At 52.8% G+C, this 72,089-nt stretch overlaps 1 non-coding gene across 1 annotated transcript; it reads right to left on the bottom strand.

Annotated features, from left to right (window-relative positions):
- Positions 1-36,297: 36,297 nt before the first annotated feature.
- Trnak-cuu (transfer RNA lysine (anticodon CUU)) lies at positions 36,298-36,370 on the bottom strand. Its single transcript has one exon. It is a non-coding gene; the product is annotated as a tRNA-Lys (tRNA).
- Positions 36,371-72,089: the final 35,719 nt, after the last annotated feature.

A 72,089-nucleotide genomic window follows, 5' to 3' on the forward strand; every position in this document is an offset into this window, starting at 1 on the left:
GCCCTGCACCTGGCACTGGACCTGCACCAGGCCCTGGCCCTGACAATGCACCTGACCTTGGCCCTGGCCCTGCACCTGGCGCTGAACCTGGCACTGGTCCTCCACCTGGCCCTGGCCCTGCACCTGGCCCTGCACCTACCCTGGCCCTGGAACTGGCCCTGAATCTGGCCATGCACCTGGGCCTGTCCCTGCACCTGGCCCTGTCCCTGCACCTGGCCCTGAACCTGGCCCTGGCCATGCAGCAGGCCAAGGACCTGCACCTGGCCCTGCACCTGTCCCTGGCCCTGCACCTGTTTCTGGCCCTGCACCTGTACCTGGACCTGCAGCTGGGCATGGACCTGCACCTGGACCTGCACCTGGCCCTGGCCCTCCACCTAGCCCTGGCCCTGGCCCTGCACCTGGATCTGCCCCTGCACCTGTCCCTGGCCCTGCACATGTCCTTGGCCCTGAGGCTGGCCCTTGCCCTGCACCTGTCCCTGGACCTGCACCTTGATCTGGCCCTGGCCCTGCACCTGGCCCTGCACCTGACCCTGGCCTTGGATGTGAACATGGCCGTGGCCCTGCCCCTGTCCCTGCACATGGCCTTGGCCCTGCATCTGGCCCTGGCCCTGCACCTGGCCCTGGCCGTGGCCCTGCACCTGGCCCTGGCCTTGGCCCTGCACCTGGACCTGGCCCTGACCCTAGGTCTCTACCTAGCCCTGGCCCTGGCCCTGCACCTGGCCCTGGACCTGGCCCTGGCCCTGCACCTGGCCCTGCACCTGGCCTTGGCCTTGGCCCTGGCCTTGGCCCTGCACCAGGGCCTGGTCCTGCACCTGGCCCTGGCCCACACCCTGGCCCTCCACCTAGCCCTGGCCCTGGCCCTGCACCTTACCCTGGACCTGGCCCTGGCCCTGTGCCTGGCCATGCACCTGGCCCTGGCCCTGGCCCTGGCTTGCACCTGGCCCTGGACATGGCCCTGCAACTGGCACTGGCCCTGTAACTAGCACTTGCACTGCACCAAGACCTGGCCCTGAACCTGCACCTGGCCCTGGCCCTTCACCTGGCCCTGCACCTGGCTGTGCATCTGGCCCTGGATCTGGCCCTGAACCTGGGCCTGGTCCTGTACCTGTCCTTGGCCCTGCAGCTGGCCATGGACCTGCACCTGGCCCTGAACATGGCCCTGGCCCTGGACCTGTACCTGTTTCTGGCCCTGCACCTGGCCCTGGCCCTGCAGCTGGGCATGGACCTGCACCTGGCCCTGCACCTGGACCTGGCCCTGGCCATGCACCTGGCACTGCACCTGGCCCTGGCCCTGCAACTGGCCCTGGCCCTCCACCTAGCCCTGGCCCTGGCCCTGCACCTGGATCTGCCCCTGCACCTGTCCCTGGCCCTGCACATGTCCTTGGACCTGAGCCTGGCCCTTGCCCTGCACCTGTCCTGGACCTGCACCTGGATCTGGCCCTGGCCCTGCACTTGGCCCTGCACATGGCCTTGGCCCTGCATCTGGCCCTGACCCTGCACCTGGCCCTGGCCCTGACCCTAGCCCTCTACCTAGCCCTGGCCCTTGCCCTGCACCTGACCCTTGACCTGGCCCTGGCCCTGCACCTGGCCCTGGCCTTAGCCCTGCACCTGGCCCTGGCCCTGCACCTGGCCCTGGCCTAGACCCTGGCCCTCCACCTAGCCCTGGCCCTGGCCCTGCACCTCCTACACTGGACCTGGCCCTGGCCCTGTACATGGCCATGCACCTGGCCCTGGCCCTGCCTTGCACCTGGCCCTGGACATGGCCCTGCACCTGGCCATGGCCCTTCACTTGGCCATGCACCTGGCCATGCACCTGGCCCTGGATCTGGCACTGAACATGGGCCTGGTCCTGCACCTGGCCTTGGCCCTGCACCTGGAACTGAACCTGGCCCTGGCCCTGGCCCTGCACCTGGCCCTGGCCCTGCACCTGGCCCTGCATATGGCCCTGCAAATGGCCCTGAACCTGGCCCTGCTCCTAGCCCTGGAACTGCACCTGGCCCTGGCCATGTACCTGGCAGTGCACCAGGCCCTGGCCCTGGCCCTGAACCTGACCCTGGCCTTGGCTCTGCACCTGGCCTTGGCCCTGACCCTGGCCCTCCACCTAGCCCTGGCCCTGGCCCTGCAACTGGCCCTGGACCTGGCCCTGGCCCTGCACCTGACCTTGGCCCTGGCCCTGCACCAGGCCCTGAACCTGGCCCTGGCCCTACCTGTCCTTGCACCTGGCAATGGCCCTGGCCCTGCAACTGTCCCTGGCCCTGTACCTGGCCCTGGCCCTGCACCTGGGCCTGGCCCTGGCACTAGACCTGGCCCTGCACCTGACCCTGACCCTTCACCTGGCCCTGGATGTGAACCTGGCCATGGCCTTGCCCCTGGCCATGGCCCTGAACCTGGCCCTGGCCCTGCAGCTGGACATGCACCTGGACCTGGCCTTGCCCTTGGCCCTGCACCTGGCCCTGTTCCTAGACATGGCCCTGCCACTGGGACTGGCCCTGTACCTGGCACTGGCCCTGCAACTGGCCCTGGCACTGACCCTGCACCTGTGACCTTGGCCCTGTCCTGCAACTGGTACTTGCCCTGCACATGGCCCTGGCCTTAGACCTGGCCCAGGCCCTGCACCTGGCCCTGGACCTGGCCCTGACCCTGCACCTGGCCCTGCACCTGGCCATGCACCTGGCCCTGGCCTTGGCCCTGCACCAGGCCCTGGTCCTGCACCTGGCCCTGACCCACACCCTGGCCCTCCACCTAGCCCTGGCCCTGGCTCTGCACCTACCCTGGACCTCGCCCTGTCCCTGTGCCTGGTCATGCACCTGGCCCTGGCCCTGGCCATGGCTTGCACCTGGCCCTGGACATGGCCCTGCAACTGGCACTGGCCCTGTAACTGGCACTTGCACTGCACCAAGACCTGGCCCTGAACCTGCACCTGGCCCTGGCCCTTCACCTGGCCCTGCACCTGGCTGCCTGCATCTGGCCCTGGATCTGGCCCTGAACCTGGGCCTGGTCCTGAACCTGGTCTTGCCCCTGCACCTGGCCCTGTCCGTGGCCTTGGCCTTGCACCTGGCCTTGGCCCTGCACCTGGACGGAACAAGGCCCTGGACCTGCATCTGGCCCTGGCCCTGCACCTGGCCCAGGCCGTGGCCCTGCACCTGGCCCTGGCCTTGGCCCTGCACCTGGCCCTGGCCCTGACCCTAGCCCTCTACCTAGCCCTGGCCCTGCACCTGGCCCTGGCCCTGGCCCTGGCCCTGCACCTGGCCCTGCACCTGGCCCTGGCCTGGCCCTGCAACTGGCCCTGGCCCAGACCCTGGCCCTCAACCTAGCCCTGGCCCTGGCCCTGCACCTTACCCTGAACCTGGCCCTGGCCCTCTACCTGGCCATGCACCTGGACCTGGACCTGGCCCTGGCTTGCACCTGGCCCTGGACATGTCCCTGCTACTGGCACTGGCCCTGTAACTGGCACTGGCACTGTACCTAGCCCTGGCCCTGAACTTGCACCTGGCCCTGGCCCTTCACCTGGCCCTGCACCTGGCCATGCATCTGGCCCTGGATCTGGCCCTGAACCTGGGCCTGGTCCTGCACCTGGCCTTGGCCCTGCACCTGGACCTGAACCTGGCCATGGCCCTGCACCTGGCCCTGGCCCTGCACCTGGCCCTGGCCCTGCACCTGGCCCTGGCCATGTACCTGGCAGTGCACCTGGCCCTGGCCTTGGCCCTGCACCTGACCCTGGTCTTGGCCCTGCACCTGGCCCTGGCCCTGACCCTGGCCCTCCACCTAGCCCTGGCACTGCCCCTGCACCTGGACCTAGACCTGGCTCTGCACCTGACCTTGTCCCTGGCCCTGAACCTGGCCCTGAACCTGGCCCTGGCCATACCTGTCCGTTCACCTGGCACTGGCCCTGGCCCTGCACCTGGATCTGGCCCAGTACCTGTCCCTGCACCTGGCCCTGGCCCTGCACCTGGCCCTGCACCTGGGCCTGGCACGGCACTTAACCTGGCCCTGCATCTGACACTGTCCCTGCACCTGGCCCTGAATGTGAACCTGGCCATGGCCCTGCCCCTGGCCATGGCCCTGAACCTGGCCCTGGCCCTGCACCTGGACATGCACCTGGCTCTGGCCTTGGCCTTGGCCCTGCACCTGGCCCTGTTCCTGGACATGGCCCTGCCACTGGCACTGGCCCTGTACCTGGCACTGGCCCTGCAACTGGCCCTGGCACTGACCCTGCAACTGTGACCTTGGCCCTGTCCTGCAACTGGCACTTGCGCTGCACATGGCCATGGCCTTGCACCTGGCACAGGCCCTGCACCTGTCCCTGAAACTGGAACTGGCCCTGCACCTGGCTTTGGCCCTGACACTGCCCCTGGCAATGGCCCTGAACCAGGCCCTGCACCTGGCCCTGCATCTGTCCCTGTCCCTGCACCTGGCCCTGGTCCTGCACCTGGCCCTGGCCCTGCACCTGGCCCTGGCCTTGGCCCTGCACCTGGACCTGGCCCTGGCCCTCCACCTAGCCCTGGTATTGGCCCTGCACCTGGCACTGGACCTGCACCAGGCCCTGGCCCTGACCGTGCACCTGACCATTGCCCTGGCCCTGCACCTTGCCCTGAAGCTGGCACTGGCCCTCCACCTGGCCCTGGCCCAGCACCTGGCCCTGGCCCTGCACCTACCCTAGCCCTGGAACTGGCCCTGAATCTGGCCATGCACCTGGGCCTGTCCCAGCACCTGGCCCTGTCCCTCCACCTGGCCCTGAACCTGGCCCTGGCCCTGCAACTGGCCCTGGCCCTGCACCTGGCCCTAGCCCTGACCCTGGCCCTCCATCTGGCCCTGGCCCTGGCCCTGCACTGGCCCTGGCCCTGGACCTGTACCTGGAACTGTACATTTCCCAGGCCCTGGCCCTTGCCTTGGCCCTGCACCTGGAACTGGCCCTGGTCTTGGCCCTGCACCTGGCCCTGGCCCTGCACCTGGCCCTGGCCCAGACCCTGGCCCTCCACCTGGCCCTGGCCCAGGCCCTGGCTTGCACCTGGCCCTGGCCCTGGACCTGGCACTGCAACTGCACTGGCCCTGTAACTGGCACTGAACTGCACCTGGACCTGGCCCTGAACCTGCACCTGGCCCTTGCCCTTCACCTGGCCCTGCACCTGGCCGTGCATCTGGCCCTGGAACTGACCCTGAACCTGGGCCTGGTCCTGCACCTGGCCTTGGCCCTGCACCTGGCCATGAACCTGACCCTGGCCCTGCACCTGGCCCTGCACCTGGACCTGGCCCTGCACCTGGCCCTGCACCTGGCCCTGGCCCTCCACCTGGCCCTGGCCCTGGCCCTGCACCTGGATCTGCCCCTGCACATGTCCCTGGCCCTGCACATGTCCTTGGCCCTGAGGCTGGCCCTTGCCCTGCACCTGTCCCTGGACCTGCACCTTGATCTGGCCCTGGCCCTGCACCTGGCCCTGCACCTGACCCTGGCCTTGGATGTGAACATGGCCGTGGCCCTGCCCCTGGCCCTGCACATGGCCTTGGCCCTGCATCTGGCCCTGGCCCTGCACCTGACCCTGGCCTTGGCCCTGCACCTGGTCCTGGCCTTGGCCCTGCACCTGGACCTGGCCCTGACCCTAGCCCTCTACCTAGCCCTGGCGCTGGCCCTGCACCTGGCCCTGGCCCTGGACCTGGCCCTGCACCTGGCCCTGCACCTGGCCCTGCATCTGTCCCTGTCCCTGCACCTGGCCCTGGTCCTGCACCTGTCCCCGGCCCTGCACCTGGCCCTGGCCTTGGCCCTGCACCTGGCCCTGGCACTGACCCTGCACCTGACCTTGGCCCTGGCCTACAACTGGCCCTGGCCCTACACTTGGCCCTGTCTTTGCACCTGGCCCAGGCCCTGCACATGGCACTGGCCCTGCACCTGGACCTGGCCCTGAACCTGCACCTGGCCCAGGCCCTGCACCTGGCCCTGGCCCTGCACCTGGGCCAGGCGCTGGCGCTTGCCCTGGCCCTGCACCTGACCCTGACCCTGCACCTGGCCCTGGATGTGAACCTGGCAGTGGCCCTGCCCCTGGCCCTGGCCCTGGCCCTGGCGCTGGCACTGGCCCTGCACCTGTCCTGACCCTGCACCTGGCCCTGGATGAGAACCTGACCTGGCCCTGCACCTGGCCCTGGCCTTGACCCTGCACCTGACCTTGGCCCTGGCCCTGCACCTGACATTGGCCCTGGCCCTGCACCTGGCCAAGGCCCTGCACCTGTACCTGGCCATGGCCCTGCACCTGTTTCTGGCCCTGTACCTGTCCCTGGCCCTGCAGCAGGCCATGGACCTGCACCTGGCCCTGCACCTGTCCCTGGCCCTGTCCCTGCACCTGTTTCTGGCCCTGCACCTGTACCTGGCCCTGCAGCTGGGCATGGACCTGCACCTGGCCCTGCACCTGGACGTGGCCCTGGCCCTGCACCTGGCCCTGGCCCTGCACCTGGCCCTGGCCCTGGCCCTGCACCTGGCCCTGGCATTGACCCTGCACCTGACCTTGGCCCTGGCCTGCAACTGGCCCTGGCCCTACACTTGGCCCTGGCCTTCCACCTGGCCCAGGCCCTGCACGTGGCACTGGCCCTGCACCTAGACCTGGCCCTGAACCTGCACCTGGCCCTGCACCTGGCCCAGGCCCTGCACCTGGCCCGGGAACTGGCACTGGCCCTGCACCTGGCTTTGGCCCTGACACAGCACCTGGCAGTGGCCCTGAACCAGGCCCTGGCCCTGCACCTGGACATGCACCTGGCCCAGGCCTTGGCCTTGGACCTGCACCTGGCCCTGGTCCTGGATATGGCCCTGCAACTGGCACTGGCCCTGCACCTGATCCTGAGAGTGCACCTGGCCCTGGATGAGAACATGACCATGGCCCTGCCCCTGGCCATGGCCCTGATCCTGCACCTGACCTTGGCCCTGGCCCTGGACCTGACCTTGGCCCTAGCCCTGCACCTGGCCCAGGCCCTGTACCTGTCGCTGGCCCTGGCCCTGCTCCTGTTTCTGGCCCTGTACCTGTCCCTAGCACTGCACCTGGCCCTGGCCCTGCACCTGGCCCGGCCCTGCACCTGGACCTGGCTCTGCACCTGGGCCTGGCCCTGCACCTGACCCTGACCCTGCACCTGGCCCTGGATGTGAACCTGGCCGTGGCCCTGCCCCTGGCCATGGCCCTGAACCTGGCCCTGGCCCTGCACCTGGACATGCACCTGGCCCTGGCCTTGGCATTGGCCGTGCACCTGGCCCTGGTCCTGGATATGGCCCTGCCACTGGCACTGGCCCTGTACCTGGCACTGGCCCTGCAACTGGCCCTGGCACTGACCCTGCACCTGTAACCTTGGCCCAGGCCCTGCACCTGGCCCTGAAACTGGCACTGGCCCTGCACCTGATTTGGCCCTGACACTGCACCTTGCAGTAGCCCTGAACCAGGCCCTGCACCTGGCCCTGCATCTGTCCCTGTCCCTGCACCTGGCCCTGGTCCTGCACCTGGCCCTGGCCTTGGCCCTGCACCTGGACCTGGCCCTGACCCTCCACCTAGCCCTGGTATTGGCCCTGCACCTGGCACTGGACCTGCACCAGGCCCTGGCCCTGACAATGCACCTGACCTTGGCCCTGGCCCTGCACCTGGCGCTGAACCTGGCACTGGTCCTCCACCTGGCCCTGGCCCTGCACCTGGCCCTGCACCTACCCTGGCCCTGGAACTGGCCCTGAATCTGGCCATGCACCTGGGCCTGTCCCTGCACCTGGCCCTGTCCCTGCACCTGGCCCTGAACCTGGCCCTGGCCATGCAGCAGGCCATGGACCTGCACCTGGCCCTGCACCTGTCCCTGGCCCTGCACCTGTTTCTGGCCCTGCACCTGTACCTGGACCTGCAGCTGGGCATGGACCTGCACCTGGACCTGCACCTGGCCCTGGCCCTCCACCTAGCCCTGGCCCTGGCCCTGCACCTGGATCTGCCCCTGCACCTGTCCCTGGCCCTGCACATGTCCTTGGCCCTGAGGCTGGCCCTTGCCCTGCACCTGTCCCTGGACCTGCACCTTGATCTGGCCCTGGCCCTGCACCTGGCCCTGCACCTGACCCTGGCCTTGGATGTGAACATGGCCGTGGCCCTGCCCCTGTCCCTGCACATGGACTTGGCCCTGCATCTGGCCCTGGCCCTGCACCTGGCCCTGGCCGTGGCCCTGCACCTGGCCCTGGCCTTGGCCCTGCACCTGGACCTGGCCCTGACCCTAGGTCTCTACCTAGCCCTGGCCCTGGCCCTGCACCTGGCCCTGGACCTGGCCCTGGCCCTGCACCTGGCCCTGCACCTGGCCCTGGCCTTGGCCCTGCACCAGGGCCTGGTCCTGCACCTGGCCCTGGCCCACACCCTGGCCCTCCACCTAGCCCTGGCCCTGGCCCTGCACCTTACCCTGGACCTGGCCCTGGCCCTGTGCCTGGCCATGCACCTGGCCCTGGCCCTGGCTTGCACCTGGCCCTGGACATGGCCCTGCAACTGGCACTGGCCCTGTAACTAGCACTTGCACTGCACCAAGACCTGGCCCTGAACCTGCACCTGGCCCTGGCCCTTCACCTGGCCCTGCACCTGGCTGTGCATCTGGCCCTGGATCTGGCCCTGAACCTGGGCCTGGTCCTGTACCTGGCCTTGGCCCTGCACCTGGCCTTGTCCGTGGCCTTGGCCTTGCACCTGGCCTTGGCCCTGCACCTGGACCAGAACCAGGCCCTGGACCTGCATCTGGCCCTGGCCCTGCACCTGGCCCTGCCCTGCACCTGGCCCTGGCCCTGCACCTGGACATGCACCTGGCCCTGGCCTTGGCCTTGGCCGTGCACCTGGCCCTGGTCCTGGATATGGCCCTGCCACTGGCACTGGCCCTGTACCTGGCACTGGCCCTGCAACTGGCTTTGGCCCTGACACTGCACCTTGCAGTGGCCCTGAACCAGGCCCTGCACCTGGACCTGCATCTTTCCCTGTCCCTGCACCTGGCCCTGGTCCTGCACCTGGCCCTGGCCTTGGCCCTGCACCTGGACCTGGCCCTGACCCTCCACCTAGCCCTGGTATTGGCCCTGCACCTGGCACTTGTCCTGCACCAGGCCCTGGCCCTGCACCTGGACCTGGATATGCACCTGGGCCTGTCCCTGCACCTGGCCCTGTCCCTGCACCTGGCCCTGAACCTGGCCCTGGCCCTGCAGCAGGCCATGGACCTGCACCTTGCCCTGCACCTGGCCCTGGCCATGCACCTGTTTCTGGGACTGCACCTGTACCTGGACCTGCAGCTGGGCATGGACCTGCCCCTGGCCCTGCACCTGGCCCTGGCCCTCCACCTAGCCGTGGCCCTGGCCCTGCACCTGGATCTGCCCCTGCACCTGTCCCTGGCCCTGCACATGTCCTTGGCCCTGAGGCTGGCCCTTGCCCTGCACCTGTCCCTGGACCTGCACCTTGATCTGGCCCTGGCCCTGCACCTGGCCCTGCACCTGACCCTGGCCTTGGATGTGAACATGGCCGTGGCCCTGCCCCTGTCCCTGCACATGGACTTGGCCCTGCATCTGGCCCTGGCCCTGCACCTGGCCCTGGCCGTGGCCCTGCACCTGGCCCTGGCCTTGGCCCTGCACCTGGACCTGGCCCTGACCCTAGCCCTCTACCTAGCCCTGGCCCTGGCCCTGCACCTGGCCCTGGACCTGGCCCTGCACCTGGCCCTGCACCTGGACCTGGCCTTGGCCCTGGCCTGCAACTGGCCCTGGCCCTACACTTGGCCCTGGCCTTGCACCTGACCTTGGCCCTGGCCCTGGACCTGACCTTGGCCCTGGCCCTGCACCTGGCCCTGCACCTGTCCCTGGCCCTGGCCCTGCACCTGTTTCTGGCCCTGTACCTGTCCTTGAACCTGCAGCTGGCCATGGACCTGCACCTGGCCCTGAACATGTCCCTGGCCCTGGACCTGTACCTGTTTCTGGCCCTACACCTGTCCCTGGCCCTGCAGCTTGGCATGGACCTGCACCTGGCCCTGCACCTGGACCTGGCCCTGGCCATGCACCTGGCACTGCACCTGGCCCTGGCCCTGCAACTGGCCCTGGCCCTCCACCTAGCCCTGGCCCTGGCCCTGCACCTGGATCTGCCCCTGCACCTGTCCCTGGCCCTGCACATGTCCTTGGACCTGAGCCTGGCCCTTGCCCTGCACCTGTCCTGGACCTGCACCTGGATCTGGCCCTGGCCCTGCACTTGGCCCTGCACATGGCCTTGGCCCTGCATCTGGCCCTGACCCTGCACCTGGCCCTGGCCCTGACCCTAGCCCTCTACCTAGCCCTGGCCCTTGCCCTGCACCTGACCCTTGACCTGGCCCTGGCCCTGCACCTGGCCCTGGCCTTAGCCCTGCACCTGGCCCTGGCCCTGCACCTGGCCCTGGCCTAGACCCTGGCCCTCCACCTAGCCCTGGCCCTGGCCCTGCACCTTACACTGGACCTGGCCCTGGCCCTGTACATGGCCATGCACCTGGCCCTGGCCCTGCCTTGCACCTGGCCCTGGACATGGCCCTGCACCTGGCCATGGCCCTTCACTTGGCCATGCACCTGGCCATGCAACTGGCCCTGGATCTGCAACTGAACATGGGCCTGGTCCTGCACCTGGCCTTCGCCCTGCACCTGGAACTGAACCTGGCCCTGGCCCTGCACCTGGCCCTGGCCCTGCACCTGGCCCTGGCCCTGCACCTGGCCCTGGCCCTGCACCTGGCCCTGGCCCTGCACCTGGCCCGGCATATGGCCCTGGCCCTGCAAATGGCCCTGAACCTGGCCCTGCTCCTAGCCCTGGAACTGCACCTGGCCCTGGCCATGTACCTGGCAGTGCACCAGGCCCTGGCCCTGGCCCTGCACCTGACCCTGGCCTTGGCTCTGCACCTGGCCTTGGCCCTGACCCTGGCCCTCCACCTAGTCCTGGCCCTGGCCCTGCAACTGGCCCTGGACCTGGCCCTGGCCCTGCACCTGACCTTGGCCCTGGCCCTGCACCAGGCCCTGAACCTGGCCCTGGCCCTACCTGTCCTTGCACCTGGCAATGGCCCTGGCCCTGCAACTGTCCCTGGCCCTGCAACTGTCCCTGGCCCTGTACCTGGCCCTGGCCCTGCACCTGGGCCTGGCCCTGGCACTAGACCTGGCCCTGCACCTGACCCTGACCCTTCACCTGGCCCTGGATGTGAACCTGGCCATGGCCTTGCCCCTGGCCATGGCCCTGAACCTGGCCCTGGCCCTGCAGCTGGACATGCACCTGGACCTGGCCTTGCCCTTGGCCCTGCACCTGGCCCTGTTCCTGGACATGGCCCTGCCACTGGCACTGGCCCTGTACCTGGCACTGGCCCTGCAACTGGCCCTGGCACTGACCCTGCACCTGTGACCTTGGCCCTGTCCTGCAACTGGTACTTGCCCTGCACATGGCCCTGGCCTTAGACCTGGCCCAGGCCCTGCACCTGGCCCTGGACCTGGCCCTGACCCTGCACCTGGCCCTGCACCTGGCCATGCACCTGGCCCTGGCCTTGGCCCTGCACCAGGCCCTGGTCCTGTACCTGGCCCTGACCCACACCCTGGCCATCCACCTAGCCCTGGCCCTGGCTCTGCACCTTACCCTGGACCTCGCCCTGTCCCTGTGCCTGGTCATGCACCTGGCCCTGGCCCTGGCCATGGCTTGCACCTGGCCCTGGACATGGCCCTGCAACTGGCACTGGCCCTGTAACTGGCACTTGCACTGCACCAAGACCTGGCCCTGAACCTGCACCTGGCCCTGGCCCTTCACCTGGCCCTGCACCTGGCTGTGCATCTGGCCCTGGATCTGGCCCTGAACCTGGGCCTGGTCCTGAACCTGGTCTTGCCCCTGCACCTGGCCCTGTCCGTGGCCTTGGCCTTGCACCTGGCCTTGGCCCTGCACCTGGACCGGAACAAGGCCCTGGACCTGCATCTGGCCCTGGCCCTGCACCTGGCCCAGGCCGTGGCCCTGCACCTGGCCCTGGCCTTGGCCCTGCACCTGGCCCTGGCCCTGACCCTAGCCCTCTACCTAGCCCTGGCCCTGCACCTGGCCCTGGCCCTGGCCCTGGCCCTGCACCTGGCCCTGCACCTGGCCCTGGCCTGGCCCTGCAACTGGCCCTGGCCCAGACCCTGGCCCTCAACCTAGCCCTGGCAATGGCCCTGCACCTTACCCTGAACCTGGCCCTGGCCCTCTACCTGGCCATGCACCTGGACCTGGCCCTGGCCCTGGCTTGCACCTGGCCCTGGACATGTCCCTGCTACTGGCACTGGCCCTGTAACTGGCACTGGCACTGTACCTAGACCTGGCCCTGAACTTGCACCTGGCCCTGGCCCTTCACCTGGCCCTGCACCTGGCCATGCATCTGGCCCTGGATCTGGCCCTGAACCTGGGCCTGGTCCTGCACCTGGCCTTGGCCCTGCACCTGGACCTGAACCTGGCCATGGCCCTGCACCTGGCCCTGGCCCTGCACCTGGCCCTGGCCCTGCACCTGGCCCTGGCCATGTACCTGGCAGTGCACCTGGCCCTGGCCTTGGCCCTGCACCTGACCCTGGTCTTGGCCCTGCACCTGGCCCTGGCCCTGACCCTGGCCCTCCACCTAGCCCTGGCACTGCCCCTGCACCTGGACCTAGACCTGGCTCTGCACCTGACCTTGTCCCTGGCCCTGAACCTGGCCCTGAACCTGGCCCTGGCCATACCTGTCCGTTCACCTGGCACTGGCCCTGGCCCTGCACCTGGATCTGGCCCAGTACCTGTCCCTGCACCTGGCCCTGGCCCTGCACCTGGCCCTGCACCTGGGCCTGGCACGGCACTTAACCTGGCCCTGCATCTGACACTGTCCCTGCACCTGGCCCTGAATGTGAACCTGGCCATGGCCCTGCCCCTGGCCATGGCCCTGAACCTGGCCCTGGCCCTGCACCTGGACATGCACCTGGCTCTGGCCTTGGCCTTGGCCCTGCACCTGGCCCTGTTCCTGGACATGGCCCTGCCACTGGCACTGGCCCTGTACCTGGCACTGGCCCTGCAACTGGCCCTGGCACTGACCCTGCAACTGTGACCTTGGCCCTGTCCTGCAACTGGCACTTGCGCTGCACATGGCCATGGCCTTGCACCTGGCACAGGCCCTGCACCTGGCCCTGAAACTGGAACTGGCCCTGCACCTGGCTTTGGCCCTGACACTGCCCCTGGCAGTGGCCCTGAACCAGGCCCTGCACCTGGCCCTGCATCTGTCCCTGTCCCTGCACCTGGCCCTGGTCCTGCACCTGGCCCTGGCCCTGCACCTGGCCCTGGCCTTGGCCCTGCACCTGGACCTGGCCCTGGCCCTCCACCTAGCCCTGGTATTGGCCCTGCACCTGGCACTGGACCTGCACCAGGCCCTGGCCCTGACCGTGCACCTGACCTTTGCCCTGGCCCTGCACCTTGCCCTGAAGCTGGCACTGGTCCTCCACCTGGCCCTGGCCCAGCACCTGGCCCTGGCCCTGCACCTACCCTAGCCCTGGAACTGGCCCTGAATCTGGCCATGCACCTGGGCCTGTCCCAGCACCTGGCCCTGTCCCTCCACCTGGCCCTGAACCTGGCCCTGGCCCTGCAACTCTCCCTGGTCCTGCACCTGGCCCTAGCCCTGACCCTGGCCCTCCATCTAGCCCTGGCCCTGGCCCTGCAACTGGCCCTGGCCCTGGACCTGTACCTGGAACTGTACATTTCCCAGGCCCTGGCCCTTGCCTTGGCCCTGCACCTGGAACTGGCCCTGGTCTTGGCCCTGCACCTGGCCCTGGCCCTGCACCTGGCCCTGGCCCAGACCCTGGCCCTCCACCTGGCCCTGGCCCAGGCCCTGGCTTGCACCTGGCCCTGGCCCTGGACATGGCACTGCAACTGTCACTGGCCCTGTAACTGGCACTGAACTGCACCTGGACCTGGCCCTGAACCTGCACCTGGCCCTTGCCCTTCACCTGGCCCTGCACCTGGCCGTGCATCTGGCCCTGGAACTGACCCTGAACCTGGGCCTGGTCCTGCACCTGGCCTTGGCCCTGCACCTGGCCATGAACCTGACCCTGGCCCTGCACCTGGCCCTGCACCTGGACCTGGCCCTGCACCTGGCCCTGCACCTGGCCCTGGCCCTCCACCTAGCCCTGGCCCTGGCCCTGCACCTGGATCTGCCCCTGCACATGTCCCTGGCCCTGCACATGTCCTTGGCCCTGAGGCTGGCCCTTGCCCTGCACCTGTCCCTGGACCTGCACCTTGATCTGGCCCTGGCCCTGCACCTGGCCCTGCACCTGACCCTGGCCTTGGATGTGAACATGGCCGTGGCCCCTGCCCCTGGCCCTGCACATGGCCTTGGCCCTGCATCTGGCCCTGGCCCTGCACCTGGCCCTGGCCTTGGCCCTGCACCTGGCCCTGGCCTTGGCCCTGCACCTGGACCTGGCCCTGACCCTAGCCCTCTACCTAGCCCTGGCGCTGGCCCTGCACCTGGCCCTGGCCCTGGCCCTGGCCCTGCACCTGGCCCTGCACCTGGCCCTGCATCTGTCCCTGTCCCTGCACCTGGCCCTGGTCCTGCACCTGTCCCCGGCCCTGCACCTGGCCCTGGCCTTGGCCTTGCACCTGGACCTGGCCCTGACCCTCCACCTAGCCCTGGTATTGGCCCTGCACCTGGCACTGGACCTGCACCAGGCCCTGGCCCTGACAATGCACCTGACCTTGGCCCTGGCCCTGCACCTGGCCCTGAACCTGGCACTGGTCCTCCACCTGGCCCTGGCCCTGCACCTGGCCCTGTACCTACCCTGGCCCTGGAACTGGCCCTGAATCTGGCCATGCACCTGGGCCTGTCCCTGCACCTGGCCCTGTCCCTGCACCTGGCCCTGAACCTGGCCCTGGCCCTGCAACTGTCCCTGGCCCTGCACCTGGCCCTAGCCCTGACCCTCCATCTAGCCCTGGCCCTGGCCCTGCAACTGGCCCTGGCCCTTGCCCTGTACCTGGAACTGCACCTTGCCCAGGTTCTTGCCCTTGCCTTGGCCCTGCACCTGGCCCTGGCCCTGGCCTTGGCCCTGCACCTGGCCCTGACCCTGTACCTGCCCCTGGCCCAGAACCTGGCCCTCCACCTAGCCCTGGCCCTGGCCCTGCACCTTACACTGGACCTGGCCCTGGCCCTGTACCTGGCCATGCACCTGGCCCTGGCCCTGGCTTGCACCTGGCCCTGGCCTTGGCCCTGCACCAGACCCTGGCATTGGCCCTGCACCTGGCCCTGACCCTGGCCCTCCACATAGCCCTAGCCCTGGCCCTGCAACTGGCCCTGGACCTGGCCCTGGCCCTGCACCTGACCTTGGCCCTGGCCCTGCACCAGGCCCTGAACCTGGCCCTGGCCCTACCTGTCCGTGCACCTGGCACTGGCCCTGGCCCTGCACCTGGATCTGGCCCAGTACCTGTCCCTGGCCCTGCACCTGGCCCTGGCCCTCCACCTAGCCCTGGCCCTGGCCCTGCACCTTACACTGGACCTGGCCCTGGCCCTGTACCTGGCCATGCACCTGGCCCTGGCCCTGGCTTGCACCTGGCCCTGGCCTTGGCCCTGCGCCAGACCCTGGCATTGGCCCTGCACCTGGCCCTGACCCTGGCCCTCCACATAGCCCTAGCCCTGGCCCTGCAACTGGCCCTGGACCTGGCCCTGGCCCTGCACCTGACCTTGGCCCTGGCCCTGCACCAGGCCCTGAACCTGGCCCTGGCCCTACCTGTCCGTGCACCTGGCACTGGCCCTGGCCCTGCACCTGGATCTGGCCCAGTACCTGTCCCTGGCCCTGCACCTGGCCCTGGCCCTGCACCTGGCCCTGGCCCTGCACCTGGGCCTGGCACGGCACTTAACCTGGCCCTGCACCTGACACTGACCCTGCACCTGGCCCTGAATGTGAACCTGGCCATGGCCCTGCCCCTGGCCATGGCCCTGAACCTGGCCCTGGCCCTGCACCTGGACATGTACCTGGCTCTGGCCTTGGCCTTGGCCCTGCACCTGGCCCTGTTCCTGGACATGGCCCTGCCACTGGCACTGGCCCTGTACCTGGCACTGGCCCTGCAACTGGCCCTGGCACTGACCCTGCACCTGTGACCTTGGCCCTGTCCTGCAACTGGCACTTGCCCTGCACATGGCCCTGGCCTTGCACCTGGCCCTGTCCCTGCACCTGGCCCTGAAACTGGAACTGGCCCTGCACCTGGCTTTGGCCCTGACACTGCCCCTGGTAGTGGCCCTGAACCAGGCCCTGCACCTGGCCCTGCATCTGTCCCTGTCCCTGCACCTGGCCCTGGTCCTGCACCTGTCCCCGGCCCTGCACCTGGCCCTGACCTTGGCCTTGCACCTGGACCTGGCCCTAGCCCTCCACCTAGCCCTGGTATTGGCCCTGCACCTGGCACTGGACCTGCACCAGGCCCTGGCCCTGACCATGCACCTGGCCCTGAACCTGGCCCTGGCCCTGCAACTGTCCCTGGCCCTGCACCTGGCCCTAGCCCTGACCCTCCATCTAGCCCTGGCCCTGGCCCTGCACCTGGCCCTGGCCCTGGCCCTGGCCCTGCACCTGGCCCGGTACCTGGCCCTGACCTGGCCCTGCACCTGGCCCTGGCCCAGACCCTGGCCCTCCACCTAGCCCTGGCCCTGGCACTGCACCTTACCCTGGACCTGGCCCTGGCCCTCTACCTGGCCATGCACCTGGACCTGGCCCTGGCCCTGGCTTGCACCTGGCCCTGGACATGGCCCTGCAACAGGCACTGGCCCTGTAACTGGCACTGGCACTGTACCTAGACCTGGCCCTGAACCTGCACCTGGCCATGGCCTTTCACCTGGCCCTGCACCTGGCCATGCATCTGGCCCTGGATCTTGCCCTGAACCTGGGCCTGGTCCTGCACCTGGCCTTGGCCCTGCACCTGGACCTGAACCTGGCCATGGCCCTGCACCTGGCCCTGGCCCTGCACCTGGCCCTGGCCCTGCACCTGGCCCTGCATATGGCCCTGTACCTGGCCCTGCACCTGGCACTGAACCTGGCCCTGCACCTAGCCCTGGACCTGCACCTGGCCCTGGCCATGTACCTGGCAGTGCACCTGGACCTGGCCTTGGCCCTGCACCTGACCACTGCCTTGGCCCTGCACCTGGCCCTGGCCCTGACCCTGGCCCTCCACCTAGCCCTGGCCCTGGCCCTGCACCTGGACCTAGACCTGGCTCTGCACCTGACCTTGGCCCTGGCCCTGCACCAGGCCCTGAACCTGGCCCTGGCCCTACCTGTCCGTGCACCTGGCCCTGGCCCTGGCCCTGCACATGGATCTGGCCCAGTACCTGTCCCTGGCCCTGCACCTGTCCCTGGCCCTGCACCTGGCCCTGAACCTGCACCTGGACCTGGCCCTGGCGCTGGACCTGGCCCTGTACCTGACCCTGACCCTGCACCTGGCCCTAGAGGTGAACCTGGCCCTGGCCCTGTACCTGGACATGCACCTGGCCCTGGCCTTGGCCATTGCCCTGCACCTGGCCCTGGTCCTGGATATAGCCATGCCCCGGGCACTGGCCCTGTACCTGGCACTGGCCCTGCAACTGGCCCTGGCAATGACCCTGCACCTGTAACCTTGGCCCAGGCCCTGCACCTGGCCCTGAAACTGGCACTGGCCCTGCACCTGGCTTTGGCCCTGACACTGCACCTTGCAGTGGCCCTGAACCAGGCCCTGCACTTGGCCCTGCATCTGTCCCTGTCCCTGCACCTGGCCCTGCACCTGGCCCTGTCCCCGGCCCTGCACCTGGCCCTGGCCTTGGCCTTGCACCTGGACCTGGCTCTGACCCTCCACCTAGCCCTGGTATTGGCCCTGCACCTGGCACTGGACCTGCACCAGTCCCTGGCCCTGACCCTGCACCTGACCTTGGCCCTGGCCCTGCACCTGGCCCTGAACCTGGCACTGGTCCTCCACCTGGCCCTGGCCCTGCACCTGGCCCTGCACCTACCCTGGCCCTGGAAATGGCCCTGAATCTGGCCATGCACCTGGGCCTGTCCCTGCACCTGGCCCTGTCCCTGCACCTGGCCCTGAACCTGGCCCTGGCCCTGCAACTGTCCCTGGCCCTGCACCTGGCCCTGGACCTGGCCCTGGCCCTGCACCTGGCCCTAGCCCTGACCCTCCATCTAGCCCTGACCCTGGCCCTGCAACTGGCCCTGGCCCTTGCCCTGTACCTGGAACTGCACCTTGCTCAGGCTCTTGCCCTTGCCTTGGCCCTGCACCTGGCCCTGGCCCTGGCCTTGGCCCTGCACCTGGCCCAGACCCTGTACCTGACCCTGGCCCAGAACCTGGCCCTCCACCTAGCCCTGGCCCTGGCCCTGCACCTTACCCTGGACCTGGACCTGGCCCTGTACCTGGCCATGCACCTGGCCATGGCACTGGCTTGCACCTGGCCCTGGCCTTGGCCCTGCACCAGACCCTGGCCTTGGCCCTGCACCTGGCCCTGGCCCTGACCCTGGCCCTCCACATAGCCCTAGCCCTGGCCCTGCAACTGGCCCTGGACCTGGCCCTGGCCCTGCACCTGACCTTGGCCCTGGCCCTGCACCAGGCCCTGAACCTGGCCCTGGCCCTACCTGTCCGTGCACCTGGCACTGGCCCTGGCCCTGCACCTGGATCTGGCCCAGTACCTGTCCCTGGCCCTGCACCTGGCCCTGGCCCTGCACCTGGCCCTGGCCCTGCACCTGGCCCTGCATATGGCCCTGTACCTGGCCCTGCACCTGGCACTGAACCTGGCCCTGCACCTAGCCCTGGACCTGCACCTGGCACTGGCCATGTCCCTGGCCCTGCACCTTGACCTAGACCTGGCTCTGCACCTGACCTTGGCCCTGGCCCTGCACCAGGCCCTGAACCTGGCCCTGGCCCTACCTGTCCGTGCACCTGGCACTGGCCCTGGCCCTGCACATGGATCTGGCCCAGTACCTGTCCCTGGCCCTGCACCTGTCCCTGGCCCTGCACCTGGCCCTGGATGTGAACCTGGACTTGGCCCTGCACCTGGCCCTGGTCCTGGATATGGCCATGCCACTGGCACTGGCCATGTACCTGGCACTGGCCCTGCAACTGGCCCTGGCAATGACCCTGCACCTGTAACCTTGGCCCAGGCCCTGCACCTGGCCCTGAAACTGGCACTGGCCCTGCACCTGGCTTTGGCCCTGACACTGCACCTTGCAGTGGCCCTGAACCAGGCCCTGCACCTGGCCCTGCATCTGTCCCTGTCCCTGCACCTGGCCCTGGTCCTGCACCTGTCCCCGGCCCTGCACCTGGCCCTGGCCTTGGCCTTGCACCTGGACCTGGCCCTGACCCTCCACCTAGCCCTGGTATTGGCCCTGCACCTGGCACTGGACCTGCACCAGTCCCTGGCCCTGACCCTGCACCTGACCATGGCCCTGGCCCTGCACCTGGCCCTGAACCTGGCACTGGTCCTCCACCTGGCCCTGGCCCTGCACCTGGCCCTGCACCTACCCTGGCCCTGGAACTGGCCCTGAATCTGGCCATGCACCTGGGCCTGTCCCTGCACCTGGCCCTGTCCCTGCACCTGGCCCTGAACCTGGCCCTGGCCCTGCACCTGTCCCTGGCCCTGCAACTGGCCCTGGCCCTGACCGTGCACCTGACCTTTGACCTGGCCCTGCACCTGGCCCTACCTGGCACTGGTCCTCCACCTGGCCCTGGCCCTGCCCCTGGCCCTGGCCCTGCACCTACCCTGGCCCTGGAACTGGCCCTGAATCTGGCCATGCACCTGGGCCTGTCCCTGCACCTGGCCCTGACCATCCACCTGGCCCTAAACCTGGCCCTGGCCCTGCAACTCTCCCTGGTCCTGCACCTGGCCCTAGCCCTGACCCTGGCCCTCCATCTAGCCCTGGCCCTGCACCTGGAACTGGCCCTGGCCCTGTACCTGGAACTGTACCTTTCCCAGGCCCTGGCCCTTGCCTTGGCCCTGCACCTGGAACTGGCCCTGGTCTTGGCCCTGCACCTGGCCCTGGCCCTGCACCTGGCCCTGCACCTGGCCGTGCATCTGGCCCTGGAACTGGCCCTGAACCTGGGCCTGGTCCTGCACCTGGCCTTGGCCCTGCACCTGGCTCTGTCCGTGGCCTTGGCCTTCCACTTGGCCTTGGCCCTGCACCTGGCCATGAACCTGACCCTTGCCCTGCACCTGGCCCTGGCCCTGCACCTGGACCTGGCCCTGCACCTGGCCCTGCACCTGGCCCTGGCCCTCCACCTAGCCCTGGCCCTGGCCCTGCACCTGGATCTGGCCCTGCACCTGTCCCTGGCCCTGCACATGTCCCTGGCCCTGCACCTGGCCCTGGACCTGCACCTGGACCTGGCCCTGGCCCTGCACCTGGCCCTGCACCTGACCCTGGCCCTGGCCGTGGCCCTGCCCCTGGCCCTGCCTGGCCTGCACCTGGCCCTGGCCCTGCACCTGGACCTGCACCTGGCCCTGGCCCTGGCCATTGGCCCTGCACCTGGCCCTGGCCCTGGATACCTAGCCCTGCCCTGGGCACTGGCCCTGCACCTGGCCCTGGCCCTGCACCTGGCCCTGGCAATGACCCTGCACCTGTAACCTTGGCCCTGGCCCTGCACCTGGCCCTGAACCTGGCCCTGGCCCTGCACCTGGCTCTGGCCCTGGCCCTGCACCTTGCCCTGGCCCTGAACCTGGCCCTGCACCTGGCCCTGCACCTGGCCCTGGCCCTGGCACCTGGCCCTGGACCTGGCCCTGGCCCTGGCCCTGCACCTGGCCCTGGCCCTGGCCTTGCACCTGGCCCTGGCCCTGGCCCTGCACCTAGCCCTGGCCTTGGCCCTGCACCTGGCACTGGACCAGGCCCTGGCCCTGGCCCTGCACCTGACCTTGGCCCTGGCCCTGCACCTGGCCCTGAACCTGGCCCTGGCCCTCCACCTGGCCCTGGCCCTGCACCTGGCCCTGCACCTAGTCTTGGCCCTGGCCCTGGAACTGGACCTGGCCCTGCACCTGGGCCTGGCCCTGCACCTGGCCCTGTCCCTGCACCTGGCCCTGAACCTGGCCCTGGCCCTGCACCTGTCCCTGGCCCTGCACCTGGCCCTGGCCCTGCACCTGGCCCTGGCCCTGGCCTGCCCTGGCCCTGCACCTGGCCAAGGCCCTACCCTGCACCTGGCCCTGGCCCTGGCCCTGCACCTGGCCCTGGCTCTGGCCCTGCAACTGGCCCTGGCCCTTGCCCTGCACCTGGAACTGCACCTTGCCCAGGCTCTTGCCCTTGCCTTGGCCCTGCACCTGGCCCTGGCCCTGGCATTGGCCCTGCACCTGGCCCAGACCCTGCACCTGGCCCTGGCCCAGAACCTGGCCCTCCATCTAGCCCTGGCCCTGGCCCTGCACCTTGCCCTGGACCTGGTCCTGGACCTGGCCCTGTACCTGGCCCTGCACCTGGCCCTGGCACTGGCCTGCACCTGGCCCTGGCCTTGGCCCTGCACCAGACCTTGGCCTTGGCCCTGCACCTGGCCCTGGCCCTGACCCTGGCCCTCCACCTAGCCCTGGCCCTGGCCCTGCACCTGGCCCTGGACCTGGCCCTGGCCCTGCACCTGACCTTGGCCCTGGCCCTGCACCTGGCCCTGAACCTGGCCCTGGCCCTACCTGTCCGTGCACCTGGCACTGGCCCTGGCCCTGCACCTGGATCTGGCCCTGTACCTGTCCCTGGCCCTGCACCTGGCCCTGGCCCTGCACCTGGCCCTGGCCCTGCACCTGGCCCTGGCCCTGCACCTGGCCCTGCATCTGGCCCTGTACCTGGCCCTGCACCTGGCACCTGGACCTGGCCCTGCACCTGGCCCTGGACCTGCACCTGGCCCTGGCCCTGTACCTGGCCCTGCACCTAGCCCTGGCCCTGGCCCTGCACCTGACCTTGGCCCTGGCCCTGCACCTGGCCCTGAACCTGGCCCTGGCCCTACCTGTCCCTGCACCTGGCACTGGCCCTGGCCCTGCACCTGGCCCTGGCCCTGCACCTGGCCCTGGCCCTGCACCTGGCCCTGGCCCTGCACCTGGCCCTGGATGCCCTGAACCTGGACTTGGCCCTGCACCTGGCCCTGGCCCTGGACCTGGCCCTGCCCCTGGCACTGGCCCTGTACCTGGCACTGGCCCTGCACCTGGCCCTGGCCATGACCCTGCACCTGTCCCTGGCCCTGGCCCTGCACCTGGCCCTGAAACTGGCACTGGCCCTGCACCTGGCCCTGGCCCTGACACTGCACCTGGCCGTGGCCCTGAACCAGGCCCTGCACCTGGCCCTGCATCTGTCCCTGTCCCTGCACCTGGCCCTGGTCCTGCACCTGTCCCTGGCCCTGCACCTGGCCCTGGCCTTGGCCTTGCACCTGGACCTGGCCCTGACCCTCCACCTAGCCCTGGTATTGGCCCTGCACCTGGCACTGGACCTGCACCCTGGCCCTGGCCCTGGCCCTGCACCTGACCTGGCCCTGGCCCTGCACCTGGCCCTGAACCTGGCACTGGCCCTGCACCTGGCCCTGGCCCTGCACCTGGCCCTGCACCTACCCTGGCCCTGGACCTGGCCCTGCACCTGGCCCTGCACCTGGGCCTGTCCCTGCACCTGGCCCTGACCCTGCACCTGGCCCTGAACCTGGCCCTGGCCCTGCAACTGGCCCTGGCCCTGCAACTGTCCCTGGCCCTGACCGTGCACCTGACCTTTGACCTGGCCCTGCACCTGGCCCTACCTGGCACTGGTCCTCCACCTGGCCCTGGCCCTGCACCTGGCCCTGCACCTACCCTGGCCCTGGAACTGGCCCTGAATCTGGCCATGCACCTGGGCCTGTCCCTGCACCTGGCCCTGTCCCTCCACCTGGCCCTAAACCTGGCCCTGGCCCTGCAACTCTCCCTGGCCCTGCACCTGGCCCTAGCCCTGACCCTGGCCCTCCATCTAGCCCTGGCCCTGCACCTGGAACTGGCCCTGGCCCTGTACCTGGAACTGTACCTTTCCCAGGCCCTGGCCCTTGCCTTGGCCCTGCACCTGGAACTGGCCCTGGTCTTGGCCCTGCACCTGGCCCTGGCCCTGCACCTGGCCCTGGCCCAGACCCTGGCCCTCCACCTAGCCCTGGCCCTGGCCCTGCACCTTACCCTGGACCTGGCCCTGGCCCTGAACCTGGCCATGCACCTGGCCCTGGCCCTGGCCCTGGCTTGCACCTGGCCCTGGCCATGGACATGGCCCTGCAACTGTCACTGGCCCTGTAACTGGCACTGGCACTGCACCTAGACCTGGCCCTGAACCTGCACCTGGCCCTGGCCCTTCACCTGGCCCTGCACCTGGCCGTGCATCTGGCCCTGGAACTGGCCCTGAACCTGGGCCTGGTCCTGCACCCGGCCTTGGCCCTGCACCTGGCTCTGTCCGTGGCCTTGGCCTTCCACTTGGCCTTGGCCCTGCACCTGGCCATGAACCTGACCCTGGCCCTGCACCTGGCCCTGGCCCTGCACCTGGACCTGGCCCTGCACCTGGCCCTGGCCCTCCACCTAGCCCTGGCCCTGGCCCTGCACCTGGATCTGCCCCTGCACCTGTCCCTGGCCCTGCACATGTCCTTGGCCCTGAGGCTGGCCCTTGCCCTGCACCTGTCCCTGGACCTGCACCTTGATCTGGCCCTGGCCCTGCACCTGGCCCTGCACCTGACCCTGGCCTTGGATGTGAACATGGCCGTGGCCCTGCCCCTGGCCCTGTTCATGGCCTTGGCCCTGCATCTGTCCCTGGCCCTGCACCTGGACCTGGCCGTGGCCCTGCACCTGGCCCTGGCCTTGGCCCTGCACCTGGACCTGGCCCTGACCCTAGCCCTCTACCTAGCCCTGGCCCTGGCCCTGCACCTGGCCCTGGACCTGGCCCTGGCCCTGCACCTGGCCCTGCAACTGACCCTGGCCTTGGCCCTGGCCTTGGCCCTGCACCAGGCCCTGCTCCTGCACCTGGCCCTGGCCCACACCCTGGCCCTCCACCTAGCCCTGGCCCTGGCCCTGCACCTTACCCTGGACCTGGCCCTGGCCCTGTGCCTGGCCATGCACCTGGCCCTGGCCCTGGCTTGCACCTGGCCCTGGACATGGCCCTGCAACTGGCACTGGCCCTGTAACTGGCACTGGCACTGTACCTAGACCTGGCCCTGAACCTGCACCTGGCCCTGGCCCTTCACCTGGCCCTGCACCTGGCCATGCATCTGGCCCTGGAACTGGCCCTGAACCTGGGCCTGGTCCTGCACCTAGCCTTGGCCCTGCACCTGGCCCTGAACCTGGCCCTGGCCCCCTGGCCCTGCACCTGGCCCTGGCCCTGCACCTGGCCCTGCATATGGCCCTGTACCTGGCCCTGCACCTGGCACTGAACCTGGCCCTGCACCTAGCCCTGGACCTGCACCTGGCCCTGGCCATGTACCTGGCAGTGCACCTGGCCCTGGCCTTGGCCCTGCACCTGACCCTGGCCTTGGCCCTGCACCTGACCCTGGCCCTGACCCTGGCCCTCCACCTAGCCCTGGCCCCCCTGGCCCTGGCCCTGCACCCCTGGACCTAGACCTGGCTCTGCACCTGACCTTGGCCCTGGCCCTGCACCAGGCCCTGAACCTGGCCCTGGCCCGTACCTGGCCGTGCACCTGGCACTGGCCCTGGCCCTGCACATGGATCTGGCCCAGTACCTGTCCCTGGCCCTGCACCTGTCCCCCTGGCCCTGCACCTGGCCCTGGATGTGAACCTGGCCGTGGCCCTGCACCTGGCCATGTCCCTGAACCTGGCCCTGGCCCTGCACCAGGACATGCACCTGGCCCTGGCCCTGGCCTTGGCCCTGCACCTGGCCCTGGTCCTGGATATGGCCATGCCACTGGCACTGGCCATGTACCTGGCACTGGCCCTGCAACTGGCCCTGGCTATGACCCTGCACCTGAGCCTTGGCCCAGGCCCTGCACCTGGCCCTGAAGCCCTGGCACTGGCCCTGCACCTGGCTTTGGCCTTGACACTGCACCTTGCCGTGGCCCTGCACCTGGCCCTGCAACTGGCCCTGCATCTGTCCCTGGCCCTGCACCTGGCCCTGGTCCTGCACCTGTCCCCGGCCCTGCACCTGGCCCTGGCCTTGGCCTTGCACCTGGACCTGGCCCTGACCCTCCACCTAGCCCTGGATTGGCCCAGCACCTGGCACTGGACCTGCACCAGTCCCTGGCCCTGACCCTGCACCTGACCTTGGCCCTGGCCCTGCACCTGGCCCTGAACCTGGCACTGGTCCTCCACCTGGCCCTGGCCCTGCACCTGGCCCTGCACCTGCCCTGGCCCTGGACCTGGCCCTGAACCTGGCCATGCACCTGGGCCTGTCCCTGCACCTGGCCCTGTCCCTGCACCTGGCCCTGAACCTGGCCCTGGCCCTGACCCTCCATCTAGCCCTGGCCCTGGCCCTGCAACTGGCCCTGGCCTTTGCCCTGTACCTGGAACTGCACCTTGCCCAGGCTCTGGCCCTTGCCTTGGCCCTGAACCTGGCCCTGGCCCTGGCCTTGGCCCTGCACCTGGCCCTGGCCCTGGACCTGGCCCTGGCCCAGAACCTGGTCCTCCACCTAGCCCTGGCCCTGTACCTGGCCATGCACCTGGCCCTGGCCCTGGCTTGCACCTGGCCCTGGCCCTGGACATGGCCCTGCAACTGGCACTGGCCCTGTAACTGGCCCTGGCACTGCACCTAGACCTGGCCCTGAACCTGCACCTGGCCCTGGCCCTTCACCTGGCCCTGCACCTTGCCGTGCATCTGGCCCTGGAACTGGTCCTAAACCTGGGCCTGGTCCTGCACCTGGCCTTGGCCCTGGTCCTGGCCCTGTCCGTGGCCTTGGACTTGCAATTGGCCTTGGCCCTGCACCTGGCCCTGAACCTGACCCTGGCCCTGCACCTGGCCCTGGCCCTGCACCTGGCCCTGGCCTTGGCCCTGCACCTGGCCCTGGCCCTGAACGTGGCCCTCCACATAGCCCTGGCCCTGGCCCTGCAACTGGCCCTGAACCTGGCCCTGGCCCTACCTGTCCGTGAACCTGGCACTGGCCCTGGCCCTGCACCTGGATCTGGCCCAGTACCTTTCCCTGGCCCTGCACCTGGCCCTGGCCTTGCACCTGCACCTGGGCCTGGCACGGCACTGAACCTGGCCCTGCACCTGACACTGACCCTGCACCTGTGACCTTGGCCCTGCCTGCAACTGGCACTTGCCCTGCACATGGCCCTGGCCTTGCACCTGGCACAGGCCCTGCACCAGGCCCTGAAACTGGAACTGGCCCTGAACCTGGCTTTGGCCCTGACACTGCCCCTGGCAGTGGCCCTGAACCAGGCCCTGCACCTGGCCCTGCATCTGTCCCTGTCCCTGCACCTGGCCCTGGTCCTGCACCTGGCCCTGGCCCTGCACCTGGCCCTGGCCTTGGCCCTCCACCTAGCCCTGGTATTGGCCCTGCACCTGGCACTGGACCTGCACCAGGCCCTGGCCCTGCACCTGGACCTGGCCCTGACCGTGCACCTGACCTTTGCCCTGGCCCTGCACCTGGCCCTGAACCTGGCACTGGTCCTAAACCTGGCTCTGGCCCTGCACCTGGCCCTGGCCCTGCACCTACCCTGGCCCTGGAACTGGCCTTGAATCTGGTCATGCACCTGGGCCTGTCCCTGCACCTGGCCCTGTCCCTCCACCTGGCCCTGAACCTGGCCCTGGCCCTGCAACTCTCCCTGGCCCTGCACCTGGCCCTAGCCCTGACCCTGGCCCTCCATCTAGCCCTGGCCCTGGCCCTGCAACTGGCCCTGGCCCTGGCCCTGTACCTGGAAATGTACCTTTCCCAGGCCCTGGCCCTTGCCTTGGCCCTGCTCCGGGAATTGGCCCTGGTCTTGGCCCTGCACCTGGCCCTGGCCCTGCACCTGGCCCTGGCCCAGACCCTGGCCCTCCACCTAGCCCTGGCCCTGGCCCTGCACCTTACCCTGGACCTGGCCCTGGCCCTGTACCTGGCCATGCACCTGGCCCTGGCCCAGACCCTGGCTTGCAGCTGGCCCTGGCCCTGGACATGGCACTGCAACTGTCACTGGCCCTGTAACTGGCACTGGCACTGCACCTAGACCTGGCCCTGAACCTGCACCTGGCTCTTGCCCTTCACCTGGCCCTGCACCTGGCCGTGCATCTGGCCCTGAAACTGACCCTGAACCTGGGCCTGGTCCTGCACCTGGCCTTGGCCCTGCACCTGGCCATGAACCTGACCCTGGCCCTGCACCTGGCCCTGGCCCTGCACCTGGGCCTGGCCCTGCCCCTGGCCCTGGCCCTGCACCTGGCCCTGCATATGTCCCTGTACCTGGCCCTGCACCTGGCACTGAACCTGGCCCTGCACCTAGCACTGGACCTGCACCAGGCCCTGGCCATATATCTGGCAGTGCACCTGGCCCTGGCCTTGGCCCTGAACCTGGCCCTGGCCCTGCAACTGACCCTGGCCCTGCACCTGGACCTAGCCCTGGCCCTGGCCCTCCATCTAGCCCTGGCCCTGGCCCTGCAGATGGCCATGGCCCTGGCCCTGTACCTGGAACTGCACCTTGCCCAGGCCCTGGCCCTTGCCGTGGCCCTGCACCTGGCCCTGGCCCTGGCCTTGGCCCTGCCCCTGGGCCTGGCTCTGCACCTGGCCCGGGCCAAGACCCTGGCCCTCCACCTAGCCCTGGCCCTGGCCCTGCACCTTACACTGGACCTGGCCCTGGCCCTGGCCCTGGCTTGCACCTGGCCCTGGCCCTGGACATGTCCCTGCAACTGTCACTGGCCCTGTAACTGGCACTGGCACTGTACCTATACCTGGCCCTGAACCTGCACCTGGCCCTTGCCCTTCACCTGGCCCTGCACCTGGCCGTGCATCTGGCCCTGGAACTGGCCCTGAACCTGGGCCTTTTCCTGCACCTGGCCTTGGCCCTGCACCTGGCCTTGAACCTGAACCTGGCCCTGCACCTGGCCATGGCCCTGCACCTGGGCCTGGCCCTGCAACTGGCCCTGGCCCTGCACCTGGCCCTGCATATGGCCCTGTACCTGGCCCTGCACCTGGCACTGATCCTGGCCCTGCACCTAGCCCCGGACCTGCACCTGGCCCTGGCCATGTACCTGGCAATGCACCTGGCCCTGGCCTTGGCCCTGCACCTGACCCTGGCCTTGGCCCTGCACCTGTCCCTGGCCCTGACCCTGGCCCTCCACCTTGCCCTGGCCCTGGCCCTGACCCTGGCCCTGGCCCTGCACCTACCCTGGCCCTGGAACTGGCCCGGAATCTGGCCATACACCTGGCCCTGTCCCTGCACCTGGCCCTGAACCTGGCCCTGGCCCTGCAACTGACCCTGGCCCTGCACCTGGACCTAGCACTGGCCCTGGCCCACCATCTAGCCCTTGCCCTGGCCATGCAGCTGGCCCTGGCCCTGGCCCTGTACCTGGAACAGCACCTTGCCCAGGCCCTGGCCCTTGCCATGGCCCTGCACCTGGCCCTGGCCCTGGCATTGGCCCTGGCCTTGGCCCTGCACCTGGGCCTGGCCCTGCACCTGGCCCTGGCCAAGACCCTGGCACTCCAACTAGCCCTGGCCCTGGCCCTGCACCTTATCCTGGACCTGGCCCTGGCCCTGAACCTGGCCATGCACCTGGCCCTGGCCCTGGCCCTGGCTTGCACCTGGCCCTGGCCATGGACATGGCCCTGCAACTGTCACTGGCCCTGTAACTGGCACTGGCACTGCACCTAGACCTGGCCCTGAACCTGCACCTGGCCCTGGCCCTTCACCTGGCCCTGCACCTGGCCGTGCATCTGGCCCTGGAACTGGCCCTGAACCTGGGCCTGGTCCTGCACCTGGCCTTGGCCCTGCACCTGGCTCTGTCCGTGGCCTTGGCCTTCCACTTGGCCTTGGCCCTGCACCTGGCCCTGAACCTGACCCTGGCCCTGCACCTGGCCCTGGCCCTGGCCCTGGCCCTGCACCTGGCCCTGGCCCTGCACCTGGCCCTGCATATGGCCCTGTACCTGGCCCTGCACCTGGCACTGAACCTGGCCCTGCACCTAGCCCTGGACCTGCACCAGGCCCTGGCCTTGTACCTGGTAGTGCACCTGGCCCTGGCCTTGGCCCTGCACCTGACCCTGGCCTTGGCCCTGCACCTGGCCCTGGCCCTGACCCTGGCCCTCCACCTGACCTTGGCCATGGCCCTGCACCTGGCCCTGAACCTGGCCCTACCTGTCCGTGCACTTGGCACTGGCCCTGGCCCTGCACCTGGATCTGGCCCAGTACCTGTCCCTGGCCCTGCACCTCTCCCTGGCCCTGCACCTGTCCCAGGCCCTGCACCTACCCTGGCCCTGGAACTGGCCCTGAATCTGGCCATGCACCTGGGCCTGTCTCTGCACCTGGCCCTGTGCCTGCACCTGGCCCTGAAACTGGCCCTGGCCCTGCATCTAGCCCTGGCCCTAGCCCTGCAGGTGGCCCAGGCCCTGGCCCTGCACCTGGCCCTCGTCCTGCACCTGTCCCTGGCCCTGCACTGGGCCCTGGCCCTGCACTGGGCCCTGGCCCTGGCCTTGGCCCTGCACCTGGCCCTGGCCCTGACACTGGCCATCCACCTAGCCCTGGCCCTGGCCCTGCACCTTGCCCTGGACCTGGCCCTGGTCTTTGCCCTTTCACTGTCCTTGTCCCTGGCTTTTCTGTCCTTGGCCCTGGCACTGCACCTGGCCCTGATATAGGCCCTGGCCCTGGCCCTGGCCCTGCACCTGGCCCTGGCCCTGCACCTGGCCCTGGCCCTGCCCGCCCCGCCTGGCCCTGGCCATGGCCCTGCACCTGGCCCTGGCCTTGGCCCTGCACCTGGCCCTCCACCTAGCCCTGCCCTGGCCCTGCACCTAGCCCTGGACTTGGCCCTGGCCTTTGCCCTTTCACTGGCCCTGTCCTGGCTATTCTGTGATTGGCCCTGGCACTGCACCTGGCCCTGATATAGGCCCTGGCCCTGGCCGTTCTGGCCATTACCAGGTGCAGGGCCAGGGCCAGGTGCAGGCGCAGGGTCAGTGCCTGTGACAGGTTCAGGGCCATGACCAGGGTCAGGGCAGGGCCTGGGCCAGGGCCTGGGTCAGGGTCAGGGCCAGGGCCAGGGGCAGGGCCAGGTGCAGGGCCAGGGCCAGAGTCAGGGTCAGGGCCAGGGCCAGGTGTAGGGCCAGTGCCAGGGCCAGGTGCAGGGCCAGGGGGCAGGGCCATGGCCGGGGCCATGGTCAGTGCCAGGTGCAGGGCCAGGGCCAGGGCCAGGTTCAGGCTCAGGGCCAGGTGCATGGCCACGGCCAGGTGCAGGGCCAGGGCCAAGGCCAGGTGCAGGGCCAGGTGCAGGGCCAGGGCCAGGTGCAGGGCCAGGGCCAGGTGCAGGGCCAGGGACAGGGCCAGGGCCAGGTGTAGGGCCAGGGCCAGGTGCAGGGCCAGTGCCAGGGCCAGGTGCTGGGCCAGGGTAATGGCCAGGTGCAGGGCCTGGACCAGGTGCATGGCCATGGCCAGGTAGAGTGCCAGAGCCAGGGCCAGGTTTAGGGCCAGGGCAGGGCCAGGTGCAGGGCCAGGACCAGTTGCAGGGCCAGGTGCAGGGCCTGGGCCAGGTGCAGGGCCAGGGCCAGGTGCAGGGCCAGTGCTAGGGCCCGGTGTAGGGCCAGGTGCAGGGTCATTGCCAGGGCTTTTTGCTGGGCCAGGTCCAGGTCCAGGTCCATCGCCAGTGCGAGGGCCAGGTCAGGGCCAGGGCCAGGGCCAGGTGCAGGGCCAGTGCAAGGGGCAGGGCCAAGGCCAGTGCCAGGGCCAGGGACAGAACAGCCAGGGACATGGCCAGTGAAAGGGCAAATGCCAGGGCCAGGTCCAGGGCCAGGTTCAGAGCCAGGGACAGAATGGCCAGTGACAGAACCAGGGTGAGAAAAGCCAGGGCCAGTATGGCCAAGGCAATAACTGCCAGGGCCAGATTAATTCAAGGCCAGTGCCAGAACGGCCAGGGACAGAACTGCCATGTCCAGAATTGCCATGGCCAGGGCCAAAACGTCCAGGGCGATAACTACCATGGCCAGATCATTCAAGGCCGGGCCAGAACTGCAAGGGACAGAAAGACCAGGGACAGGGACAGACAGGCCAGTTTCAAGGATAGAACAACCAGAACCAGTTCCAGAGCGAGTGCTTGGGCCACAGCAAGAAAGGAAGTCCAGGGCCAGGGCCAAATCAGCCAGGGCTAAGTTCAGATCAGCCAGGGCTAAGTTCAGAATGGCCAGGGCCAGAAATCCATGGGCAAAGGCCAGAAAGGCCAGGGCCAGAACGGCAAGGGCCAGGGCCAGGGCCAGAAAGTCCTATACCAGAACCCAGGACCTGAAGGACCAGGTTCAGGGCAAGAAAATCCAGAGCCAGAAAGGACAGTGCTAGAATGTACAGGGCAAGTGCCAGAAGGGCCATGGCTTATATAACCAGGCCAGACCCAGAAGGGCCAGGGCCAGTACGGCAAAAGCCAGAATGACCTGGGTAAGGGTCATAATGGCCAGGGTCAGGAACATGACCTGGGCCAGTGTGAGGGGAAGGACAGAACAGCCAGGGTCAGTGTGAGGGCCAAGGACAGAACAGCCAGGGCCAGGGCCAATATCAGGGCCATGTCCAGTTCCAGGGCCAGTGACAGAACATACAGGGATAGGGCCAGTGACAGGGCAAAGGCCAGGTCCAGGTCCAGGGCCAGGTTCAGGGCCAGTGACAGAATGGCCAGAGACACAACCAGGGTGAGAACGACCAGGACCATAACTACCATGGCCAGATCGTTCAAGTCCGGGCCAGAACAGCAAGGGACAGAAAGGCCAGGGCCAGGGACAGACCAGCCAGGTTCAAGGTTAGAACAACCAGACCCTTTTCCAGAGCAAATGCTTGGGCCAGAGCAAGAAAGGAAATGGCCAGGGCCAGGGCCAGGGCCAAATCAGCCAGGGCTAAGTCCAGATTAGCCAGGGCTAAGTCCAGAAGGGCCAGGGCCAGAAATCCAAGGGCAAAGGACAGAAAGGCCAGGGCCAGAACGGCCAGGGCCAGAGCCAATATCAGGGCCAGGTCCAGTGCCAGGGCCAGGGACAGAACATCTAGGGACAGGGCCAGTGACAGTGCTAAGGCCAGGGCCAGGTCCAGGGCCAGGTTCAGGGCCAGGGACAGAATGGCCAGGGACAGAACAAGGGTGAGAAAGGCCAGTGCCTGAATGGCCAGGGCCATAAAAGCAAGGGCCAGATCGTTCAAGGCTGGGCCAGAACAGCAAGGGACAGCAAGGCCAGGGCCAGGGACAGACCGGACAGGTTCAAGGATAGAACAACCAGACCCAGTTCCAGAGCAAATGCTTGGGCCAGAGCAAGAAAGGAAATGGCCAGGGCCAGGGCCAAATCAGCCAGGGCTAAGTCCATATCAACCAGGGCTAAGTCCAGAACGGCCAGGGCCAGAAATCCAAGGGCAAAGGACAGAAAGGCCAGGGCCAGAATGGCCAGGGCCAGGGCCAGGGCCAATATCAAGGCCAGGTCCAGTGCCAGGGCCAGGGACAGAACATCCAGGGACAGGGCCAGTGACAGGGCAAAGGCCAGGGCCAGGTTCAGTGCCAGGGACAGAATGGCCAGGCACAGAACCAGGGTGAGAAAAGCCAGGGCAAAAATGGCCAAGGCAATAACTGCCAAGGCCAGATCGTTCAAGGCCAGGGCCAGAATGGCCAGGGACAGAACAGCCATGTCCAGAATTGCCCTGGCCAGGGCCAGAACGTCCAGGGCCATAACTACCATGGTCAGATCGTTCAATGCCGGGTCAGAACAGCAAGGGACAGAAAGGCCAGGGCCAGGGACAGACCGGACAGGTTCAAGGATAGAACAACCAGTCCCAGTTCCAGAGCAAGTGCTTGGGCCACAGCAAGAAAGGAAAGGACCAGGGCCAGGGCCAGGGCCAGGGCCAAGGCCAAATCAGCCAGGGCTAAGTCCAGATCAGCCAGGGCTAAATTCAGAACGGCCAGGGCCAGAAATCCATGGGCAAGGGCCAGGGCCAGGGCCAGAAAGTCCTGTACCAGAACCCAGGACCTGAACGACCAGGATCAGGGCAAGAAAGCCAGAGCCAGAAAGGCCAGTACTAGAATGTCCAGGGCAAGTGCCAGAATGGCCATGGATTGTATGGCCAGGCCAGTCCCAGAATGGCCAGGGCCAGTACGGCAAGAGTCAAAATGACCTGGGTAAGGGTCAGAAGGGCCAGGGCAGGAACATGGCCAGGGCCAGTGTGAGGGCCAAGGACAGAACAGCCAAGGCCAGGGCCAGGGCCAGGGCCAGGGCCAGGGCCAGGTCCAGGGCCAGGACCAATCCTGCACATTTGCTTTGTATTATATAAAGCAATTCATATTGGAGGAAACTGTTAATATTTTAACCACCTAATTACCTGGGTTAAGGAATGAGCGCTCACAATATTGTGTATTCACAAGTTAAGATATGTTTGGTTAAAGATTTGATTTAATTTTAATTATGTAGTGCCAGTGCATGTATTTGTGTTTGCTCCCACTTGTTCCCAAGAATTTTAGCCTTTTGTAAGAATAGTAATACTATTCTTAAAAAGAAGAGAATAAATACAAAAGTAAAATTAATGAAAATTTAAAGCATATATATTCAGTTTGAACACTTATGAAAACAAAAAAGAAAACAGTAAATAATCTATATCAAGGGTCATAATAGGCTTAGAATGCAAATATATGCAAAACAAAATAAGAAAGCTAAATATGGAATTTTTCATCTCTAAAGCACTCCCATATACTCGGTACCGGTTTCTGCAATAAGGTGGTCATAAAAGAAATCAATGTTTCTTTCATAGAGACATTTTCATTTGAAATACTCAAGACTTTTTCTAAAATGTGACTCCCTGGAAAATGAGAATTTTATGAGTCTACAGTTGCCGTGGTAGTAGGCCAGAATGGACCCCACAAAGTTGACTTAGGATCTCCACACGAATGTCATTGTCTAAAACCAGGTAATTAATTTACAGACACACACAACAGAATTTGTTCTGTTTCTTTTTCTGGTAAAAATGTCTTTGACATGGTATTTTATAGCATCTTTGCATAATCCATTTTGAAGGCAATACTTCAAGTTGAAGCACCCATGGGCAAATAGTGAGGACATGAAGAAGCATGGAATTTGAAGTAATAATTACTTATATTCATATCCACAGCACAATAAGCTATGTTGTGGAATAATGGCATATGCCACGGGGTTGCTCATGCTGCCTGAGTGAGTTCCAGCATTTTTAAGTTGCAGATCAAACTCAATTCTCCAGCACGTGTGGAACAAAGTGTTGTGGACTGGAGTTTGTAAGCCTGTAATCAGAAACAGCAGCTCAGTCCTATTGCGGTAAATAAGGATCAGGATAAACAAATAGGCCGAATAGATGTTTATTCAGGGAGAAATAACTTACAACCTAGACAGATGAACACCAGGAAATTCAACCCGATCCTCTCCTGTCCGAGTCACGCCAGAAAGAGAGCGCCTTCCTGGCCCCCTCCGACCTCCTTCCTCAGGTCACCTCCGCCCATCGCTCCACCCCCCAATGGGCGTGGTCAGTGCTACAGAAGGATTACCTCACTACAATTCCCCTTTTAGTCTAAAGAAAATATTTAGGCTTAATACAAAACTATATACAAAACTGTGAATAACAAGTGTGCTCTAAGAAAAGGAAAATCGAGAACAAAATGACCTACATATCTAGTCCTAGGGTGAGGGCATAATGGAGTTTACAATAGAGTTGTCCTAAGCTGGAAAACGTAAGTCTAATACCTAATATATCTAACTAGGAAGAGAGAATAATAGTTGTGATAGTTTAATCTTCAACCTCATCAAGACCTGAGAAGGAAAATAACAATACTAGAGTAGACAGGAAATGCGGATGGACAACTTCCAAAAGGTGCAGCCAGGACAGAAACAGCAAGCCACCTGAACAGTCACCCTAGGTCTCACAGCGACGTTGGTACACCCAGATTTGGCTAAGGCCAAGAGAACTTGACAGACCACAAAAACAGCAGGGAAATAGAATGGCTGTCTTACCCTGACTTGGCAAGGTCAAGCAGTCTTCTATATTTGTCTCCTGCAAGCACATAGGACTGCATGTCCAAATCAGTGGTCAAGGTGGGGGCAATTCTATGCCCAACAGGCCATTAGCTGAGGCGAGATTGAACTCCAGCAGGAGCAACAACAGTGTCCAACATATTTTCGAGAAAGTGCACGGTGCTATCAGGAGCAACAGTGTCTCATGTCAATGGAGTACTAATATTAAAACATTTAAATGCCATGTTCTGCATGTCTATGAAGTGATTGAAGATTAAGCATCTATATCTGACTAATCTCATAGGTACAGGAAATGTGAGTGAAGATAATCTGTAATACTCGGGAACTTAGCTAAAAAGACTGATTAAAACTTTCCTCAGTAAAGCAGGAACAAATACTTAAACAATATAACTATTTACATATACCTACATGTAAATCCCTAAAATAGAGGTAGAGTATAAGTGTCAAGACAAGAGGTAGAACTATAAAGGGCAGCAAGATAAATATCCCAAATTGTATCAATATACAAAATGTCTTGAATACAGGAAAAGTATACATACATAGAATATGGTAAAAAATAATGTGTATAAAATATTATAAGTGGAAACATTTAACACAATATAACAAAATATAAACTTAATTTTACATAGCTTACCACATAGGAATACATAACAATGTAAGCTGTAAAATACTATCTCATTCTTACTCAAATTCTCAAGAAAATAGGCTAATCTACCTAAATCCCATCTAAACCATATCTTTACCAACCATTCCCTATTCCTGTCTAAAAGATAAACCTGAGTGTAAGCATCACCCAATCCCAAATAACTAAAACCAACCCAAAGACGATGACTATTATCCCAAAATTCCAAGGGTAGGGAAAGGGGGCGTAGTCATATTAAGATTACTTTCTGCTGAAATGGGAGGATGATTGCTCCAATGGATCCTGTAGGAAGAAAATTTTTAGCAACCAAATTTCTCAACAGAACTGGCTGTGACATATGTAGTTAGTCACTGTGTGGCAGAAAATTCTTGACTGTAGTTCTATTTGAAACTGGCCAGCGTGTAATAAAAAGGTGCACAATTACAGCTAGCTAGTCATGAGTTGTCTCGAGCAAAACAGTCTCAAACCGGTTTTAGGGTGATGTTTGTAGTTCTGATGCATCAGGTTGAGTCAAGTGGAAACGATGATGTGGGGCCCCATCTTCTTTTCGGAGAGTTTAAAGGGCAGGAGTCTCTGTGTATCATTTGGGACTGGCGTCGCAGCGGCAGGACAATACCAGGTGGCGGGCAGAAAAACAGTACTCGTTACAGATGGCGCCCAATGTGGGGCACGAACCCACGACCCTGAGATTAAGAGTCTCATGCTCTACCGACTGAGCTAGCCAGGTGGGTGCCGCCGGGCGGGTGCCGCCCGGGCGGGTGCCGCCAAGAGCCTCTGTGCTAATGCAAAGTCCCGTGCGGAAATGGGCAAAAAATGTTAAGCGGTGAGTGCCTTCTCAGGTCTGCTTTAGCGGCAAAGATCTCCTTTGCAGTAAGGAAGAGGCAAATGTCCCAAAGCTGTGGTGAGTCCACCTGGTTAAACCCTGCCCATTGGGGAAGGTGGGGGAGGGGGGCGGCTTCTGCCGCCTGGGGGCAAAACCCAGGTAAATCCCACTTCTGACACCAGATATTGTGGTAAATAAGGATCAGGATAAACAAATAGGCCGAATAGATGTTTACTCAGGGAGAAATAACTTACAACCTAGACAGATGAACACCAGGAAATTCAACCCGATCCTCTCCTGTCCGAGTCACGCCAGAAAGAGAGCGCCTTCCTGGCCCCCTCCGACCTCCTTCCTCAGGTCACCTCCGCCCATCGCTCCACCCCCCAATGGGCGTGGTCAGTGCTACAGAAGGACTACCTCACTACACAGTCCCATGTCAATTCCTCAGTCAGTGAGTGTGGACAGGTGGAAGACAAGCTATCATTGATGAAAGGAAGACAGAGACATAATATGATGTCAGGCAGGTTCAGTCAGTACTGTAAGCTCCATTTTATTCATACACCAAACTTAAGTAGTCAAACAAAGGTGCGGCAATGGAAGGGGACATCTATTAATATGTATAAAGGGAAAACAGAAATTGCTTCCACTAATGCTAAAGGTACTCCATAATTGCAGATACTATGTGTCTTCAGTCACCCAATTGCTGCACTTCCTCCCTTACTTCAGGGTGGTTAACCTGTCTACTCCCAAATCATTGCTATTTAGATAGGAGACATTCATCATCAAGGCACAGGTGTCCTGTAGCAGGAAAGATAATGTCTTAAGGAAAATAGGAGTTACTGGAGCACTTTGAACTCATGACAAGTTGGAATGGATTCCCATGTAGGAGATGAGAAACTTCAGACTGGCAGAATATATTCCAGGGCTGCCAAAGCCATACAGAAGCCTTGTATGTAAACAGATGATGAGGTCTACCTTTAACTGCTTGGTGGCAGTGCAAATGTTTAATCCCAGGACACAGGAGGCTGCCTGATTTTGCTTAGGTTGAGGCCAGCCAAATCCACAGAATGAGTTTAAGTCCTGCAGAGATAAACCCTGTTTTGAAAACAAAAACAAAACAGAACAAAGTCACATAAAGGAAAAATCAGATCAACCTTCTGGTGGTAGCCTACATGTATAAATGGTATTGAAGCAGGAAGCTTTCCCTCTTTGGCTACTTACCCTAGCTCTGGGTACCAAGTTTATTCCTTTACTGCCATTAGAGCCTACTTTTTTGGAATTTTGATGTACAATGACCACCTGACACATCCATCCTTATAAACTAAAAAACTGCTGTACTCTTCAGATTCCCATTGGTAGGCAACCATTGTTGGACTAAATATATCACAGCTTGTGAGATATCGTAATAAATCCACTTTCTCCATATATGAAGAGATTCATCCTACATTCCTTTTCATGCAGAGAACCTTGGTTACTGCAGCTGGCGTTTGTTTTGTTTTATTTTTTATATGCTTACTGAAGATGTATTCCTCTGTAAATATTCAATTTTCCATGAAGACTACTTTTCTCATTATGATGCCTTTGCCAAGTGTTTGCTCTGAATTTCAGGGATAAAATTCTACATTCATGGAGCCATCATCCGGCATTCTGCCACGAGAAAGATCATTTATCTTTTTTTGAGATGTGGCCCCTGGTTTTCTTTCCTGATTATCTGGAGTTCCTGTGACAAACAGGTAAAAAGAAAATTTAGTTCAACTTAACTCAGAGTTTAACCAAATAACAAATAACACATTTTGCATTCCTAAATCTCTTTGTGGTAGTTAACGAATATTTGGAGCTCCCTTGCAACTTTTTCACCAATAATCACTCAATCCATTTAAGAAAGTATATTTAGCTAGCAACACTGTGTCTACAAGGAAGAAAGGTAAATGCCTGTGTACTACAGAATGATAGCACGGGTCAGCAATAGGAAATTGCTATAGAAATTCACATCACTGCTGATATATAAAAGTCTTTGTGCTAGATGGAAATCAGTAACCATTGCAATTTGTCCTTAAGCACTCTGCAACCACCTGGGAGGTGCTTTTTTCACTCAGGCCTTAATAGCTAATCAGGCCCCTTTGTGACCTGCCTGTCAAAAGAATTGCAGGGCCCTTCTGGTCTGGATTTGAAGAGAAACTGCAGCCAGTGGTTTTGAGTGATGTGCTTTGAGGAAGGGGAAACTGGAAAACCACAGCATGGTGAGTGAGGGGCTGCCGCCCTCAGATCGGTAGTGGGAGATAGTGAGGTGATGGATCCAGTGTGGTGGATATTCGCTGGATCTGGTTGGGAAGCTGCAAGGAGACAACCTGTCCCGTGAGTTCTCATATATTCCTTGAAAAAACCAGAAGCTAGAGGCAGTCCACCAAAAACTATTCTGTGGGCTGTATCTGCTTTGAGTACTGTAAGCAGGAAGGTGTCTATGGAAATATTTTTTAAGTCAACTTCTACATACTTCAGGTGCACCCACTGAAAGCAAGGCAACAAACTTCCAGAGGCCTTTTAGTTAAGTATCTTTTATGAGTTCATCCATTTGCATTTTAATTTTATGTGTAAGATCCATGTATTGTTAATTTTCTGCAGGTTGTAAAAGGCATCTCATGTAAGGGTAGCACCGCACTATTGAGCAGTGATCTACAAGAGTTGAATTTGTAACAGAAATGATTTACAAATGCTTTTGAGATATTATGTCTCATAAAGTAGTATTTAACTGAGGTAGTACTGCGTCTAAAACACACAAAGATAAGTGTATGCTGACAAGTCCCGTTAGAATGTTGAATGCTAGATACACATTTGTTCTCCATGATTTTCGAGACATTTGACTCCAAACCATTACACAGAAGCTACTCCTGTGTTGCAAAGCATCTAGTCCCTTACCCTTATCATAGAACTGCCCCATAACAAGCTGCTCAGAGAGATATTACAGTGTCATAAGCAACTTTAAATTGTATTATATCATATAGTTGCAGTTTTCTTCTCCAGAAAAGCAAGTTCTACCACTGTGGCAATAAGACACCAGATTTTAAAAAGTAAACCAATGATGTATGAGTGGCCTGATAAAGCAAATCTTTTACTTAGGTCCTCATGCAGGGATGATTAACATTCTTAGAAGAGATAGTAACAACCAGGGGCCTAGGCCTTGAAAGATTTTCCTAAGGGCCTGGTGTATTGACAATAAAACACAGAACCTCATCAGAAAACAGGTATTGCATGGGAGAGCTGGTAATTGTATGAAGCAAAGCCTTTGTGGACAGGTTGCTTCAGATATGTAGATGTAAACCTACATAGAGCTATGGTTCTCAGTCCCAAGGCCACTGTGGGCTTAGTCAGCAATGATCATGAGATATTCTGTATTCCTTAGCACTGCATTGTTTTAGTGGTGTTCTCCTGAGTTTGTCCCATTGAGTGGGCTACTACTAACTTCACATAAGTATCCCCTTTCCTTCCATTTCCTCTGTGGAAATAGTATACAAGAGTCTATTCTCCTTAAGAAATTTTCATGGGACACATCTCCCTATCCCAGCTTTTTAAAAAAATCTTTTCTACCTTCTACATTTCCTAGCTATCACATTCCCCATCACCTTCACCTCAGGATCCTATATGTGGAACAGGTACTTCAGTTACAGGTATCTGGTGGCCTTTAGGAACAGTACTGGGAACACATTTGCTGTGTAATCCTCTCATCTCCCTAAGTAGCTAGACATGCTGTCTCCAGTCTCTACTGAAATTGTTCACTGTGTACAATGCAGCTTGAATCAAAAGCTATTTAAGAAGGATAGCATATATGAAAAGCAAACTATGTCTAGGCTGGCTCCTCTCTGAGTATTTTCCAGAGATAGATACATATTATGTTAGAAATATTTGTCTTTATGGATCATCTCTTTGGGTGAAGTGATTTTTCCCTGGGAAGGCATATTAATGCTACAACAGATGCATTTTCATCCTGTTAGAAGAATGTTTATGAGACAATCCCTTATGTTGATGCAAGTGGCATTGTTTGCAGTCTGTTGCTCTCCAAACAATGGCCTTGCTGTCTTCTGTACTATACCTTCAAATTTCTTAAATTACTGTAACACCTAAGATATTTAAAATTTCCATTAGAGTCAGGTGGCCAACTATCCAGTGCAGTCACAGGAAAAGCATTTGCAAGTGGAGCATTGCTTCTGCCTTCAGTGCAGAATAAGTAAAATTGTTTACACTGCAGGGGGATTCAGGGTAAGCAACCAGGTGCTGAATTCACCACTATGAAAAAAGTACATGACTATGTTAAGGGGAGTGGTTTTGTTATTACCCAGCATGTTTTAATCTCTCATGTGTTGGAACACAGACCAGAGTATGTAGGTGTACAGTTTGTGAGAGATGAAATGAAAGGCAGGGTTTCTCAGTGGCTAGCGTTGCCACTTTTGTGGGTGGAGCTTCTTTCAGTGCCCATCAGTTGTCTTGGTGGAAATGGGTGGTGCCAGCAGCTGGCCTGTCTATCTGTTAAAAAAAGCTTTTTAATGAGACATTTTAAATGCCATATTCTCTAGATCTCTGAGCATTTGAGGGCCGTCTGACTGTTTAGCATACCTTAGTATACAAAATACCCCTGTAATTAATCTGATTTGAAAACAGGATCCAACCTGAGAGGCTGTGGAGGGATATTTTACTCAGGGCCCTGCAGCCTGACAGTAACTGGTTTTTACTTAGTAGGGTACACTTATGACCACAGAGGACAAAGAGGTAGAGAAAAACTCCCTCTGATAATAGAGGCTTAACCTTAATAAACAGCTCACAGGAAAGACTGGGTGGCATAAATATTTTGTTAGCTTGAAATAGACATTTATAACCTTAAATGTTTACCACCATTTAAAGGCACATAGCAATTTAGAAATATTTGAGACTTAGTACAATAGAATTTAATTTGTATGAAGTTAGCATACATTTACATAAAGTTAAAGTTAAATGTAGTGATAGATATATTAAACAGGACTGTTTAAAATTGAGAAGGACTAGAATGTGAAGCTATGTATGACATAGCGAAAAAAGAAATTAGAGCCTAAGAATAAAGAATAAAGCAAATAAAAGAATAAAAGCAAAAGGTAAATGAATTACAGGTTCTGTTTGCAGCAGAAGCTGGCTATACTCCCTGTGCCTAGGTGTCTGGTGTACAGAGGGAAGAACCATGGGGGGGTGAGGCTAGGCCACGTTGTCAAATGGCAGCTTCCATAAACATATCCCCAACAGCTGGCAGAAATCATAAAGTTTTGAGATTCAATTTTGTCTTGAATAGATGCTGCCTCAGCCCAGCCTACTGCCCTGAGAGAAGATGCAGCTGCGGCAGGCAGGAGATTTTTAGTGTGGCGGGAAGAGAACAGAACCAAGTTGAGGGTAAGATATTGATTAGCAGAGAGATAGAAAATACTCCTTCCATCTACCTGTTCACTGGCAGTAATTTGAAAGATCCTGTAAAATATCTGGATCTAGAGAGCCATTACGCGGACAATTTGAATTTCCTAGGGGATATCTAGGCCACTTTTCAGTACAAAGGTAAATAAGTCTGGGTGCCTTAACAAGTGGCATTAAGTGAAAGGGTTTTAAATTTTCTATCAGGCATCCCAGTGGAGTGGTGGGAGATATTTCCTTAGTCGGTTTATTCCCCATGTGTAAAGAGGAAAGTGACCATGCAGTCTTGGAACTCTTCAGCCCAAGAGTGTGGCCACATGATAAGCGAGAATGGCAGAGGATTATTCCAAGATCATCAGCCTGAAAATGTTGCCAGGGCCAACAGAGGCCGGAAGGACTCAGTAGTCCCAGAGCAGAGCAGATATCCCGCCCCAGGCATTATGTCTTCCACCCGTGAGGAATACACCAGACCTTAAGGAAATGGGTTAAAATTTAAAAGGGTACCTTTCCTAATTGAAGCCTTGTGGGGTGGGATTTCCAGTGAATGGGGGATAGGGGGGAATGGAGGCAGACTACTGGTATCGGAAAAAGGATCCCGAGTGTCTCTGGCAGGCCGCCCACCAGCAAACAGCTGCCAGTGACCCTCAAGGAGAGCCTGCCTGGGTTTTGGCACCAATGTTGTTTTTTGCTGTGCAGCTAATACCTAAGAAACACAAACACGAGACTCGGCGCCCATGTGTAGTTTGTTGAGAGAAGGGAGAAAAAGAGGGGGTAGCTGGTGGCCAACTGAACGCATGAGAGAGAGAGGGGGTTTGGGGCACTTGCTTTAAAAGGGGAGGCTTGCACATGTGTAACTGAGTGCTCTGGCAGCCATATAAAGCTTGAGCCATCAGGTAAAGCTGATGTAGTGATGAAATGGCCATGAGGGTCCCGCCCATCATGGGAGGGGGGGGGCTCAAATGGCTGCTAGTTCCTAACAATCAGATTACTAAGCGGAGTCACTATTTAGCTACACATGTAGTTAAGTGTAAGTCACTAGTTAGCAAAAACTAACCCACTAGTTAGCCACACATATTAGCTCACTAGTACCCACACACACCATGCCACTTGTTAGCCACATACTTAACTCACTATTTAGCCACACACATGAAGTCACTACTTAGACAAACACCTAAATCAATAGTCAGCCCCACACCTTTGTCACTAGTTAGCCACAAAAACTAAGCCACAAGTCCATCACACAAATAAAGCAGTACTTAGCCACACACACTAAGACAGTAGTTAATCACACACCTAAGTTACTATTTAGCTACATGCATAAGCAGTAATTAACCACATTGGCTAAGTCACTAGTTAGCCACAGTCACTATGTCTCTAGTTAGTTACACACAATATATCAATACTTACCAACCCATACTAAGTCACTAGTCAGCCACACATCTAATTTACTAGCTAGTCACAAACATCAAGAAAATAGTCAGCCACACACACACTGAGATAGTAGTTAGCCATGCACCTATGTATTTCTATGTATTTAGTCAACTACACACCTAAGTCTCTAGTTAGCTACCAACATTAGGTCACTTGTTATCCACACACATTAAATCAGTAGTTAGACACACACACTATGTCACTAGTTAGACACATACTAAGTCTGTCTAAAAGAAAAACAGCTCACACTAAGGTGGTCCCAGGACATGGGAATCAGGCCTTTAATCCCAGCAGCAGGGATTTGGAGATAGGAGTGACATGGCTGGACAGAGAGAGGAAGATAAGGTAGAGGAGCAAGAAGAGCATGCCGAGAGATGATTTTGTTTGAGAAGTTAGTCTGAGGGATCGAAGCGATAGCAGTCAATCTGAGTAGGCAGTGTGAGGACAGGAACACATCGCTTGTCTGAGAATAGTTAGAGATAACAACTCTAGTAGCCAGATGCTCTGAATCTGTGATCCTTCAGTTTTCACCTTCCCCTCCCTGTTAGATTACTGTGAGTTTTAATTATTAAGATATATTAGAACTTGTGCTGGAAGTGATGTTCTCTCTGTGGAGGTGTGATATTTCAAAGTCAATAGAGGTAAAAATTTTCAATTATTAAAGTATGTTAACTTTATTTTTGAAAATTACATTGGTATATTTTTAATGTTTTTAATTTGTAAAATTTCTTTATTATACTTATCAAACCAGTTCCCTCCAACTTACTCCCACCCTCCTTCCCATCCCAACTTCCCAGGCCCCCAGCCACTCTCTCCTCCCATCCAACCAACACTATACATGTAGGTGGATGCCTTCCAGGAGGGGTCATCTAAATCCTTCAAGTCATTTTAAGTAGACACTAAAATGTCTCTCCTGTCTCAAGGTTAATGGAGTATCCCTCCATGGGGATTTTCCCCCAATGTCCTTTTTGCAACAGAGATACTTCCTGGTCCCTCTCTCTGAAGACCCTTAGACTGCACAGGCCTTTTAGCTGAGACCCATGTTCAGGGGTCTGTGTCAGTCCCATGTTTGATTCCCAGCTATAAGTCTGGAGCCCCATTAGCTCCTCCTTGTTCAAATCAGCTGTGTCTTTGGGTTTCTGCAATGTGGTTTTGTCCTCCCTCTCGGCATATGGATTCAATTTTGCTCAGTGTTTAGTTGTTCAAGGTTGCTTCTGTTTCCATCAGCTACTAGATGTGGTCTCCATGATGGTGCATAGGTTAGTCATTGATCTCATTGCCAGCAAAGGGAATTTATGGTGCCTTTACACTGTTGCTCAAATTGTTAGTTGGGGTCATTCTTGTAGGGCTCTGTACATTTCTCTAGGTTCTGTTTCCTCTTCTAACCTATAATGGCTCCCTCTTTTATAGTCTCTTTCTCTCTTTTCTCTCCTCTCCTCTCCTCTCCTCTCCTCTCCTCTCCTCTCCTCTCCTCTCTTCTCTTCTCAAGTCTATTCCTCCCCTGACCAAATGTTCCTAGACCCACAATCTTTCCTCTCCTCCCATTTTCCTTGTGCTAGGTCCCTCTTCACTCACTACCTGCAAATACCCACCTATATGCTCTGAGGACCTTGTCCCTTCCTGCTTCTGCGAGTGTCCTTATGTAAAACTGTTAGACTCGTCCTTCTATCCTACTTTCTCTGGCAGTTTGATTTGTAGGCTGGTGAACCTTTGCAATATGTCTAAAATCCACATATGAGTTAATACATACCATGTTTCTCTTTCTGTGATTGGGATACCTCATTCAGGATGGTTTCTTCAAGTTCCATCAACTTGTCTGTGAGTTTCAAGATTCCATTGTTTCTACCCACCCCCACAGAGTAGTATTCCATTGTGTAAATGTGGCAAATCTTCTTTATTTATACTTCAGTTGAGGGGCATCTAAGTTGATTCCAGGTTCTTGCTATTATAAATAATATTGCTATGAACATAGGTGATCACAAGTCTTAGTTGCATGGATTGGGATCATTTGGGTATGTACTTAAGCGGGAGATTACTAGGTCTCGTGGTAGACTGATTCCCATTATCCTGAGAAACTGCCATGCTAGTCTCCAAAATGGCTGTACAAGTTTGCAGTTCCACCTGAAGTGGAGGTGTGTACCCATTTCTGCACATCCTCTCAAGCATAAGTTGGCATTGTTGTTTCTAATTTTAGCAATTCTGACAGGAGTAAGATGGTATCTCAAAGTTGTTTTAGTTGGCATTTCCTTGACAGCTAAGGATGTTGAATACTTTCTTAAGTGTCTTAAATCATTTTTTTATTTCCTCTATGGAGATTTATATCAAATATAGAGTCTCTGTATATTAATTGGTGCTGGCACAGCTGCGGGACAAGACCAGCAGCGGGCGGAAAACCTTACTCAGCATTTTTTGAAGATGCTTTCCTCATCCCATTGTATACTTTTAGCTGCTTTGTTAGTATGTGTTTGAGTTAATATCAGGATTTTCTATTCGATTTCATTGAGGTACTTGTCTATTTTTGTGCTAATACCAGGCTGTTTTCAGGACTATAGCTCTGTAGAAGATCTTAAAGTCAGGAATAATGTTCCCTCATGAAGTTCCTTTATTATACAGGTCGTTTTGGCTATTCTGGTTCTTTTGGTTTTCAATATAAAGTAGATATTATACTTTCAAGGTCAGTGAAAGATTGTGCTGGGATTTTAATGGAGATTGCATTGAATATGTAGATTGCTGTTGGTAAGATTGCCATTTTTCTAGGTTTTTTCTACCTATCCATGAGATTGAGACATCTTTACATTTTATGGTATTTTCTTTAAAGACAAAAATTCTTATTATATAGGTCTTTCACTTCTTTGGAAAGTGATACCCCAAGATACTTTATGTTGTTTGTGGCTATTGTGAAGGGTGATGTTTCTCTGATTTCTTGAACAACCCCTTTGTTGACTGAATATGTAATGGCTACAGATTTTTTTTTAATTTAATCTTGTATCCTCATACTTTACTGAATATATTTTTCAGCTGTAGGAGAATATTGGTAGAAATTTTTGGTTGCTTATGTAAACTATCATATCATCTGAAAATAGAGAAAGTTTGAGTTCTTCCTTACCAATTTGCATCCCGTTGAACTCCTTTTCTTGTCTTATTTCTTTAGCTAGCCCTTCAATTACAATAATGAAGAGATATGTAGAGATAGGGCAGCCTAGTCTTTTTCCTGATTTTAGAGGAATCATCTTAAGCTTCTCTACATTCAGCTTGATATTTCCCATGGGTTTACTATATATTGCTTTTATTATGTTTACATAAATTCCTGTTATCCCTAATCTCCCCAAGACGTTTAACATTAAAGTATGTTGAATATTGTCAAAGGTTTTTTCTACATCTAGGGAGATGATTATGTGACGTTTCATTTCCAGTTTGTTTATATAGTGGTATATTTGATATATTTTCATATGTGAAACAATCCCTGCAAGCCAGAGATGAAGCCTACTTGATCATAGTAGACGATTTCTCTGACATATTCTTGGATTCAGTTTTCCCATATTTTCTTGAGTGTTTTTGCATCAATGTGCATGAGGGGTATTGGTCTGTAATTTTCTCTCTTATTTATGGCTTTGTGTGGATGGGCATCAAGGTGATTTTGTAGCCTCATAAAAAGAGTTTGGTAATGAACCTTCTTTTCTATTGTGTGGAACAATTTCAGGAGTATTAATATAGCTCTTCCATGAATTTTTGGTAGAATTCTTCACTGAAGAAGACATCTGGCTCTGGGATTTTTATGTTGGAAGGCTTTTCATTATTATTCCTACTTTGTTAGTTGTTATAGGTCAATTTAAGTTGCTTGTCTATTCTTGATTTAATTCTGGTAAGTAATAGTTATCCAGAAATTTGTCCATATCCTTTGAATTTTCAAACCTTGTGGAGTATAGGTTTTCAAAATATGTCCTTAAAATTGTCTGCATTTTCTCAGTGTCTATTCTTATGTACTACTTTTTGTTTCTGATTTTGTTAATTTTCATGTTCTCTCTATGCTTTTTGTTTTGTTTGGATAAAGGTTTCTCTACATTGTTAATTTTCTCGAAAAACCAACTCTTTCTATCATTGATTTTTTTGTATTGTTTTCCTGTTTTTTATTTATTGTTTTTTAGAGACCCCCATTTCTTTTTGGCTCTGCTGCCTGTCCCACAACTATATATTGTGGAACAGGTTGGTCTTGAACCCACAGAGATAAGCTTCCATCTGCCTCCTGAGCACCAGCATAGTTGCCACCACCACCCAGCTTTTGGTACCTTTTTAAATGTCTTCTTTAAACATATTACTATTTTCATCACTATTTTGCTGCACTCCTATGCTTCTTAGATTTTACTTATTTCATTCTTTTTCTCAAGTGATGCTGATTATTGATTTCTGGGTAGAGCAAAGTTTCTTCTAACTGTGGCTTGTCTTATGCTGTGTAATTGAGAATTGTTTTGAACTCCTAATCCTGGATTCACCTGTACAGTGCTGGGAAGAAAATCCTACACTTCGTTCCAGTTGGGCCCTTGCCTGGTCAGGGAGAAGGAAAATAGACCAGAAAATGAGTGAACTCCCAAGATCTCTGATTATTGTGGGGTCTTATAAATGAAGATGGATTTGTGCAATGACTGAATTCATGTCCCACTTGGATACTGGTGGAGTCACAATGCAGAAAGTGAGAGGCAGGATGGAAGCTGAGGTTTCCTCCTTCAACAGTATTTGAGGTGAGCAATGTGGAATTAGATAATCATTGCTAGAAAATCCATTATTGTCTCACAGGGCAGTTTCTTGGAATCCACAGATGAGGGCTATCAAGACTTTGGATAGAGGAGAGACCTTATCATGTATACAAATTACTATAATTACAGTATTTAGCCAAAACCAGTCTGGGTGAACTCTTGTGGACCATGTAACAGGACTATTATTTTTTTTTTTTGTTCGTTTGGATATACAGTCTGAGAGAAAAGGTTTGAGGAATACTTAGTGTGCTCTAACTGAAACCCCTAGTCTCTGGAGCACATGGCCATGAAGCTATTTTCATCTTTTCAAAATATTTTTTTTCAGATCATAGCTACATCATATCCACATATACTTTTCTGCCCACAAGCCCTGCCATGATTACTTGTGTTCTCTAATTCACAGCCTGCTTTTCTTAAACAGGAGTTTCACATTAAACACAGTGAATATTAGAAGGTGTCATACATTTGGCTGCAGTATTTCCCAGGTATGAGGTCAATGGTTACTGGCCAATAACAATGAGTGTGTAACAAAATGTGCACACAAGGTACAGTGTGATTTTAATAATGAGCAGCTTGACTTCCAGGACAGTAGAAGAATGTTTACTAAAACACAAACTTTCTGGATTAGGCCGCTATCTGCTGGGTGGGTAGTGCAGAGCTACAAGGACTATGCAATCTGAGTCATTGATTTCTGATTCTCTGGTAGTGGGCTGCAAAATTTTAGGTCCAACTGGGTGGTCCCAGTCAATGCTGGACTCTGAGAAGCCTTCTTTCCATGATTCTCTTTTCCTTAAGATCTGTCGAGTTGTAAGGAAGAACACAGGTTACACTATTCTGAGTGTACGGTTTTCAAAGCAGGTCTGCTCAGATGTCATTTCTGCACAATTTGTATGGACCATGAGACAGACTGGGGTTCTTTTGTTCCATGTGGTGACCTGGGCAGTTACCCTTGTCCTCTGAGCCTTCCTCTCCATGTGTTTCTTGGTTTGGGGGAGACTCTGCAGCCCTGGCATGGGTGGGTGTGTTGCTTATTATATAACTGTCCAGTGTGCATATGCATGCAATGCTGTTGGTGTGCATTGGGGGCTGACGCTGGATAACTGAAGGTCTGATTTCTTGAAGTTCTGAATATTCCATTCCACTTTCAGGTTTGCCTTATAAATATTTTAGAAAGTAGTAAAAAATGGTGATGTGGATGTCTCTCAGCAATATAAGATTATAATGTTTTTAATTCTCTGCTACCAAGAGTTACAATACTGTGTTAACTGACGTTAAATTCCGGTGAACAAAATGATTCTCTATTCTGCAGAGATATCTCAGGTGTGTATGGTTTTGGGTAGGGATTTAGGTCAGGATCTTCACCTTGGGCCATAAACCACTTGGCAGGAAGTTGATTTTAAATTATTCTCCAATGTTGTCTGTGGAGTGCGCATCAGTGCGGCTAGGTTTACCTGAAACAATAAAGGGGTGTAAAGTTCTACAGAGCCGTAGCAGAAGGTCAACTCCTTTTGCATGGAGAGCTCTAGAACATGGACATCCTGTCTTTGGAATAAATATCCATAGCTACAGGGTCAAAAGTGTCTAAGGGTCACTTTTAGTTGATTTAATTGTAGTGTTGAAGTCTGTGTTTATTTAATCTCTGTACACATGGATTCATAGATATTTGAATAACATTGGTCAACATCACACTTTTCTTGGCTAAGTTTCTTTTGTACTTTATATTAATAGTTGATATTTTTTGACCTTTGCTCTTGGGTTATTCTCTCTATCTCTTTTATTCTCTTACACATATTATACATATTTTTATTGTGGTTGCTTTGTGGTAAGTATAAAAGTCATATTATGTTAGTTTGTGTACTGTGTTTTCATAATTCCATTGAGCATTCTGAGTATTTCCAAAAAAATTGTTACTGTGCCTTTGCAATCTGCATTTTCTTATTAATTGTTGTTCATTGTCATTGGATTGTATTCATTTCATGTTACAAACTTACCATGTATAGGATCTTAAATTCTGATACTTCATGTTCTGAAAACCATTATATAATTCTTTATTTATTTTGGTTTTATTGTTAATCTGTGGAAGATTTTTGGTTCATCAGATAAAACATGTTGTGTATCTTGGCAAGAGACTCTGCACATCTTTTGGGGATGACCAGAGTTCAGATACTTACACTCAACTTCACATCATTATCTACAATCAATAACCTGTATACTTATACAAACCATTATTTCTCAAACTCATACATACAAAATATAACAATAAACTTGAGAAAATGGTAAAGATTAGACTATCAATATTATTGCCACAAATTCTAGTCTTGTACACTACAGTTTAGATTTTACACACTGCACTGGAAATTGTAAAGCTACTTCTAGTTGTTCTTAATAATCAAAACATGGATTCAGATATGCGATTAATGATGAAAGATCAGAGAAGCAGAGCAGCCAAGCCCTAGCTCTTATTTCTACTGAAGTACTCATACCAAAGGGGCGGGAAATTCTGATACTAGGAGTCTTCCCTCAGAAAACAATGAGCTTTTTTTCTTCTTCCTCCTTATATTTCTTTCTCCTCCCATCCATATCTACCTCCCAATTTCAGGGATAAAGGAATGAGCCACCACTTGTCTCTCTTTCTCTTTTAGACTGGATCAATGTGGTGTAGCCTGGGGTGGCAATGAAATTACAGACATGCACCTGATTAAGTCTCCCAAGTGCTAGGATTAAAGGTGTACTCCACCATGGCCTGTCCTCTATGGCTAACCACTGCATAGCTCCACATTCTATTCTTAAAGCAAGTTTGTTTTTTTGTTTAAATATATTTATGGTTGAAGAAGAGAATAGTTTCAGTTTGAATTGTATAATGATCTTTGCAAGCTCTTCACATTGTGTGGAGAGAGGAAGAAAGTTTGAAATTCTCCTCTGCAGGAACAGAGCTGGGCCGTCTACTGATGACATGGGAAAGTGACATTGAAATTAATGTCTGACTATGCAATGTTGGCTTTTGCCTTTGGTTCCAGCACTGAGGAAGTAGACGCAAGTGGATTTCTCTGATTTAGAGGTCAGCCTGGTCTACAGAGTAAGTTCCAGGACAGTAGGGCCACAAAGGGAAACTCTGTCGCAAAAATAAAAATAAATAAATAAATAAATAAATAAATGTACCAATACATATTAGACAGTCAATGAAAAAACTATTAGAAATAAACAACAACAAGATTAATATTAATAATTAATAAGAAATTCACCAGCACAGTTTACTAAGCAAGGAATAGGATGGCAAGAGCCATACAGGGAAATTCTGTCAAAAAAAAAAAAACCCAAAAACCAAATAATTTCCTATTTGTGCAGATCTCTGAAATGTCTAGTTCTTGAGTAAAAGCCAGGGTCAAAGGAGGTGCTGGGCCTGGTGTGTCTTTACGATCACTGTAACCCTTTAGGATGAGCTCTTGTCAATCCAGCCTCACTAGCCAATCAGGTACACTGAGCCAACCCACAAGTCTCAGGTCTGGAAGGAGACTTCCTGGAGCCATGCTGCAGGCTTGCTTTTATATCAGAATAGGCACCAGAGGAATGATTGCTGCTCTGTGAGTGCTTCTGAGAAATGGAGGAGAACAGAAGCTGCAGCATGGTGAGTGAGTGGATTCAGAGGGTGGTATAGGGAGTCATGAATGTCTGTTTTGCAGGCCTTCTATGAGGATGCTGGGCTTGAATGTGCTGTCAAATTCAGTGGTCTGTTAGGCCCATTGTGGTCCTAGGAGCTTCCCAAACCAGGGTGTGGCCCAGGAATACTTTTCCTTGTGGGCTGCATCTGTGGAAAGCATTTTGATTATGCAGCAAGGTGAATAAATACTCTGAAGTCAGCTCTATTATGCTTTTGGTGCACAGGGAAGGCAAGTTACCAAAGAAGGAGAGGTTCAGTTTGTCCAGTGCCTTCCAGAAGCTTTGCCCTTCACATCTAACATTTTGGGGTCAGATACATGCAGAGATATTACCATTTTTTTGCCATCAAAATAACTTAACTTCTGTTGTTAAGAAATAAATAGAAAGATCTTATTTTGCATATCATTCTCACTTCCATCTCCCTCCCTCCTCCAGTGACTTCCCCATCCCATCCCACATACATTTCTCTGGAAGGCTGAGTTATTTAGGAGGATTCATCTAAACCTGTCAAGACATTTGGGTTTGGCGCGGGCCCTCCTCCTTGTCTCTAGGCTAAGGGGAGTATTCACACTTGGAGTTAATTTTGTGTATACTCTAAATGGCATTCTTTTTCTTAATTATATATATATGGATTTTTGTGTTACAGCATGATCTGGAATTTTCTTTTTTTAATGCTTGTTGTATTTTACTTTTCATCCTTTAATCCATTTGTTTATGCTTACTGATACATCATCGGCAGCGCCTGAATCTCTGTTTGTGGTGTGGCAGGACGTGAGATAATGGGCCCATTCCTGGCATAGCAGTAGTAGCCAAAATGTTGATACCAGCTGAAAAGATGGCTGCAGCATGGGCATCAGCAGCTTTGCTTCTGGACTCTATCATCTAAAATCCCTAGTACAATGTGAGATGCATTGATCATTCAGAAAATGCTCTGCCCATGTCTACAACTTTCCTAAACTTCTCCCTGACAGATATTTGCACCCTATTCTTAATCGGTGATGGGTTGGCATTGTCTGTCGTTTAAATAATTCAAAGAATTAAATAAGTCAGTAATAGCTAACTGTCGCAATAAAGAGGTGATGTAGTGTTTAACTGGCAGGGAAGCATGGACAGACGCCAGTCGTGAAGGATGTCATCATCATCAATTGAAACAGTGAATCATGAAATGTGATGATATTGCACATTACCGCCACAAGAGGGTGCTTTACAGGTCTCTTCATGGAATGGAAGATTTAGGTTTACATAACTATACAAACATTTACATCATCTTGGGTATTAACAAGAATTGACAATTTAAATACTTTATTCATGTAATTAGATGATCTGTGGCACCAAATTCCAGGTTTCATGGATGACATAATCATTGTTTTATATAATTTAATAATCAAATAATGAGTACATATAACATCATCCACTTCCCTAACATGGCTCCAACCAGACTCGTGAACGATCCTGTCGTGATTAATTTTAATATTTTAACTACTTAATTAAGACTTAGATGTTCTATAATAATTGACTCCCACATCGTGGAACCAATATCCACTGATCATCGATTATCTAAAGTCCTATTTTAATAATCAAATAACAACATAATCAGAGGATGAAATGGTCTGTAATTTCAACTCGACACAGTTGACTCTCACTTGACTCCCACATGTTTCTGTGAAAAAACCAGATTCATCCCTTATTTAATCGCAGAGTTGAGTAGTAAGTGGTTTAAATGCTGATATGTCATTGCGCATGCAGGGCTTTAGAAGACATCACATATTTAATGTTGGACGGCAGCCTCCAATGAGATGGCTTCCAATCCAATAATCCCTAGGTCTACTCTAACAAATGGATTATCGCCATCCTGAAGGAAGTTAACAATGGAAAACTCACCTTTTGAAGAAAAATTGTGAGTCTTATTATCTTTTGTTCCATAGCTTTACTTCTTAGGATAGAGAACATTCATAAAGAGAAACCTTTGGACTGTTTCTCCACAGACTATGTTTTCTGAAAATTAGGGAATCTTGAATTTGGTAACCAGTAAAAGCTGTAGGCAAAATTCCAGAGATTTGGCTATGACTTGGTTAGGCGTATCAAATGCTGTCATGAAAAGTTTTAGGAGACAGTTAACTTGGGAGACTGTAATGTCCCATGATAACACTTTCTCGAAGCTGTTCTCTTGTCCTTGGCCCATGATACCAGGATACAGAAAGCAAGCAGAATTACCAGGCAACATTCATGATCCAAGATTGTGTCACATTCTAGTGCCCCTCCCACATGCTAAAAGTAGCATACCCACCGATGAACTCAGCTTACAACCTCACTGATTTTCGCACAAAAACAAAGCAGGGCTCTTTCCTTTTAGTTATGCATCGTATTTACCAGTCTCTCAAACTACAACATGCCTATAGTGAAATAAGCATGAAAAGGAAAGCATCGTTATGCCATTCAAGTAAATTGATGAGTATTTTAAACCTGTTTTCTATGCTTCAATTTTCTAATTTCTGGAATGGAAACAATACAGTTAATCGCCTCTACCATAAACCTTTTCTCTCTTTTGAAAATAAAATGATCCCTCTTCATTCCCTGCCCTTTAGAGGAGCTTGATCCCATGGTTTCTTGAAGATGTTTCGATTTGCCTTTGGCTGATGACTAAGGATTTTGAGCAGTGTCTTATGTTTCTTTCAGTCATTTTGAATTCCTCAATTGATAGTTCTCTATTAAGTCCTGTACCCCGATTTTTAATATGGTTACTTAGAATTATTTATTGTTGGTGGTGTGTCATGTTCACAGCCTGACAGAGTACATTTGATGAGATTCCCTGATCAAGAGATTATTCAGTTATTCCATTTTTCAAATTGGTGGTGACTGTGTCCTTCATGGGTCAGTTGGGTTGCAACCTCGCAGATAATGATGATGTGAAACAATACAGTTTTTTTTTAATCATGTATTCATTCGATAGTTAAAAGTCTCCAATTACTTAATCAGTAATCACTGGGTAACACAGTGTCCCGCATTATCTGGGGACTGCTTCTGGTACAGATCTCCTGCTGTGTCAGTCCCACAGCAGCCAAATGACAGATGACACCATCATACATTGAAACCATGAATCATAAACTGTGATGATATTGTATATTAACGCCACAAGAGGGAGCTTTACAGGTCTCTTCATGGAATGGACAATTTTTGGTTTACATAATTACACACATATTTACAATGTCTTGGGGATTAACACAGATTGTCAATTTAAATTCATTAATTATGTAATTAGGTGATTTGTGGCACCAGATTCCAGGTGTCATGGACGATATAATCATTGTTTTATATAACTAAATAATCAAATAATGAGTTCATGTAATATCATACACTTCCACAAGGTGGCTCGAAACCAGGCTCTTGAACGATGCTGTCGTGATTAATTTAAATATTTTAACTACATAATTGATATTAAGATGGTCAATAATAATTTCCTCCCACATCGCGTCACCACAATCCACTGATCATGGATTATCTAATGTCCTATTTTAATAATCAAATAGCAACATAATCAGAGGATGAAATGGTCTGCCACTCTCCACACAATTGTCTCTCAGTTGACTCCCACATGATTGTGGGAAACATCCATCTTCATCCCTTATTTAATCGCAGAGAACAATAGGAACATGTTTAAATGCTGAACTGTCATTGTGTATGAAGGATTTTAGAAGATATCACATATTTCATGTTGGACGGCTGCCTCAAAAGAGATGGACTGAAATCTAATAATCGCTAAGTCTACTCTAACAAACGGATTATCACCTTCCTGAAGGAAGTCAACAATGTCAAACTCACCTTTTTGATGAATATCGTGAGTCTTATTATCTTTTTTCCATAGCTTTACTTCTGAGTAGAGAGAGTATTCATAAACAGAAGACTCTGAACTGTTTCTCCACAGACTATGTCCTCTGACAATTAGGTAATCTTGAATTTGGTAACCAGTAAAAGCTGTAGGCACACTTCCAGAGGTGTGGCTATGACTTGATTAGGGGAATAAAATGCTGTCATGAAAAGTTTTAGGAGATAGTTATCTTGGCAGACTGTAATGTCCCATGATAGCACTTTCTCAAAGCTGCTCTCTTGTACTTGGCCCATGATACCAGGATACAGAATGCAGGGAGGGTTGCCAGGCAACATTTATGACCCATCATTCTGTCACATTCTAGTGCCCCTCCCATAGGCTTAAAGGAGTATACCCACAGATGAACTAACCCTACAACCTCACTGAGTTCCTCACAAAAACAAATCAGGGCCCTTTCTTTTGAATTCTACATATTTACCCGTATCTCAAGCTACAACATGGCTATAGTGGCATAAGCATGAAAATGAAAGCATCATTGTGCCATTCAAGTACAATGATGAGTATTTTAAACCTGTTTTCTATGCTTCAATTTGCTAATTTCTAGAATGGAAACAACCCCGTTAATCGCCTCTACGATAATGCTTTTCTCTTTATTGAAAATAAAATAAACTCCTCTTCATCCTCTTACCATTAGAGGAGCTTGATCCCATGGTTTCTCAGAGTTGTGTAGATTTGCATTAGGCTGATGATTAAGGATTCCTAGCAGTGTCTTATGTTTCTTTCAGTCATTTTGGATTCCTCAATTGACTGTTCTCTATTAAGTCTTGTAACCTGCTTTCTAAGATGGTTATTTAGAGATATTTATTGTTTGAGGTGTGTCATGTTGTCAGCCCGACAGAGTTCATTAGATGAGATTCCCTGATCATGAGATTATACAGTTATTCCATTTTTAAAATCGGTGGCCACTGTTTCCTTCATGGGTCAGTTCTGTTGCAACCTCGCAGAAACTGATGATGCGAAACATTACAGTTTTTTTAAAATCGTGTAATCATTCTATTGTTAAAAATGTACTACTACGTAATCAGTATCCCCCATTCCTGGGCACTGCTTCTGGTACCGATCTCCTCCTGTGTCAATCCCACAACAGCCACATGACATATGACACCATCATTACTTACGCAATCAGATAAGTTAATAATTGGATAGTCCTCCATACTTAAATTTCATAAGATGGAAACAAACTCCAGTGATTGTCAAGGAAGGAGGACTTAGATGATTAAATACAGCCACTTGATTAACTCCCATGGAGGAATGGCCCTACTCTAGTCAAGAAGAACAACATCTTCATCGATTCAAATAATTAATATTTAATGGAAATTGATTGAATAATGTCATGGTGGTGCATACTTAAATCCCACATGGAGTAGTCAGACTGACCTCTTCCTGGAATAACATATGACACCATCATTACTTACGCAATCAGATAAGTTAATAATTGGATAGTCCTCCATACTTAAATTTCATAAGATGGAAACAAACGCCAGTGATTGTAAGGAAGGAGGACTTAGATGATTAAATACTGCCACTTGATTTCTAATTTCTAGAACGGAAACAATACAATTAATCGCCTCTACCATAATCCTTTTCTCTTTAGTGAAAATAAAATAAACTCCTCTTCATCCTCTTACCTTTAGATGAGCTTGATCCCACGGTTTCTCAGAGTTGTTTAGATTTGCATTAGGCTGATGATTAAGGATTTTGAGCAGTGTCTTATGTTTCTTTCAGTCATTTTGGATTCCTCAATTGGCTGTTCTGTATTCAGTCCTGTATCCTGCTTTCTAATATGGTTATTTAGAGTGATTTATTGTTGGTGGTGTGTCATGTAATCAGCCCGACAGAGTTCATTAGATGAGATTACCTGATCAGGAGATTATACAGTTATTCCATTTTTAAAATCGGTGGTCACTGTGTCCTTCAAGGGTCAGTTCTGTTGCAACCTCTCAGAAACTGATGATGTGAAACAGTACAGTTTTTTTAAAATCATGTGATCATTCGATTGTTAAAATGTACTACTACATAATCAGCAATCACTGTGTAAGGCCATGTCCCCCATTCTCTGGGCACTGCTTCTGGTACCGATCTCCTGCTGTGTCAATCTCACAGCAGCCAAATGAAGGATAACACCATCATTACTTACACAATCAAATAAGTTCAAAATTGGATAGTCCGCCATACTTAACTTTCATAAGATGGAACCAAACTCCTGTGATTGTCAAGGAAGGAGTACTTAGATGAATAAACACTGCCACATGATTAACTGCCATGGAGAAATGGCCCTACTCCAGTCAAGAAGAACAACATCTTCATCGGTTCAAATAATTAATATAAAATGAAAAATGATTGAATAATGTCATGGTGGTGCATACTTAAATCCCACATGGAGTAGTCAGACTGATCTCTTCCTGGAATAATGTTTTATTTATAAAATTAAATTGATAATTAATTAGACGGCGTTTTATATTAACACTGAGGAGAAGGCACCAACGTCCTAAAACTATCGCTGATGTAATGACCTATTTCCAGAGCTAAATGTTGAAGTAAAGAGATGATGTTACATCGTCTACTCACAAAATCTGACTCCAAAAGGGACTTAGGGTCCACAACATTACTTGTATTTCAAATACGTTAATTAAATGACGAATTATTTAATTTCCTAGTTTAACAGGTAAATAAGTAAGTATACTATTAGATGATGTGATGTTCTGGCACGATGGAATCCCATAAGGAGTCTAAAAACTTCAGTGATCACTGAATACATAATGACAGATTTTCATAATTCAATGACTAAACAATAAACTAGTGGATGGTGTTTTATGCGCGAAACCTAAAGATTGCTCAATACTGAAGAGTCATTGAGGTCTTAATCATAGATTTGAACAATAAAATGAATGAATGAATGAAGAGATAATTTCTCATAATTCACCCCTAGAGAGATAACAAAATGAGATCAACATTGATTTAAATATATAAATAATGAAATCACAAGAGACATTTTATCACCAACAAGGTGGATCCAGACTCCACTCTTACTGGGTAGAAAAAGGCAGACTTAAATAATGAAAGCATCAGATTGTTAGATCGTCTGACACACTTGAGTCACACAAGGTGGCACCACACTTCAGACTTCACAGATTATATAATGAAACAATTTAATAATTACACCTTTACATATTTAAGTCGTTGAACTTTTTCGTATCATCAATTCCTGGGCAGACTCGCCAGATATGAAAACAGATGCTGTCATCACGGATTTTTAATATTCCATCAGTTAATCGTCAATTAATCATACTTTCTTGCCTGGTGAATTCTGCTGGCCTGACATCCTCACCAGTGCCTGAATCTCTGTTGAGTTGCGGCAGGACCTGAGGTAATTGGCCCATTCCTGGCATACCAGTAGTAGCCAAAATGTTGATATCAGCTGAAAAAGTGGCTGCAGCAGGGGCATCAACAGCATAGCTGAGGGAGAGATGTTCTTCCGTGTTCTGAGTCATCATCCTTTTGCCAGGTCTCGGTGATGGTGCCAACCTCCTAGTGCCACTATATCTTCTAGACGTAGACCACAACCGACATGAAGATGTGGAGGAAGAGCAAGTAGTCAACACCGAGACCACCATGCAGACCTTGGTAAAGTTCTTTTACTTCTCAGAGGGGCACCATGCAATCTTCTGGACTCTATTCTCCAGCATTCCTAGTGGTCTGGAAGACGCATAGACATTCAGAAAATGCTCTGCCCATGACTACAAGTGTCCTAATTTGTCGCTGACAGATATCTGCAACCTACTAATAATCGGTGTTGGCATTGTCTGTCGTTTAAGTAATTTAAAGAACTAAATAAGTCAGTGATAGCTAACTGTCCCAATAAAGAGGTGATGTAGCATTTAATTGGCTGGGAAGTGTGGCCAGACTCCAGTCATGAAGAATGTCATTATCATCCATTGAAACCATGAATCATAAACTGTGATGATATTGCACATTAACGCCACAAGAGGGAGCTTGCCGGGTCTCCTCATGGAGTGGACAATTTTTGGTTTACATAATTACACACAGATTTACATTATCTTAAGGATTAACACAGATTGTCAATTTAAATACATTAATTATGTAATTAGATGATCTGTGACACCAGATTCCAGGGTGTCATGGACGATATAATCATTGTTTTGTATAATTAAATAATCAAATAATGAGTTCATGTAACATCATCCACTTCCCTAAGGTGGCTCCAAACCAGGCTCATGAACGATGCTGTCGTGATTAATGTAAATATTTTAACTATATAATTGATATTAAGATGGTCTATGATACTTGCCTCCCACATCGCGTAACCACAATCCACTGATCATGGATTATCTAATGTCCTATTTTAATAATCGAATAACAACATAAGCAGAGGATGAAATGGTCTGCCATTCTCCACACAATTTTCTCTCAGTTGCCTCCCACATGATTGTGGGAAACTCCCAGGTTCACCCCTTATTTCATCGCAGAGCACAGGAGTAACATGTTTAAATGCTGAACTGTCATTCTGTATGCAGGGATTTTAGAAGATATCACATATTTAATGTTGGACGGCTGCCTCAAAAGAGATGGACTGAAATCTAAGAATCGCTAAGTCTACTCGACAAACGGATTATCACCTTCCTGAAGGAAGTCAACAATGTCAAACTCACCTTTTTGATGAACAATCGTAGTCTTATTATCTTTTGCTCCATAGTTTTACTTCTGAGGAGAGAGAGTATTCATAAACAGAAGACTCTGAACTGTTTCTACACAGACTATGTTCTCTGATGATTAGGTAATCTTGAATTTGGTAACCAGGAAAAGCTGTAGGCACACTTCCAGAGGTGTGGCTCTGACTTGGTTAGGCGAATCAAATGCTGTCATGAAAAAGGTTTAGGAGATAGTTATCTTGGCAGACTGTAATGTCCCATGATAACACTTTCTAAGCTGCTCTCTGGTACTTGGCCCACGATACCAGGACACAGAATGCAAGGAGGGTTGCCAGGCAACATTTATGAACCAACATTCTGTCACATTCTAGTGCCCCTCCCACAGGCTAAAAGGAGTATACCCACCGGTGAACTAACCCTACAGCCTCACTGAGTTTCTCACAAATACCAAGCAGGGCTCTTTCTTTTGAGTTCTACATATTTACCCGTCTCTCAAGCTACAACATGCCTATAGTGACATAAGCATGAAAACGAAAGAATCATTGTGCCATTCAAGTACAATGATGAGAATTTTACTCTTGTTTTCAATTCTTCAATTTGCTAATTTCTAGAATGGAAACAATACAGTTAATCGCCTCTACCATAATCCTTTTCTCTTTAGTGAAAATAAAATAAACTCCTCTTCATCCTCTTACCATTAGAGGAGCTTGACCCCATGGTTTCTCAGAGTTGTTTAGATTTGCATTGGGCTGATGATTAAGGATTTTGAGCAGTGTCTTATGTTTCTTTCAGTCATTTTGGATTCCTCAATGGACTGTTCTCTATTAAGTCCTGTACCCCGCTTTCTGAGATGGTTATTTAGAGTTATTTATTGTTGCTGGTGTGTCATGTTATCAGCCCGACAGAGTTCATGAGATGAGATCCCCTGATCAGGAGATTATTCAGTTATTCCTTTTTTAAAATCGGTGGTCACTGTGTCCTTCATGGGTCAGTTCTGTTGCAACCTCGCAGAAACTGATGACGCGAAACAGTACAGTTTTTTAAAATCGTGTACACATTCGATTGTTAAAAACGTACTACTACGTAATCAGTAATCACTGTATGAGGCCGTGTCCCCCATTCTCTGGGCACTGCTTCTGGTACCGATCTGCTGCTGTGTCAATCCCATAGCAGCCACATGACGGATGACACCATCATTACTTACGCAATCAAGTAAGTTAATAATGGGATGGTCCTCCATACTTAACTTTCATAAGATGGAACCAAACTCCAGTGATTGTCCAGGAAGGAGTACTTAGATGATTAAATACTGCCACGTGATTAACTCCCATGGAGAAATGCCCCTACTCCAGTCAAGAAGAACAACATCTTCAACGATTCAAATAATGAATATATAATGAAAAATGATTGAGTAATGTCATGGTGGTGCATATTTAAATCCCACATGGAGTAGTCAGACTGGTCTCTTCCTGGAATAATGATTTATTTATAAAATTAAATTGATAATTAATTAGCTGGCGTTGGATACTAACACTGACGAGATGGCACCAAAGTCCTAAAACTATCGGTGATGTAATGACCTATTTACAGAGCTAAATGATGAAGTAATGAGATGATGTTACTTCGTCTACTCACAAAATCTGACTCCAAAAGGGACTTAGGGTCCATAACATTACCTGTATTTCAAACACGTTAATTAAGTGATGAATTATTATTTAATTTCCTAGTTTAACCGGTAAATAAGTAAGTGTACTAGTAGATGATGTGATGTTCTGGCACGATGGACTCCCTTAAGGAGGCTAAAAACTTTAGTGGTCACTGAATACATAATGACAGATTTTCATAATTCAATGAATTAATATTAAACTAGTGGATGGTGTCATATGCACGAAACCTAAAGATTGACCAATACTGAAGAGTCATTGAGTTCTTAATCATAGATTTGAACAATAAAATGAATGAATGGAGAGATAATTTCTCATAATTCACACCTAGACAGATAACAAAATGAGATCAACATTGATTTAAATAAATAAATAATGAAATCGCAAGAGACATTTTAACACCAACAAGGGGGCTCCAGACTCCACTCTTCCTGGAGTAGAAAAAGACAGATTTAAATAATGAAAGCATAAGATTGTTAGATCGTCTGTCACACTTGAGTCACACAAGGTGGCACCACACTTCAGGGTTCACAGATTACATAATGAAATAATTTAATGATTACATCATTACATATCTAAGTCGTTGAACTTTTTCGTATCATCAATACCTGGGCAGACTTGCCAGATATGAAAACGGATGCTGTCATCACGGATTTTTACTATTCCATCAGTTCATCGTCAGATAATCATACTTTCTTGCCTGGTGAATTCTGTTGGCCTGACATCCTAACCGGTGCCTGAATCTCTGATGTGTTGTGGCAGGACCTGAGGTAATTGGCCCATTCCTGGCATACCAGTAGTAGCCAAAATGTTGATATCAGTTGAAAAGGTGGCTGCAACAGGGGCATCAACATCATAGCTGAGAGAGAGATGTTCTTCCGTGTTCTGAGTCGTCATCCTTTTGCCAGGTCTCGGTGATGGTGCCGACCTGCTGGTGCCACTACATCTTCTAGACGTAGACCACAACCGATGTGATGATGTGGAGGAAGATCAAGTAGTCAACACCCAGACCCCCATGCAGACCTTGGTAAAGTTCTTTTACTTCTCGGAGGGCACCAAGCAATCTTCTGGACTCTGTTCTCCAGCATTCCTAGTGGTCTGGAAGTCGCATAGACATTCAGAACATGCTCTGCCCATGTCTACAAGTTTCCTAAATTGTCGCTGACAGATATTTGCAACCTAAAAATGATCGGTGTTGGCATTTTCTGTCGTTTAAGTAATTTAAAGAATTATATAAGTCAGTGATAGCTAACTGTCCCAATAAAGAGGTGATGTAGTATTTACCTGGCAGGGAGGTATGGCCAGACTCCAGTCATGAAGGATGTCATCATCGTGGAGTCAATGAATCATAAAATGTGTAGATATTGCACATTATCTCCACAAGAGGGAGCTTTACAGGTCTCTTCATGGAATGGAGGATTGTTGTCTACATGAGTATACAAATGATTACATTATCTTGGGGATTAACACAGATTGTCAATTTAAATTCATTAGTTATGTAATTAGATGATCTGTGGCACAAGATCAGGTGTCATGGACGATATGATCATTGTTTTATCTAATTACATAATCAAATAATGAGTTCATGTAACATAATCCACTTTCCTAGGTGGCTCCAAACCAGGCTCATGAATGATGCTGTCGTGATTAATTTAAATATTTTAACTACACAATTGATATTAAGATGGTGTATAATAATTGCCTCCCACATCGCGTCCACCGGAATCCACTGATCATGGATTATCTAATGTCCTATTTTAATAATCAAATAACAACATAATGAGAGGATGAAATGGTCTGCCATGCTCCACACAATTGCCTCTCAGTTGACTCCCACATGATTGTGGGAAACTCCCATGTTCATCCCTTATTTAATCGCAGAGCAGAGTAGGAACATGTTTAAATGCTGAACTCTCATTGTGTATGCAGGGTTTTTAGAAGATATCACATATTTAATGTTGGACGGCTGCCTCAAAAGAGATGGACTGAAATCCAATAATCGCTAAGTCTACTCTAACAAACGTATTATCCGCTTCCTTAAGGAATTCAACAATGTCAAACTCACCTATTTGATGAATAATCGTGAGTCTTATTATCTTTCGTTCCATAGTTTTACTTCTGAGGAGAGAGAGTATTCATAAACAGAAGACTCTGAACTGTTTCTTCACAGACTACGTTCTCTGATGATTAGGTAATCTTGAATTTGGTAACCAGTAAAAGCTGTAGGCACGCTTCCAGACGTGTGGCTATGACTTGTTGAGGCGAATCAAATGTTGTCTTTAAAAGTTTTAGGAGATAGTTACCTTGGGAGACTGTAATGGCCCATGATAACACTTTCTCGAAGCTGCTCTCTCGTCCTTGGCTCATGATACCAGGATAGAGAATGCAACAGGGTTGCCAGGCAACATTTATGAACCAACATTCTGACACATTCTAGTGCCCCTCCCACATGCTTAAAGGAGTATACCCACCAATGAACTAACCTTACAGTCTCACTGAGTTTCTCACAAAAACCAAGCAGGGCTCTTTCTTTTGAGTTCTACATATTTACCGGTCTCTGAAGCTACAACTTGCCTATAGTGACATAAGCAGAAAACGAAAGCATCATTGTGCCATCTTTGCCGACCTCCTAGTGCCACTACATCTTCTAGACGTAGACCACAACAGATGTGAAGATGTGGAGGAAGAGCAAGTAGTCAACAGCAAGACCACAACCGATGTGAAGATGTGGAGGAAGAGCAAGTATTCAACAGCAAGACCACCATGCAGACCTTGGTAAAGTTCTTTTACTTCTCGGAGGGCACCATGCAATCTTCTGGACTCTATTCTCCAGCATTCCTAGTGGTCTGGAAGACGCATAGACATTCAGAACATGCTCTGCCCATGTCTACATGTTTCCTAATTTGCTGCTGACAGATATTTGCAACCCAACAATAATCGGTGTTGGCATTGTCTGTCGTTTAAGTAATTTAAAGAACTAAATAAGTCAGTGATAGCTAACTGTCCCAATAAAGAGGTGATGTAGCATTTAATTGGCTGGGAAGTGTGGCCAGACTCCAGTCATGAAGAATGTCATTATCATCCATTGAAACCATGAATCATAAACTGTGATGATATTGCACATTAACGCCACAAGAGGGAGCTTGCCGGGTCTCCTCATGGAGTGGACAATTTTTGGTTTACATAATTACACACAGATTTACATTATCTTAAGGATTAACACAGATTGTCAATTTAAATACATTAATTATGTAATTAGATGATCTGTGACACCAGATTCCAGGTGTCATGGACGATATAATCATTGTTTTGTATAATTAAATAATCAAATAATGAGTTCATGTAACATCATCCACTTCCCTAAGGTGGCTCCAAACCAGGCTCATGAACGATGCTGTCGTGATTAATGTAAATATTTTAACTATATAATTGATATTAAGATGGTCTATGATACTTGCCTCCCACATCGCGTAACCACAATCCACTGATCATGGATTATCTAATGTCCTATTTTAATAATCGAATAACAACATAAGCAGAGGATGAAATGGTCTGCCATTCTCCACACAATTTTCTCTCAGTTGCCTCCCACATGATTGTGGGAAACTCCCAGGTTCACCCCTTATTTCATCGCAGAGCACAGGAGTAACATGTTTAAATGCTGAACTGTCATTCTGTATGCAGGGATTTTAGAAGATATCACATATTTAATGTTGGACGGCTGCCTCAAAAGAGATGGACTGAAATCTAAGAATCGCTAAGTCTACTCGACAAACGGATTATCACCTTCCTGAAGGAAGTCAACAATGTCAAACTCACCTTTTTGATGAACAATCGTAGTCTTATTATCTTTTGCTCCATAGTTTTACTTCTGAGGAGAGAGAGTATTCATAAACAGAAGACTCTGAACTGTTTCTACACAGACTATGTTCTCTGATGATTAGGTAATCTTGAATTTGGTAACCAGGAAAAGCTGTAGGCACATTTCCAGAGGTGTGGCTCTGACTTGGTTAGGCGAATCAAATGCTGTCATGAAAAAGGTTTAGGAGATAGTTATCTTGGCAGACTGTAATGTCCCATGATAACACTTTCTCGAAGCTGCTCTCTGGTACTTGGCCCACGATACCAGGACACAGAATGCAAGGAGGGTTGCCAGGCAACATTTATGAACCAACATTCTGTCACATTCTAGTGCCCCCTCCCACAGGCTAAAAGGAGTATACCCACCGGTGAACTAACCCTACAGCCTCACTGAGTTTCTCACAAATACCAAGCAGGGCTCTTTCTTTTGAGTTCTACATATTTACCCGTCTCTCAAGCTACAACATGCCTATAGTGACATAAGCATGAAAACGAAAGAATCATTGTGCCATTCAAGTACAATGATGAGAATTTTACTCTTGTTTTCAATTCTTCAATTTGCTAATTTCTAGAATGGAAACAATACAGTTAATCGCCTCTACCATAATCCTTTTCTCTTTAGTGAAAATAAAATAAACTCCTCTTCATCCTCTTACCATTAGAGGAGCTTGACCCCATGGTTTCTCAGAGTTGTTTAGATTTGCATTGGGCTGATGATTAAGGATTTTGAGCAGTGTCTTATGTTTCTTTCAGTCATTTTGGATTCCTCAATGGACTGTTCTCTATTAAGTCCTGTACCCCCCGCTTTCTGAGATGGTTATTTAGAGTTATTTATTGTTGCTGGTGTGTCATGTTATCAGGCCGACAGAGTTCATGAGATGAGATCCCCTGATCAGGAGATTATTCAGTTATTCCTTTTTTAAAATCGGTGGTCACTGTGTCCTTCATGGGTCAGTTCTGTTGCAACCTCGCAGAAACTGATGACGCGGGAACAGTACAGTTTTTTAAAATCGTGTACACATTCGATTGTTAAAAACGTACTACTACGTAATCAGTAATCACTGTATGAGGCCGTGTCCCCCATTCTCTGGGCACTGCTTCTGGTACCGATCTGCTGCTGTGTCAATCCCATAGCAGCCACATGACGGATGACACCATCATTACTTACGTAATCAAGTAAGTTAATAATGGGATGGTCCTCCATACTTAACTTTCATAAGATGGAACCAAACTCCAGTGATTGTCCAGGAAGGAGTACTTAGATGATTAAATACTGCCACGTGATTAACTCCCATGGAGAAATGCCCCTACTCCAGTCAAGAAGAACAACATCTTCAACGATTCAAATAATGAATATATAATGAAAAATGATTGAGTAATGTCATGGTGGTGCATATTTAAATCCCACATGGAGTAGTCAGACTGGTCTCTTCCTGGAATAATGATTTATTTATAAAATTAAATTGATAATTAATTAGCTGGCGTTGGATACTAACACTGACGAGATGGCACCAAAGTCCTAAAACTATCGGTGATGTAATGACCATTTACAGAGCTAAATGATGAAGTAATGAGATGATGTTACTTCGTCTACTCACAAAATCTGACTCCAAAAAGGGACTTAGGGTCCATAACATTACCTGTATTTCAAACACGTTAATTAAGTGATGAATTATTATTTAATTTCCTAGTTTAACCGGTAAATAAGTAAGTGTACTAGTAGATGATGTGATGTTCTGGCACGATGGACTCCCTTAAGGAGGCTAAAAACTTTAGTGGTCACTGAATACATAATGACAGATTTTTCATAATTCAATGAATTAATATTAAACTAGTGGATGGTGTCATATGCACGAAACCTAAAGATTGACCAATACTGAAGAGTCATTGAGTTCTTAATCATAGATTTGAACAATAAAATGAATGAATGGAGAGATAATTTCTCATAATTCACACCTAGACAGATAACAAAATGAGATCAACATTGATTTAAATAAATAAATAATGAAATCGCAAGAGACATTTTAACACCAACAAGGGGCTCCAGACTCCACTCTTCCTGGAGTAGAAAAAGACAGATTTAAATAATGAAAGCATAAGATTGTTAGATCGTCTGTCACACTTGAGTCACACAAGGTGGCACCACACTTCAGGGTTCACAGATTACATAATGAAATAATTTAATGATTACATCATTACATATCTAAGTCGTTGAACTTTTCGTATAATCAATACCTGGGCAGACTTGCCAGATATGAAAACGGATGCTGTCATCACAGATTTTTACTATTCCATCAGTTCTTCGTCAGATAATCATACTTTCTTGCCTGGTGAATTCTGTTGGTCTGACATCCTCACCGGTGCCTGAATCTCTGTTGTGTTGTGGCAGGACCTGAGGTAATTGGCCCATTCCTGGCATACCAGTAGTAGCCAAAATATTGATATCAGCTGATAAGGTGGCTGCAACAGGGGCATCAACAGCATAGCTGAGAGAGAGATGTTCTTCCGTGTTCTGAGTTGTCATCCTTTTGCCAGGTTTCGGTGATAGTGCCGACCTCCTAGTGCAACTACATCTTCTAGACGTAGACCACAACCGATGTGAAGATGTGGAGGAAGAGCAAGTAGTCAACACCCAGACCACCATGCAGACCTTGGTAAAGTCCTTGTACTTCTCGGAGGGCACCATGCAATCTTCTGGACTCTATTCTCCAGCATTCCTATTGGTCTGGAAGACGCATAGACATTCAGAAAATGCTCTGCCCATGTCTACAAGTTTCCTAATTTGTCGCTGACAGATATCTGCAACCTAAAAATGATCGGTGTTGGCATTTTCTGTCGTTTAAGAAATATAAAGAATTAAATAAATCAGTGATAGCTAACTGTCCCAGTAAAGAGGTGATGTAGCATTTACAAGGCAGGGAGGTATGGCCAGACTCCATTCATGAAGGATGTCATCACCATCCATTGAATCCATTAATCATAAAATGTGATGATATTGCACATTAACGCCACAAGAGGGAGTTTACAGGTCTCTTCATGGAATGGGGGATTTTTGGTTTACATGAGTACACAGATGATTTACGTTATCTTGGGGATTAACACAGACTGTCAATTTAAATACATTAATTATGTAATTAGATGATCTGTGGCACCAGATTGCAGGTGTCATGGACGATATAATCATTGTTTTATATAATTAAATAATCAAATAATGAGTTCATATAACATCATCCACTTCCCTAAGGTGGCTCCAAACCAGGCTCATGAACGATGCTGTCATGATGAATTTAAATATTTTAACTACATAATTGATATTAAGATGGTCTATAATAATTGCCTCCCACATCGCGTCACTACAATCCACTGATCATGGATTATATAATGTCCTATTTTAATAATCAAATAACAACATAATGAGAGGATGAAATGGTCTGCCATTCTCCACACAATTGTCTCTCTCCCACATGATTGTGGGAAACTCCCATGTTCATCCCTTATTTAACGCAGAGCAGAGTAGGAACATGTTTAAATGCTAAACTGTCATTGTGTATGCAGGGTTTTTAGAAGATATCACATATTTAATGTTGGACGGCTGCCTCAAAAGAGATGGACTGAAATCTAAAAGGTAAGGAAATCAACAATGTCAAACTCACCTTTTTGATGAATAATCGTGAGTCTTATTATCTTTTGTTCCATAGTTTTTCTTCTTAGGGGAGAGAGTATTCAGAAACAGAAGACTCTGAACTGTTTCTCCACAGACTATGTTCTCTGATGATTAGGTAATCTTGAGTTTGGTAACCAGGAAAAGCTCTAGGCACACTTCCAGAGTGTGGCTATGATTTGTTGAGGCGAATCAAATGCTGTCATTAAAAGTTTTAGGAGATAGTTATCTTGGCAGACTGTAATGGCCCATGATAACACTTTCTCAAGCTGCTCTCTCATCCTTGGCCATGATATCAGGATACAGAATGCAAGGAGGGTTGCCAGGCAACATTTATGAACCAACATTCTGTCACATTCTAGTGCCCCTCCCACATGCTAAAAAGGAGTACACCCACCAATGGACTAACCCTACAGCCTCACTGATTTTCTCACAAAAACAAATGCAGGGCCCTTTCTTTTGAGTTCTACATATTTACCGGTCTCTCAAGGTACAACATGCCAACAGTGACATAAGCAGAAAACGAAAGAATCATTGTGCCATCTTTTGCCGACCTCCTAGTGCCACTACATCTTCTAGACGTGGGACTGCTAGCCAGATGTGAAGATGTGGGAGGAAGAGCAAGTAGCCAACAGCAAGACCACAACCGATGTGAAGATGTGGAGGAAGAGCAAGTATTCAACAGCAAGACCACCATGCAGACCTTGGTAAAGTTCTTTTACTTCTCGGAGGGCACCATGCAACCTTCTGGACTCTATTCTCCAGCATTCCTAGTGGTCTGGAAGACGGATAGACATTCAGAAGAGGTGCTCTGGTCTATGTCTACATGTTTCCTAGATTTGCTGCTTGATAGATATTTGCAACCCAATAATAATCGGTGTTGGTGTATTTGTCTGTCGTTTTTAGTAATTCTAAAGAACTAAATAAGTCAGTGATAGCTAACTGTCCCAATAAAGAGGTGATGTAGCATTTAATTGGCTGGGAAGTGTGGCCAGACCTCCAGTCATGAAGAATGTCATTATCATCCATTGAAACCATGAATCATAAACTGTGATGATATTGCACATTAACGCCACAAGAGGGAGCTTGCCGGGTCTCCTCATGGAGTGGACAATTTTTGGTTTACATAATTACACACAGATTTACATTACCTTAAGGGATTAACACAGATTGTCAATTTAAATACATTAATTATGTAATTAGATGATCTGTGACACCAGATTCCAGGTGTCATGGACGATATAATCATTGTTTTGTATAATTAAATAATCAAATAATGAGTTCTGCCAACATCATCCACTTCCCTAAGGTGGCTCCAAACCAGGCTCATGAACGATGCTGTCGTGATTAATGTAAATATTTTAACTATATAATTGATATTAAGATGGTCTATGATACTTGCCTCCCCACATCGCGTAACCACAATCCACTGATCATGGATTATCTAATGTCCTATTTTAATAATCGAATAACAACATAAGCAGAGGATGAAAATGGTCTGCCATTCTCCACACAATTTCTCTCAGTTGCCTCCCACATGATTGTGGGAAACTCCCTGGGTTCAGCCCTTATTTCATCGTAGAGTACAGGAGTAATATGTTTAAATGCTGAACTGTCATTCTGTATGCAGGGATTTTAGAAGATATCACATATTTAATGTTGGACGGCTCCTCAAAAGAGATGGACTGAAATCTAAGAACCGCTAAGTCTACTCGACAAACGGATTATCACCTTCCTGAAGGAAGTCAACAATGTCAAACTCACCTTTGATGAACAATCGTAGTCTTATTATCTTTTGCTCCATAGTTTTACTTTGAGGAGAGAGAGTATTCATAAACAGAAGACTCTGAACTGTTTCTACACAGACTATGTTCTCTGATGATTAGGTAATCTTGAATTTGGTAACCAGGAAAAGCGTAGGCACATTTCCAGAGGTGTGGCTCTGACTTGGTTAGGCGAATCAAATGCTGTCATGAAAAAGGTTTAGGAGATAGTTATCTTGGCAGACTTAATGTCTCATGATAACACTTTCTCGAAGCTGCTCTCTGGTACTTGGCCCACGATACCAGGACACAGAATGCAAGGAGGGTTGCCAGGCAACATTTATGAACCAACATTCTGTCACACCCTAGTGCCCTCCCACAGGCTAAAAGGAGTATACCCACCGGTGAACTAACCCTACAGCTCCACTGAGTTTCTCACAAATACCAAGCAGGGCTCTTTCTTTTGAGTTCTACATATTTACCCGCTCTCTAGCTACAACATGCCTATAGTGACATAAGCATGAAAACGAAAGAATCATTGTGCCATTCAAGTACAATGATGAGAATTTTACCCTTGTTTTCACTTCTTCAATTTGCTAATTTCTAGAATGGAAACAATACAGTTAATCGCCTCTACCATAATCCTTCTCTTTATTGAAAATAAAATAAACTCCTCTTCATCCTCTTACCATTAGAGGAGCTTGATCCCATGGTTTCTCAGAGTTGTTTAGATTTGCATTGGGCTGATGATTAAGGATTTTGAGCAGTGTCTTATGTTTCTTTCAGCCATTTCTGGATTCCTCAATGGACTGTTCTCTATTAAGTCCTGTACCCCGCTTTCTGAGATGGTTATTT

Source organism: Phodopus roborovskii, unplaced genomic scaffold, assembly GCF_943737965.1.
Source record: "Phodopus roborovskii unplaced genomic scaffold, PHOROB, whole genome shotgun sequence".
Classification (NCBI taxonomy): Eukaryota; Metazoa; Chordata; class Mammalia; order Rodentia; family Cricetidae; genus Phodopus; species Phodopus roborovskii.